This window comes from Pan troglodytes, chromosome 3, assembly GCF_028858775.2.
Source record: "Pan troglodytes isolate AG18354 chromosome 3, NHGRI_mPanTro3-v2.0_pri, whole genome shotgun sequence".
In the NCBI taxonomy this organism is placed as follows: Eukaryota; Metazoa; Chordata; class Mammalia; order Primates; family Hominidae; genus Pan; species Pan troglodytes.
This window is the reverse complement of record NC_072401.2, coordinates 190406771-190478859: the sequence shown is the minus strand read 5'-3', so window position 1 is coordinate 190478859 and position 72089 is coordinate 190406771. Positions and strand designations below refer to the sequence as shown.

General features: G+C 38.6%; 1 long non-coding RNA gene across 1 annotated transcript; it reads left to right on the top strand.

The window, feature by feature from the left end:
- The first annotated feature begins 43133 nt into the window (after positions 1–43133).
- LOC107974137 (uncharacterized) lies at positions 43134–69815 on the top strand. The gene is made up of 4 exons (XR_010156787.1): positions 43134–43353; positions 54739–54899; positions 65377–65486; positions 69378–69815. It is a non-coding gene; the product is annotated as an uncharacterized LOC107974137 (long non-coding RNA).
- Positions 69816–72089: the final 2274 nt, after the last annotated feature.

Sequence of the window (72089 nt, the reverse complement as noted above, 5' to 3'; positions counted from 1 at the left end):
AAAATTCATAGGCAAATTCTGGAAACATACCAAAGATGTTACTAATAGTAATTACGTTTGAGGAGACAAATGGAGATTTGGGTGTAGAAAGAAGACAAGTATCTGTTTTTGATGCTTGAATTTTTTCACTGTGAAAATATATTAACTTTGTAATTTTTAAGTAAATAATAAAAAGAAATGTAACCACTTTTACTGAAGGTTTTCTTTTGTACTTGAAGAATTTTACCAGGAAAGGTTTTTAATTTGCTTGTAAGGGCTACTGTGAGCTCTCTCAATTTCTAATCTCACTACATTATCATTAACATAAAATCATATATCACATAACATTAGAATACAAATTTTTATTATTATCAATTTTGTTGTATTTAATCTGTGAAAATCACTTTTTATTTTTGAGGGGTCATATTAATTAATCCTGTGTTCAGATTGGTCTCTTCAGTTATTTTATTTATTTATTTATTTATTTATTTATTTATTTATTTATTTATTTATTTTTTTGAGAGGGAGTCTTGCTCTGCCGCCCAGGCTGGAGTGCAGTGGAGCGATCTCGGCTCACTGCAAGCTCTGCCTCCCGGGTTCACTCCGTTCTCCTGCCTCAGCCTCCTGAGTAGCTGGGACTACAGGTGCCCGCCCCCACGCCAGGCTAATTTTTTGTATTTTTAGTAGAGATGGGGTTTCACCGTGTTAGCCAGGATGGTCTCGATCTCCTGACCTCGTGATCCACCCGCCTCGGCCTCCCAAAGTGCTGGGATTACAGGCGTGAGCCACCATGCCCAGCCCATTTTATTTATAATTAACCTAAATTTCTACAATTTTATCTCATTTGTCTTAACCAAATTCCACCTGCCTTGACTGAGATGTACTTTCGATGTCTGTCTCCTTGAGAGCAGTCTACCCCTATGTCCTACAGCAGATCAATTTAAGTTACGTCCTTGTCCTGTATGCTATCTGTGCCTTTTGCTTTTTTCCCCTATTAAAGATTTTCCATTCACTAGAATAGTAAAAATTTTTTCTTATATCTGTTTGATTAGCAAGTCAACGCTTCAGATTATAATTCCTTTTGTGAATTGTAGAGTCACATCATTTTGATATTATTAAGCCTCCCATCCTTAGGAACTTGTATAGCTGAACCAGGTATCTATATGTCAAGTCAGTTAGACTGTTTCCTTGTTGTTGTTATTGTTGTTTTGTTTTGTTTTCTGCTTCCAATCAATTTATTACCTTCATGTTTGATCTCATACTCAGGTCAGCTCAAGCGGTTCCCTAGTCGCAGAAGCAAAGCTCAGCTGTGGGGTACAGAGGAGGTCCCTTGAAAACATTTCCCTTTCTGGTGGTGGGGTAGGGAGCGTGAAGCACAGCGAAGTATTAATACTGTATTCTCGGGTTAGCTCTTGTGGAGGATCTCAAGTTGGTAATTAGTGATTTTTTTCCCTAATACAATTTCATTGACACATTTGCTCGTGCTAATTTTTATTTCACTTGAAATTGCTCCATCACGAAAATCAAGCATTCAAAACACCTCTTAAGACCCATTTATTTCTGTCCTGATTTAATGGTTTCTCCCACTGTGCCTCAACTTAATCAAAGTAAGGCTTTTCCAGTTTCACTTTCTTTTTGAGGTAACTCTTGATCTTCCATTGACATTCTCTACTTTCAACTCCACAGCATCCAATTCCTATTTTCCAATCTCCTACCATTTTATCTGGAGATTTCAGTGAGTGAGTTTACTAAGACATTACATATAGAGAAACACAGTACTCTTTCTCTCGCTCTCTCCCTTTCTCTCCCCCAACCCCTCACACACACACACACACACACACACACACACATGATAAGTAGGCACCAAGGGAATACTGAGAATGAAGGGATGAATAGGTGGTATGCAGCGAGTGCAGAGGATTTTTAGGACAGTGGAGCTACAAACATTCCTTGAATATATCGTGGATTCAGTTTCAGGTTAACTGCACTATAGCAAATATTGCTATCAAATGAGTCACACAAATTTTCTGCTTTCCCAATACATATAAAAGTTATGTTTACATTATGCTGTAGTCCATTAAGTGTGCAATATCATTATGTCTGGAAAACATTGTACATGCTATAATTTAAAAATACTTTATTGCTTAAAAATGCTAATGATCATCTGAGCCCTCAGTGTCATACTTTTTTGCTTGTGAAGAGTCATAGCATCTTCACCAAGAGTAGATTCCGTTTCAAGAAACCACTTCATCTGCTCACCCATAAGAAGCAACTCTTTGATATAGATGCCTGCTGACTAGTCAGGGTGATGATTGCTGAAGGCTGGGGTGGCTATGGCAATTTCTTAAAATAAGGCAACATTGAAATTTACCATATCAATTGACTCTTTCTTCCATGAAAGCTTTCCTTGTAACATGCCATGCTGCTAGAGAGCATTTAACCCACAATAGAACTTCTTTCAAAATTAGTGTCAATCCTCTTAAACCCTGATGCTGTTTTGTCAACTAAGTTTCTGAAATATTCTAAATCATTTGCTGTCATTTCAAAGGTATGTTCACAGCATCTTCACCAGGAGGAGATTCCATCTCAAGACACCATCTTCTTTGCTCATCCACAAGAAACAACTATTTTTCTGTTCAGGTTTTCTAATGAGATTGCAACAATTCGGTCACATCTTCAGGCTCCACTTCTAAATCTAGTTCTCTTGCTGTTTCTACCAGATGTGAAGTTATTTCCTCCACTGAAGTCTTAAACCCCTCAAAGTCATCCATGAGAGTTGAAATTAACTTCTCCCAAACTCCCATCAATGTTGATATTTTGACCTCCTCCTATGAATCACAAGTGTTCATGGCGTCTAGAATGGTGAATCTGTTCCACAAGGTTTATAATTTATTTTGCTCACATCCACCAAGGAAATCACTGTCTATGACAGCTGTAGCCTTATGAAATATATTTCTTAAATATTAAGATTTGAAATTACTCCCTGATCTATGGACAGCAGAAGATATTTTGTGTTAGCAGGCATGAAAACAACATTAATCTCCTAATACATCTTCACTGGGCCGTCAGGGCTGTTGAGTGACTTGGTGCATTGTCATTGAGCAGTAATCCTTTGAAAAAATTTTTTCTGAGCAATAGGTCTCAATGGTGCACTTAAAATATTCAGTAAATCATCCTGCAAACAGGAATGCTGTCATTTGGGCTTTGTTGTTTCAATTCCAGAGCAAAGGATGAGTAGTTTTAGCATAATCCTTGAGGGCCTCAGGAGTTTTAGAAGGGTAAATTAGCACCAACCTCACTTTAAAATCAATATCTGCATTAACTCCTAACAAGAGAGTCAACATGTCATTTGAAACTTAGAAGCCAGTCATTGACTTTTCCTTTGTAGTTCTTCACATCCTAGATGATATCTTCTTCCAATAGAAGGCTGTTTGGTCTACACTGAAGATGTGTTGTTTAGCACAGCCACCTCCATCAATGATCTGAGCTAGATCTTCTGGACAACCTGCTGCAGCTTCTACATCAGCACTTGCTGTTTCACCTCACACTTTTATGTGACAAAAATGACTTCTTTCCTTAAACCTCATGAACCAACCTCTGCTAGATTCAGATTTTTCTTCTTCAGCTTTTTAACCTCTCTCAAACTTTATAGAATTTAAGAGAACTACAGCCTTGTTCTGGATTAGGATTTGATTTAAGGGAAGATTTTGGCTATTTTAGTCTCCTATCCAGACCATTAGCTTTGTCCATATCAGCAATAAGGCTGTTTGACTTTCTTATCATTTGTGTGTTCACTGGAGTGGCACTTTTAATTTCCTTCAAGAATTTTTTATTTGCATTCACAACTTGGCTAACTGTTGGACACAAGAGGCCTAGCTTTCAGCCTATCTCAGTTTTCAAAAAGTCTTTCTCACTAAGCTTAATCATTTTCTAGCTTTTGATTTAGAGTGAAAGATGTGTGACTCTTCCTTTCACTTGAACACTTTAGAGACCACTGGAGGGTTATTAACTGGCCTAAAGTCAATACTTCTGTGTCACAGTGAATTGGGAGGCTGGAGGAGAGGGAAAAAATGGGAAAGACTAGATGGTGGAGAATTTGAAACACACTCATTATTTATTCATTAATTCTGTTATTTTATATGGATGCAGTTTGTGGCACTTCCGAAAAACGACAGTGGTAACATCGGAGATCACTGATCACAGATCACCGTGACAGATACAGTAACAATGAAAATGTTTGAAATATTGTGAAAATTACCAAAATACAAAACAGAGACACAAAGTGAGCACATGCTGTGGGAAAAGGACACCTCTGACTTTCTCAACGTGGTATCGCCACAAACCTTCAACACATAAAACAGTGTCATGTCTGAGAAATACAGCAAAGTGAAGTGCCATAAAATGAGGTATGCCTGTGCTTTGTTTGATATTCTAAGGGTGGAAACAAGTCTTTACACAGTTTTCCAAACCTATAGAAAGTCCAACACCAACAACGAAACCTAATGTAAACTATGGTCTTTGAGTGAAAATTATGTGTCAAAGTAGGTTCATCAATTGTAACAACTGTACCATTCTGGTGGGGGGACGTGGATAAAGGGAGGGTCTATGCATGTCTGGTGGCAGGGGGTATACAGGAAATCTCTCTACTTTCCTCTCAATGTTGCTGTAAACCTAAAACTCTTCTTAAAAAAGTCTATTAAACTAAAAAACTGAAATGCGAACTATAATCTAACATCTACTCAAATATTTGCAATGAGCAAATAATTGCTCCAGGAATCAAGCGGTTTGTTTGCTATAAGATTAACATGAATTAAGTGAACTGAAAAAATTAAAATATTTTTGTCAATTTTTCTTAAACCATATTTTAAATAAGTCATGTCATCATGAAAACTAAAGAATAGGAATTTCAAACAGTATTGCTCATAATGAACTAAATATTCAGTCTACTACTTGCGTTGTAATTCTTTTCACTGGAAAGTGCCTGCAAGGTGAGTTAATTTCCATGCTAACCCACAGCTAGCAGGCCCTTTACTGTTAAATCACGGTTGACAAGGAGGCAAAATGGGAGCTTCAATTACAACACATTTTGCCACATTTAAAGTCTGAGACACATAAATGGAAATATAGCTCATATATTTTAGTTACTAAAGTCTTGTGATGTAAACCATTCTTGATAGTCGCAAATATTTTTTGCTGCTCTTAACAAAAATGGAAATTAAGATAATGTATTAAAAATCCAAATGGAGGGTTATCTATATATCTTTTGAAAGGAGGTTACATATTCGCATCATTTGAAGCATTAGAAATAGCTTTACAGATTCTCAGCCTCACGCTTACATTACGGAATCAGGGTCATTTGATGTAGGTTTCATCTTCTGTGGCATTGGAGCATAGAATACAGGAGGGAACACCTCTGCTGAAGACAAAACCACCAGCAGAGGAGGATGAGGAAATACACAAAAAAACTTTCAACCAAATGCAACGAAGGATTTCAGTGGAGCTTTTTATTACCGTTTAAAGTCTGGGCTTTGCTGAAGAGCTTGGGACCCATACAATGTGCCCATTACTGTGTGTGCTTCACTGTGGGAGTGCTTCCCTGTGTGACTGCTTCCCTGAGTGTGTGTGTGTCCCTGTGTGTGTGCTCCCCGTGTGTGCTTCCGTGTGTGTGCGCGCCCGTGTGTGCGTCCCTGTGTGTGCCCGCCCGTGTCTGTGCGTCCCTGTGTGTGTCCCTGTGTGTGCTTCCCTATGCGTGTGTGTCCCTGTGTGCTTCCCTTTGTGTGTCCTTGTGTGTGCTTCCCTTTGTGTGTCCCTGTGTGTGTGCTTCCCTTTGTGTGTCCCTGTGTGCCTCCCTGTGTGTGCTTCACTGTGGAACTGCTTCCCTGTGTGTGTGCTTCCCTGTGTGTGTGCATCCCTGTGTGTCTGCTTCCCTGTGTGTCTGCTTCCCTGTGTGTGTGCCTATGCGTGCTTCCCTGTGCGTGTGCATCCCTGTGTGTGTGCGTCCCTGTGTGTGTGCCTCCCTGTGTGTGCTTCCCTGTGTGTGCCTCCGTTTGTGTGCTTCCCTGTGTGTGCTTCCCTGTGTGTGCCTCCGTGTTTGCCTCCCTGTGTGTGTGCTTCCCTGTGTGTGCATCCCTCTGTGTGTGCTTCCCTGTGTATCCGTGTGCTTCCCTGTGTGTGTGCGTCCCTGTGTGTGTTTCCCTGTGTGTGTGCCTCCCTGTGTGCTTCCCTGTGTGTGTGCATCCCTCTGTGTGTGCGTCCCTGTGTGCATCCCTGTGTGCTTCCCTTTGTGTGTGCCTCCCTGTGTGTGTGCCTCCCTGTGTGTGCTTCATGTGGGACTGCTTCCCTGTGTGTACTTCCCTGTGTGTGTGCATCCCTGTGTGTCTGCTTCCCTGTGTGTGCCTCCCTGTGTGTGCTTCCCTGTGTGTGCCTCCGTTTGTGTGCTTCCCTGTGTGTGCTTCCCTGTGTGTGCCTCCGTGTTTGCCTCCCTGTGTGTGTGCTTCCCTGTGTGTGCATCCCTCTGTGTGTGCTTCCCTGTGTATCCGTGTGCTTCCCTGTGTGTGTGCGTCCCTGTGTGTGTTTCCCTGTGTGTGTGCCTCCCTGTGTGCTTCCCTGTGTGTGTGCATCCCTCTGTGTGTGCGTCCCTGTGTGCATCCCTGTGTGCTTCCCTTTGTGTGTGCCTCCCTGTGTGTGTGCCTCCCTGTGTGTGCTTCATGTGGGACTGCTTCCCTGTGTGTACTTCCCTGTGTGTGTGCATCCCTGTGTGTCTGCTTCCCTGTGTGTGCCTCCCTGTGTGTGCGCTTCCCTGTGTGTGTGCTTCCCTGTGTATGCTTCACTGTGGAACTGCTTCCCTATGTGTGTGCGTCCCTGTCTGTGCTTCTTGCGTGTGCGTCCGTGTGTGTGTGCGTCCTTCTGTGTGTTATTTGCTGTGTGTACGTCCCTGTATGTGCATTCCTCTGTGTGCTTCCCTCTGTCTGCTTCCCTGTGTGTGTGCGTCCCGTGTGCACGCTTCCCTGTGTGTGCACGTCCCTGTGTGCGCTTCCCCGTGTGTGCGCTTCCCTGTGTGTGCGTGTTCCTGTGTGTGCGCTTCCCTGTGTGTGCGTCCCCCTGTGTGTGCGTCCCTGTGTGCGCCCCTCCCTGCGAGCGTGCGTCCCTGCGTGCGTGCGTCCCTGCGTGCGTGCTTCCCTGCGTGCGTGCGTCCCTGTGTGCGCCTCCCTGTGTATGCTTCACTGTGGAACTGCTTCCCTGTGTGTGTGCGTCCCTGTCTGTGCTTCTTGTGTGAGTGTCCGTGTGTGTGTCCTTCTGTGTGTACGTCCGTGTGTGTATGCACATTCCTCTGTGTGTGCTTCTCTCTGTCTGCTTCCCTGTGTGTGGGCTTCCCTCCGTGTCTGCTTCCCTTTGTGTGTGTCCCTGTTTGTGTGTCCCTGTGTGTGTTCCTGTGTCTGTGTCCATGTGTGCTTCTCTGTGCTTCCTTGTGTGTGTGCTCCCTGTGTGTGCGTCCATGTGTGCATCCCTCTGTCCTTCCCTGTGTGTGCTCCCCTATGTGTGCGTCTCTGTGTGTGTGTCCCTGTGTGTGTGCTCCCGTGTGTGTGTCCCCGTGTGTGTGCTCCCCTGTGTGTGCTGCCTTTTGGGTTTCCCTATGTGTGCATCCCTGTGTCTGTTTCCCTGTTTGTGTGCCTCCCAGTGTGTGCATTCCTGTGTGTGCGTCCTTGTGTGTGTCCTTTTCTGTTTGTGCTTTCCTGTGTGTGTGCCTCCTGTGTGTGTGTCCGTGTGTGTCCCTGTGTGTGCGTCCTTGTGTGTCCTTTTCTGTCTGTGCTTTCCTGTGTGTGTGCCTCCTGTTTGTGCGTCCCTATGTGTGTGTCCGTGTGTGTGCGTCCCTGTGTGTGTGTCCCAGTGTGTGTCCTTTTCTGTTTCTGCTTTCCTGTGTGTGCGTCCCTCTGTGTGCTTCCCTGTGTGTGCGTCCCTGTGTGTGCGCCCATTTGTGTGCGTCCCTGTGTGTGCATCCCTGTTTGCGTCCCTGTGTGTGTGCCCGTTTGCGTGTGTCCCTGTGTGGGCGTCCCTGTTTGTGTGCGCCCCTGTGTGTGCGTCCCTGTGTGTGCGTCCCTTTGTGTGTCCTTTTCTGTCTGTGCTTCCGTGTGTGTGTGCATCCTTGTATGTGCTTTTTGTAATCTGCTTCCTTTTATGTGTGCTTTCTTTTGTGTAGCTTCTTGTCCTTGTAATTCTTTCTGTGTGTGTACTTCCTTGTCTGTGCATTTGTGTGTGTACGTGTGTGCTTTTTTTGATATACTTGGTCTTTGCAGGTGAGACTGGAAGAACAGTTATAATTCTGTTCATGGACACTTGGGCATGCCTAAAGTAAACATCAAGAGGGTAATAGATCTGTGTTTTGCATATATTTTTATTTTCTGTATATTATGATGTTTTTCACATCTTTTCACATCACTGGCCTGGGAGTGATGCCCCTTCCAGGGCTAGGCAATTGCAGAGATGTCCCAGCACTCAGAGTGGAGTGTGCCTTTCCTGTGCACACTGATCCATCCAGAGCCCTGCCTCTGCGCCCCAGGCCCTTCCACCCCAGGAGGCCGCATTCCTTTGCCTTTAATCATCCAGAGCCAGGTGGCCTGTGGTGCCTCCTGACCTTAGGGCTTGTGTGTGTGATAATCTGGGTTTCCTTGCACGTTTCTGATGTCCTCTACTGTGGCTGCACCGGACTGACCTTCACATACAATAACATAGCACACTGTTGCCCTGCCTGTCCTAATAGATCACCTTTGAGCTCCAGTAATAGAAAACTGTGGACTGTATCCTACAGAAGGGTTTTATAGAAACCGTTGTGAGGCTCTGACACACATAATGCCACACTGTTGTCTCACTGTTCCACAGACTGTGACCCCCTCGGCCGTGAGGGCTCAGAGTAGAGGGATGGCATTTGCAGTTGAGAGAGTAACATGCCACCTTTACAACAAAGCAAGAGCAGACAAAAATAGCGGGGGAGACTGTGAGGGGATGTGAAGTTTCTCTGATGTAAAAGTGGAGGCCAAGTGTGATAATGAGATGAGCATAAAATACAGCCCTGTCTTTTCAGATTTTTCATTCATAAAAGTTTTTGACTTCACATGTTCAAAACTTAACTTCTGATTTTTCTCCCTATATCTGGTCCTTTAATCTCATCTTGATCTTAAAATGTCAACTTTAGCTTCCAAGTTGCTCAGACAAAAAACCTTGTATTCATCCTTGACTCTATGCTTTCAAACTTCATTTTAATTGATTCTCTTGGCTGTTCATTCTAAATATATCCAGAGTCTGGTCTCTTCTCTGGAAATATAATGCAAGCCAGGTGTGTAGCATACAATTTTCAGGTAGCCACATTAAAAAGAAAAAAGGAACAGGCCAAGTTACTTTTAATAATGTATTTTAACTCAGAGTATTCAAAATGTTATTTCATCATTTACTAAATTTTAAAAATTATTGAGGTCTTTTACTTCCTTTTCATATTAAGTCTTGGAAATCTGGTGTGAATTTCACACATAGAGCCCATCTCAATTGAGACACGTGACGTTTTATGTGTTCAAGAGTGACATGTGACTGGGGGTTCTCAAAACAGGCAGCCGAGCTCCAAACAATAGTTTCCTATGGCCTTTTACCCTTGCCTCTTAAAATTTATACTTGATATACTAGCCAGAATTCTTGTAAAACCTATAAAACATATATACAACTGACCTTTATAAAACAGAAGGTACATGATTTCACTCCTTTCCTCAAAACCTTTCAATGGCTTCTGATGCCATCCAGAGTGATAAATATGACATGAGGCCTGGCTGACCACCCTGCTGCCGATTCTGTGTCCTGGTCCCCCAGTTCCTTCACTTGCTAGCTCGGCTTGGCACACAGTTCTCCTTCCTCTCCCTGAAACACACCTGGAATGCTCACATGTCAACACCGTGCACTTGCTCTTCCCTCTGCCTGGAAATCCCTTTCGCCCGATATCAGTCAGCCACACGATCCTGCATTTCTTTCAGGTCTTTGCTTAAATGTCCTGTTATCTGTGGTCCCAGATCTTTTATGATCATTGTCGATCAATTGTCTATCATTGTCAATTGCTTCAGAAATCGCTTTATACACATTATTATTATAGTATTTTCTATGCCATTACCCTACTTTGTTTTTCTTCAGTTAAACATGATCTTCCAACACTACGTATTTACTTGTTTACTTCTTTTTTGTCTCCCTCTGTCTTATACAAATAAATAAGACCAGGAGCTTTGGTTTATGTTTGTGTCTGCGGTGTTGAGGACAATGCCAGGCATAGTAGTCCATCATATTTTTGTTGGGTGTCTAATAAGTGCAAATCTAGAGGCAGGCTTTCATGTAACTTGAAAAGGAGTCTGATATTAAAATCCATGTAGATAGTTCAGCTCTAGTATTTTTTTTCCAATTATTTGTCACTTGGTTGTACAAGAGCAGGGCAGTGAGGAGCATCTGCCTTGGAGGGAGGAGTGCATTATCACCGGCATTGTTGAGCATTGCCAGTGCATGATGATACAAAGAAGCTGGCTGGCACTTAGCAGGTGTTACTCATTTTAAATTACCTTCAGACAATTCACCCCTTACTGACCAGACTTGGTCTAACCATTCTCACTACCCTACCCTTCAAGAGCCACTAAAATAATTCTTAGTATACCTCCTTGGGAACAGATCACAGTAAGGAAGACTCAGCTAAGGGAAAGAGTTGATCACAAGCTTTATAGTTGATCTGAACCTGGAAAGAATGAAAGACTCCAAACACATCAAATATACTTTTGTGAGTGATTTCTTTTAATTCACTAATACCCCTCTAAACTAGTTGTGTGCTCTAGAATTCCATTTCTTCTATTCTAAGACAAAGACTAAAGAATGTTAGCTATGGAACCCAGACAGCACATAATAGCTCTCATTTTACATATATGATGTTTATTTCTTTAAATATGCAATTTCACGTTTGTTATAAGTCGCTAGTGGGCATCAATAAATAAAGGTCTATCAGTACTTCTCAAATATGTCAGATTTTAACAATTTATTTTCATTGCCAGTATAGGTCATCGCTTTCAAGGGTAAGAACTCTAACCAATGCCTAAAACAAAGCAAAACCATATCATTGTTATAAAATAACTTAAATGAAGAATAAAGTAATTGGCAATTCTTTTATCCTTCTTTCACGTACCTCCCAGCAACATGTACCTATCCATTTCTTTCCAGCCACATAGCTGTGTGACCTTACCTTTTATAAAGTAGATTTTACCCATATGAAATAAAGCTTCTAAAAGGAGACATCCATGCTCTGTGCAATGGAAGAAATACACCATGAATGTATTTAAATAAAAATAAAATGAAGTCAAGATGAGATATAAACAAAAATGTTTCCTTAAAATTTGGCTCCAAAAAATAGTAAGAGGCAATTAGAGGAGCACCTTCCTTTTCTGATTGCATCATTTTAAACTAAATGATAGAAAATAATATAGGAAAGGTTTATAGGAAAATTTATAAAATTTTCTTTTTACTACCACTTGTTGTAGTAGAAACTGAAAATTAAATTATCTCAGCACTGAAATAAATAAGGAAGTGTAATTTCTCAATTACATTTCTTCGAATTCTGATCTTTCAACGTAGGAAAAATACTGACAAACATATCAAATGATAATGTTAGAAAAATTTCCTTTCTGGTTAGGTGTGTTACATATAAAGCTTATTCTCATCAACATACATTTTTATATATTACTAAATTAATGCTTTCCTTAAATCAGTAGTTTTCTTATGGGTCATGTCTAAATTATCATAATTAAGTAAAATCATATCACAGTTGCATTCATTAGCAAACTCTTGGGAAAAAGAGCTATGTATTACGCTTTCTCAGTGGGTAACTGTTGTTTTTGTAAAACTGTCTTTGGTTACTGACAGTAGGAATGAATCAGTAGAATGAAATTATTAGACTCTACTAGGAATTCATTTTTGTGTCCTGGATAACTAAGGCCTATATGATGGAGGGAAGTATTTTGGCAAAGCATGCATGCCTGGCTCATGACAATATGTTCTTTCATTATTAGCAAAGAATTGACTCGATGAAAAATTTCATTAAGTGGTTTTCTCTGAGAGTCAATGGTATCACTGAGTGGTGATTCACAGGGAGAAAGAAAATGCATTGGCACTCATGCAAATGAGAAAATTAATCAGAATTGATTGCTTTTTGCAAAACCATTTACCATGCTGAACTGTAGTACAGTAAGTCTTGCACATTTTTTACAAAGCAATTTAAAAAGTTTTGAATATTCAAGGTGTGGTGACTCCATATTTTAAAATCATGTGCCTGTGGAACAAATTATCAATTTAAACATCATCTATTCACTTTTTTTTGAAAATTTTTGATGCCATCCCACAACTTCTCCACACAGCTCAATATTATAAAATCATAACATTTTGGTTTAAGCAAGAAACAGTGTTTTCATTAATATAAACCGTAAATATTATTTTATAGACCATCATTTTACTTTTCACTTTATTAAATTAAGTGTTTAATGTTTTTCCATCCACTTCGTTTTCTACATACTTATCACTATTCACCTCATAAGTCATCATCAAGCTACTCTCAATTTTTTTCATATCACTAATCTGTTCATGAATTTTTCATTTCCTGGAGACCTCCCTCTTGTACCCACTGTTCCCATCTATACTAATCTATTCTAATATTGGGCCGGTTTCTCTGTTGGATATTCTCTTTCCCAAAGTCTACTTGCCTTAATAATTGTTCTAAAGCATAGTCTATAATAACATAAGAGTTGTATGCATTTTAACCCTAGGATATTTGAAAATACTTCTACTCTCTCATTACACTTAAATGATGGTATGGATGCATGTGGAATTCTGGATTAAAAGTACTTTTCCTTAGGGATTGAAGGCTTGGCTCCACCATTTTGGAATCCAGTTATGGTGGCGCAGATTCTGACGTCATTCTGCACGCCATTGTTCTGCAACGCGCCCTGCCCCCAACACTGCCAGTGCTTGCAAACTTAGAGGATTTAAATTCATCACTAGTGTTTTGAAATCCCAGGATGTGTTCCTGAGACAGTCTTCGTTGTTTTATTGTCCTGGGCATTCTGCGTCCTTTCAGTCTGGAGATTTTTAGGTAATGGGAAATTTGTGTGTTTTTCTGAATAATTTCTATATTTCAGTTCTATTTTTCTCTGGAGAACATAATGGACAGGCACTATGTCTCACGGATATTGACTTTTTAAAGTACAAATTGGCCGGGCGCTCACACCTGTAATCTCAGCACTTTGGAAGGCCGAGGCAGGCGGATCACGAGGTCAGGGATTGGAGACCATCCTGGCTAACACGGTGAAACTCCGTCTCCACTGAAAATACAAAAATTATCCGGGCGTGGTGGCAGGCACCTGTAGTCCCAGCTACTCGGGAGGCTGAGGCAGGAGAATTGCTTGAACCCGGGAGGCGGAGGTTTCAGGGAGCCAAGATTGCACCACTGCACTCCAGCCAGGTGACAGAGGGAGACTCCATCTCAAAAAAAGTTAATTAATTAAGAAAAAAATAAAGTACAAATTGTTCATATTTTATTTTAAAGCACTTGCTTGCTCTCTGTCCTTTTTCTCTGTTTTGCAATTCTTTCTGTTTCGATGACTTTTTTTTTTTTTTTTTTTTTTTTTTTTTTGCCTTTCCTCTAGCTTCCTTTGCTTCTGAGTCTCTATTTGCAGTGCCCCGATGCTAGAAACCTGAGATCCCATGGCTTCTCCAGAATGGAGGCTTGGGCATTGTCAGCACCCTCCTTCCAAGAAAGAGTTGAAAGTTCCTCTCTTCTGGTAAGTGAGAAAACATTTTTATTCCTGTTTTCCATCTTCTGCAGTTTCACTGAAATAATTACTTTGCTATTGTCACTTCTCACATTCTCATTGTGTGGGTTATTTTTTTTCTTCTAGCTTTTTACTCCTTTGACTAGAGGTAGAGATTACACAGATATGTTTATCTGCAATATTATTTTTAAAGTTTTAAGTACACAACAAAGTACTTAAAAAAAAGATCTAAGTTTTTGGAAGTTGAAAATCAGCCAAGAGTTAAAATTTTCTTAAAAAGACAGATATTCTATGGGTACAAGAAGAACTTGGCAGTTTTAATTCATTTTTCAGGGCATTTTTTCCTTTATTGTGTTGTCATTTCTTTATCCTTCTTTTCATCCAACCACTATTGTTGTAATTTTGCCATGATTTTGTACCTAAGTGAATTGACATCACCTGTTTAGGGAGCCCTTTCATCGTGAGAGGAGAGGCAGTGATATCTGCCTACTCCACACTCCCTTTCCCCACAGATACCCCTTTCCCTCTGTCTAAGCCTTGTCAACCCATGGCGGTAGATGACTTGAATAACAAATACCTACTAAAATCCACTGCATATAAGGTAGTATACAGAGAGCTAGGCAGTGTTTCAGGCACTGATAAGGTCCCCAGAATGCATGATTATATAAAACCTCACAGATTAGCCCATGAAAACATAAGGCAGGAGCCAGACTGACCTAGATTCAAAACTCAGCTCTTCTGCTTACTAACTCCAGGAAATTAAAATGAAAATTGAAATATCTATTTCCTAATTTGTAAAATAAACATAATAGACATAGTAATTCCTACCTCATGAGTATGCATAAAGACTAAATAAAATATGTGAAGCACAGAGCATAATATATCCATTAGATTTGACTACATTTACAGAAAACCAAAAATACCTGTTTAATTATGACAGAAGCCTATTTCTCTCTTATACAAAGTACAGATGTAAGCGTACAGGGCATGCTGGCTTCAGAGTTTCTAGGCCCCAGGTTCCTTCCAGCTCAGCACTCTGCTGTCCCTAGAAATAACTTTCATGGCCATGGGTCAAGACAGCAGCTCCAGCAGTTAAATCAGCATTACTTAGACATGCAGAGGGTGCACACCAGCTGAGATTTCTTTTTTAAGGCTTTCCACAAGCTCCTTCTCAATACTTTCACAACCCATTGGCCTCAACTTAAGTACAGGGTCCAAACATATGGCAAGGGATGGTGGAAAATAGAGTCTTTATACTGAAAACCTATTGCTAAAAAAAAAAGAGAGAGAGTTAGAGTCCTATTAATAAGACAAGAGGGAAGAACAGACATTTAGTAGAACAAACAGCAATCTCCCCCACACTTGTTGAATGGCACATAATATCCAATCCATAAATGGAATTGTCATTGCTAGCATGTTAAGGTCACTTTTATGACTTTCTAGGAACTACTTTTGTGATTTTAGGGGTTGAAAAAAATGTAGGCAGCTCCAGGAGAGCCTGTTTGACATATAGTATATTATGGGGATCTAATATTAGCACTAACGGCTTAAAATTTTCCTTTGTGAATTACATTAGCCACATCTATAAGATTACATATGCAGGATTATTGTAATTTAATAGCATCAAATTATATTTTAATTATTACTTAATTCAAATGTAATCTAATCTCAATGATAATTTTTAAAAAACTGTCTGGGTGACGTAAAAGTATGCTTCTGAACTTCCAGACAGACGCAGATTTTTTAAGTGATCTTTTTGTTATTGATTTGAGCTTAATAGGAGCTGCAGGATTTCAAATACTGAAATCATTGAGGCTTCCTTTATGGTCCACCACACTCAAATTTTATATGTTCCCCATGGGCTTAAAGGATGTGTATTCTTTAGTTATTTTGCACAATATTTTATACATATTGAGTCAAGTTTTTTGGTCTTATCAAACTTTCTACAGTCTTAGTGAATTTTTATATTCTTAGTGATTTTTGGCTATTTTATGTAACACTCAAAAATTTTACTCAAATTTTTCCTGCTGTACATCATACTAATTCTGCTCTTAGTTTTCAATTTTTCACATTTGTAGCTTTGTTTTTAAGGGCTCCACATTAAATTGATACACCTTACTGGCACATTAAATGTTGGGATTGTGAAATGGTCATATTTATTTTTGTCAAGCCTTTTTCTTAAAGTCTATATTACCTGATAATGTATTTCTGCCACTTTTGTTTTAGTAAAAATGTTACTAGTATAAATTTTTCTATTTTTGTAAAATCCCTTCTGTATCTTTTAATTTAAGATGTCTCAGGTAAAATGTACAATTTTGCATTACACAGTTTCTTGTTTGTGCTTTAGTATAGTCTGACAATCTTAGTTTTTTAGTTGAATCATTTAGTGCATTTACAGTTTTGTTGCTCCAGATATATTTGAATTTCTATTCACTATCTTTTAATTTCTATTTTTCATACTTATCGTTGCTTTGTTTTTTTCTGTCTTGCCTTTCTTTTTAATATTCCTTGTATATTTTTAAAACTGTGACAGTGGAGGCTTGCATTTGTTAATGTAGATAAAGCTCTTATAGCAGTGCCTATTACAAAAATAAGTGTTTTATTTTAATAATGCAATTACAATTGGGTATTTTTATTTCTCATTTCATTTTTTCCCTCTATAAGTTTAGAAGTTAATTGTTCCATTTTTCAGACTTTTAGTGTTATACTGATGATTGTAGGTTGTTCACTTTACAAAATCTAAATTTAATGAACATTTGTTCTATTGTTTTGAACTATAGAGAGCATTTAACTCATTCAACCTTTTCTCAGTGAATGTGCTATTGTTGACACATACTTTAATTCCATTTTTCTAATCTCCCAAAATGTTATTGTTGTAGTTTGTATCGTTTATAATCTAATTTTTAAAATATATCTATTAATTTCTTTGCTTTTCATTTTTTCTTGTTAGATTTTCCTTATGGATTTACTTTCCTTGTGCCTGAAGTACATTTTTAAAAATATTCTTTAGAAAAAGTCTGCAGTTGATAAGTTTTATCAGTTTGTTTTCCCGACAAATGTCTTTATTTTGACTTCATTCTTGAGAGACACTTGGTTCCTGGTAAAGGCTCTGGGTAAATGGTTATTTTCTGCAATGCAATGAAGGTATCTCTCAGACTTCTGTTACTTCTGCTAAAATGCTAGCTTCTAGTTTAACTCTTGCTCCTTTGAATGGAAACAATCTTCTAATTCTGGCTAATTTTAATATATTTTCTTTCTCTGTTTACTGCTTCATTATGATCTCTTTTTGTGTTGATATTTTAAACTCTTTCTGGGTACATATTGGAGCTGTTTAAACTTTGTGTTTTTTTATTTCTTCTGAAAATTTTTAGTCCTTATAATTTCAAAGATATCCTCAGCCCCGTTCTTTCTTTCTTCCTTTTTCTTCTCCAACAGGATCACCAATTATATGTATGTTAGGTCTTCTCACACATTCTTCCATGTTTCTTAAGCTCTCTTTTACATTTCATCTTTTCGTTTTTCTTCACTGCATTCTGAATAATTTCTGTATATCTTATTCCACTTCACTAAGTTTCTCTTGAACTATGTCACATCTGTTATTAAATCTTTCCTCTTATTTTAAAATTTTGATTGTATATTTAACTTCTAATGGTTATGTTGATTATTTTATAAATCATTTTGGTCATCCTTTACATTGTCCTATTCCCTCACGTATTAGCAAACTTGTTTATTATATATATAATATTCTGAATATTATAAATATTTGAAAATTACTCAGAGCACAAACAATACTATGTGTGCTACAGTTAAGGCAGGAAAGTGTTTGGCACTTTTCAAGGAATTGAAAAGTAACTTAGCTGTATAGAATGCATGAAGGATGGAGGACAATGAGTTTTAGGAGATGTGGTTGGAAAAGAAGACAGAAATCAAATCTGCAATGTCCTATAAGCCATGCTGAGAATTTTGAAAGTATGAGAAACTATAAACACTCTAAGTTCAAATTGTGTATTCTATTTTCCTAAGGGTTTTTTAAAAAAATATGAATATGGGTCATAGCTATATGGCTTAGCAGAAATTGTTTACCATATAGGCAAACTTTATTTCTAAACTATATAAACACACCTATGTACATACGCACACACACACAAATAAATTTACCACTTGAAAAAATGTATTGGACACTCAGTATGGCAAGTTGCTCTCAGGTAGGAGGAAAGAGCTGTTTGCAGGATTGCGCAGACATTATGGTATTATATATGAAATTTTAGGTTGTTAATCTTCCTGTGATTTCAGGTCAACAAATATAATTTTTATGCTTTGCATAGTTCTTGATAGAAAGTAACCTTTAGTATCATTTTTCTTAAACCTACCAAATTATTTCTGCAGTAAAATTATGAATTAAGACTCTCATCTAAAACGAATAGTCTAAGAAACACTCTTTTCCATTGGATTTTGATTCTTTTGAGCCAACTATGTCTTTTGCCTGTGTATTCAGTCATAATAATAGCTTCATAGAAGCTTTAAAGTTATGTAAATTAAATAGTTACAACAGCTCTGTTTTAAAAACAGAAGAAAGCATGAAATTTGTGTTGAGAAATATATTTGATAGTGACATATCTATATCTTATTTATACAGACATACAGACAGGATATAGAAACAGATTAGAGTTTGCTTGAAACAATCCCACTGGTCTGTCTCTGTCATGAGGGCCTCCAGCAGCACTCAGGAGCTGCTATGCTGTGTATGTTCTTAGGTCTGTTCTGCCTCTAGAGTTGACTGAAACTAATATGATTTATTGCTGAGTGCTATTGTACTCTCAAGTCAGAATTCCTCCACAAACCACCCATCCATAGAGTGTTGCTGTCAACTCAGCCAACACCAGGCACATTTCAAAATCATTAATTAGCTCCTGGAAATTTGGTGCCTCACTGTAATACACTTTAAAGTTTTACTTTTAAATCCAAACCTTAAAAATATAACTTAAAGACTAGTTGAAAATAAATGTATTTATAATTAGAGGATAAGTATAGTTACCTTTACAGTATGTCATAAGTAAAGTTCTATACACACTACTAATTGTATATGATAAAAGCAATACAGCTAGCATAGCCTGGATACCCGTCTGTCTAGGATGAGGATGAAGTGTTACTTGGTAGAAGCTAGAGAAGAACTTCTTCTCGTGGTCATGATTGGGTTAGTTCTCCTATGTCACCCTGCTTTTATGCCACAACCCTTTAACTCCACTCTGATTTATGAATATTTGTTAAACTTATTTCCTTGAATCAGAACAAGTGTACTAACTGCTAACAATTCTGCCCTCTGTCTAGAGTTTTTCAAAGCTCATCATTTAAATTACAGAGATGATCTGTCTCAGATAATCTTAATCTTTCTAATTTAACTGTCTTATCTTCACTCATTTTGGTGTATCATTATACAGCTCTATACTGCAGGCAAGGTCAGTGAAAATGAGCATACAAAGAGGGCACAAAAATGTACTCCATTTACAAATGTCTATGGATATTGTTTTACACTTTAGCGAGAAAAATGTAATGAAATTTTACAGTTCAAAGAGGAGCAAAAAATATCTTCCAGAAATGAGTACTAATATTAGATGGGATCAGATTTCAAAGAGAGTGGTAATGTGGGGTATAGGTAGGGATAAATTGAGACCCATAATGATGTAGTGTACAGCACATTCTCTAGAAGCAACATATGACCCTGATGGGTTTGTGACATGAATCATAGACCTCTTAGTGTATCTATCTATACACACACACACATATATGTATACACACTCAGAATATACATATTATATGTATAATATATTATATATTATATATTATATAATATATAATATATTATACATATAATATATAATATTTTATATATAATATAATTATATAAAATATTATATAATTATATTATATAATAATATATAATATAATTATATAATTATATTATATAATAATATATAATATAATTATATAATTATCTACACATACACACACATATATGTATACACACTCAGAATATACATATTATATATTATATTATATATAATATATAATATATTATATATTATATTATATATAATATATAATATATTATATATTATATTATATATAATATATAATATATTATATATTATATTATATATAATATATAATATATTATATATAATTACATATTATTAATTATAATATATATTATTAATTATATGATATTATTAATTATAATATAATTATATTATATTATAATATATTATTATATAATTATAATATAATTATAATATATATTTTTATATTATATATATTATATATATTATAGTATATATATTATATTATATTATTATATTATATATAATATATAATATATAATATATATTATATATTATATATAATATATAATATATATTATATATTATATATATTATATATTATAATTATATATATTATATATAAATATAATATATAATAATTAATAATATTATTAATTATAATATTATTATATATATTATTATATATATTATATAATATTTATAATATTGTTATATATATTAGATAATATTATATTCTGGGTTTCTCCAAACAGAAAGGTAAGTATTGTTTGTTGGGTTGGTTGTGTTTGATGGAGAAACATGATCCTGGAATAGGAAACCAAAGAAAGAGAGATCTACTAAAGCATGAAGACACTGTTTGTGTGCACTGGGCTGTGTGAGAGGGAGACTATGTGCAGTGAACACTAGAACTGGAGGAATGAACTGAACTCTGTCATTCTTTTGTACATGATCTACAACTTCAGGTAGACACATGTTTGGAATATTTGGGAACAGAAAATTCTCCGGTTGAAATGTTTATATTTGTTTTGCCTAGTTGTATCCTCATGGGCTGCTCTAATTGGTCCTAGCATGAAAGCAGTAAAATAGAGGATAATGGATTATTAAGAACATAAGCTTTGTGGTTCATTCAATGGTTTGAGTGTCAGCTCCACTATTGTGTGCCTGTGTCACCTTATGCACATTACTTAAACCCCCAAGATTCAGTTTTTCTCATCTTGAAGATATGAATAATAATAATATCTCTGACAAAGTGTTGTTGAAAGAGAAAAATTCCAAAGAATTATTTAATAAAATGCTCAGTAAATCGTAAGTATGCACAGCATGTTAGCTACACCTTTTTCATGGTGGGCAGAAAGTTCTAGTCCTGTACATTTTGGGGACATATCATCTCTACCATCCTTATATAAAAAAATGGAGGAATAGAATCACATGATACCATGATCCTTTTGTGGTTAACATTAAAAGAAACCATGATTTTCAAATGTTTTAGTTGATAGAGAGATGAGCACAATATTTTATAGTTTAACATTTACAACGTAAATGCCATGGGAACGGCTATGCCGTGTTCTGGTGCTATTCAGAAGTTTCACATACATTCCATAATATTCTGCTTCTACATTCTTGATCTTTGATAAAAAAGTATTGGTTCTTATGCGTAACAAAACATAGAAAAATCAGTTTATACTGTTTTACAACAAAAAAATTGCTGGAAGACGTACTTTGAAAATGCTCCCTATTGTTTATGTTGTCTTTGCATCTTATTACACTTTTATTGTATGATATTCATCCTACTACAGAATTATAATTGTCTATAATTAATCTTTTCTTAGATTGTATTCACTTGAGTTGATGTAACTTTATATGTATCTGTCTATATACAAATATAATATCACACATTCAGACACTATTATAATTCATAATCTCTTTTAGCAATGCCTTCCCCAATGTTCCTGTTATAAATGCTCAATATCTTGTTCATTTTTGTGATATCTCTTGAAAAGCTATCCATTCCTTAGGCTCTTGGTATCAGAAAAGCAATGAATGAATAATGGTATGAAATGGTAAATGTCAGAAGTTGGCTAAGTAATGATAAGGAATCTGCTCTATGAAACAACAGTGAATTTTGAAAGTAAGATCCAATTTGTATCTATTTTCCTCACTATTTTACAGATGAGATGAGTTATGGATTTGTAGAAAAACTTTAAAGAAATCAAATCTATGTAAAATATTATAAAATATGAAATTATTTTTGTTGAAGTTCATAAACTTCACAGACTGAGACAAATATCCTTAAACCATTTATATTAACAAGCATTGAATGCAGCAATTCTGTACCATAACATGATATTCCAAATTAAACTTTTGCATCTCAAGTGACCTTTATAGCAGTTTTACAGTTCATAAATTCTGTACAACGTGGCTCTGTGGAGTGGTTTTAATAAATCTTTATTGTGCTATAAACCTTAGTGCGTACACTTGAAATGGCATTTCCAGTCTTAACAACACAAATGAAGGAATGGATCTTTGCTGCCATATGGAGTATTTGCCATAGATAGAGTCTATCAAATATTAAGCATGATTTCAGTAATAAGAAGAAAGCATAACAAGTTACTTATCATTGACACAGGACAAACAAATTGAGACCTATTATTTACAAATATTTACAACAGGTTCAAGAGTCTTAAAGAAAGCTTGCCTACCTTGGGCAAAAGCTAATTTGTTAATTTTATGAAAATATGAGACTACATGATGCAGAAAGAGAAGTGTTTGTTAAGATATGAATGTCTTCACTCCTTATTGCATGTAAATTACTCTACCCAGCACATTGGTTATGTTCGATTGATGGACTCCCAGTCATTATTTTCCTTCCATCATAATTTTATCTGCCTGGAATCTTAAGTTTGTGATTATATTTGGAGAAATTTATGAAAATCTCTGTGTTGGCTAAAGACAGCCTATTATTCTACATTCAGCCCTTTGAGACCAAGATAACAGTGTCAACTGAAGGCAGATAAAACTGCTGAAATTTAACTAAATATCAGCTTTACCACTGTGTTCATTATACTGTTTTATAAAACTAGAACAATCAGGAGTATAAATAAATATTATTTGAAGTTTTCAAACTATGCTGAAGATGTTAATATAGAGAAGATAATTTTCAGAATGAACTAAAAGGAAAAAAGCAAAGGACTTGGATTCTGTATTTCTTTCTCTTATTTTTCCTGCACATCCCCCATATACTTTCAATGTTCCTTTCCCAAAGTTCAATTAGAGAGATTGTTAGCTTTCTGGATATAGCTTTTATGTCCTTTATCACTTACGTGCCTCTTTTCTTTCACCTTTTACCTAATAAAATTCTTAAATATAATCATTTTGGCTGACTAATCTTCTTTTCCAGATTGTCCATTCTGGTATTTACTGCATCTGTTGAGCTTTAAAAAATAAAGATTTTAATTTCCAAATCATGTGATGGCTTCTTCATTATGAGGAACGTATCCTGTTGTATATCCCTGAAGACACACACCACTTATTGACACTTTTTCTCAAGTCCCTATTGACTTTACGTGTTTCACTGAATCTTAGTCCTTCTTAGTCCTTGAGATTGGCAACTTTTTGTGATATTGGTTTGCTTTTTTGTTGTTTTGTTTTTAATTTTTATTTTTGTGGGTACATAGTAGGTATATATATTTATGGTGTACATGATATATTTTGATAAGGTATAATAATCACATCAGGGTATATGGAGTATCCATCGCCTCCAGTGGTGTTGATTTTCTTCCAATGTTGTGTATTTGGGGTTGTCTACTCATATTCATATTTCACAGTTTCTTTACATCTTTCTATTATGTTTACTTAAGTCTAAACTGGTAACTGGAAGATGAGACTTGGGTCCTGTGCCGGAGAGATCCTGCCCTTTCTGTGACCAGCAATTACCTGGGGAATTGTCATGATCTCTGCTCCAGTTCCTGCATTTCCGTTATAACCAGAGGGTAATTGCACCACTATTTGCTGCTTAGCGTGAATGCTTTTACCAGTGCTCACTTGAATAATTTTCCATGTAAGTCAGATGACCTAGCTCCTCTCAATTTAGCTCCCACTTAATCAAGATACATTTCCCATGGTCCTTCCCACTTCTTTCAGCCATCGATTCTAGACCTTAAGCTTCTCCACACACCAGCAGTAGCTTTAAAAATAGCTTTCCTCAGCACTTGTTTTAGATACATATTTCTTCTGATTTTATTTCTACCTAGATTTGATCCCTGTGCATTTTCTACCTTTCAAAGACCCTATAAAATGTCTGTGCCTTAATGACACTATTTATCGTTTTCCCATTCTGCACTGGATTTGCCATATTCAAACTTATCTTTTTTGTCATATTGTGGAATGTGAGGCAAGGAGATGTGTGATCCTATCTTAATCCAAATTATTAATTAGTTTATAAACCAGCTTATTAGGATAGTAATGTTGATATCACAGATTATAGTAGCCTTGTAATGTAACATTTTATTTACTTATTTATTTATTTATTTTGAGACAGAGTCTCGCTCTGTCGCCCAGGCTGGAGTGCAGTGGCCCGAACTTGGCTCACTGCAACCTCTGCCTCCTGGTTCAAGCAATTCTCCTGCCTCAGCCTTCTGAGTAGCTGGGAATACAGGTGCCCGCTACCATGCCTGGCTAATTTTTGAATTTTTAGTAGAGAGGGGTCTCACCATGTTGGCCAGGCTGATCTCAAACTCTTGATCTCAACTGATCCACCCACCCTGGCCTCCCAAAGTGCTGGGATTACAAGCGTGAGCCTAAAATAGCATTTTGAAATCAGATATATTTTGTCTTTTACTAAATACTATGAAAACAGAGAAAAATCAAAGCTCTCTGAACATTATATGTGTGCCCACTTAATATGGGGCATTTGAGGACCAGGTGGCAAAGTGAGTTTCATAGGAAAGGATATGAACATTAAATACCGTGCAGAAAACCTTGATTTTATTTTAAACTTAATTATTATTTATGTACAACATTTGTCTACACAGTGGTATTTGAGAAGTGAGCTTGTATCAGGGAAGACATTGGAAGCAGTTTCATTACATAATACAATTATTTATGAATGCCAGTTAAAATTTTCTCCTATTGAAGAATATTTGACTCATGAAAACATTAGATTGATTAAAATACATAAGATTTGTGGTATCAAAATTAGGGGATCCATTTCTTTGCACTGTTAAATCATTTAAAGCACTTTTCAATAACTTTACTGTTAGTCTGAGTACCAATTAATTCAGTGCTAGTTATATCTAAATGACTTCTCCAATGTAGAAATAAGAAGGTCAATGACGTGCATGATGATTTTAATGATATTTGCACTATGAGAAAAGGGAAGCCTGCTAATATATAATAGCCAAAAGATGTCAAGTGGCAAAATTGGGCAAATTATTCTGGAATTGCTTAGAGAAAAATGATTTATTTGTGTTGGTACGACATATTACCTTCCTTATCAAGCCACTGCAATCTAGGAAGCTTCTTGAGAGATTGGGTTATGCATAGTATAGACTCAAAACTTCTTTGTTTACTACCAGAGACCCTGAATAATAGTAGAAAATAAAGGTATTCAAATTCAGCAGCTTCTCACTTCTAAACCCGTATTCTCTGAGGAGCTGAAGGCCTAGAGCAGAGATCTTGCAATTTCTTGTTCCACATTAAGAGAGCATGGTGTGTCCCTGTTTCTGAAAGTGGGCTGTGCAATTCCTAGTGTGTGAATATTTGTATGATAGTGATGATGATACAGTTTCTTGAACACAATGTCCAGGTTACATGGTTCCCAATCACTCCTCATGATCTGTGAATGAGACAGCCACATGAGCTGAGGTTTCTCAGGAAACTGTTAATAAGCAATCCCCAGCTGGGCCCCAGGTGATAATGATGTACCTCCCAGGACACGTCATAGCACAGCAACTGAAAGTATTGTGATCTCCGGGATTCATCTGAGACTCCATTGGCATGTGTGGCTTGTAGATAAAGCAAGGTTTATTATTTTGGATCACAAGTTTCCTGTTTCCGTCTTTTAAGTACAGAGGGAGTCCCAAGTTTCTTCATTTGATTTAAAATCCAAGTTAAAAAGAGAGAAGTTTCTGTTCTTTGTCATAACAAAAATAAATTCATAAGCCATGAACAAGGTGAGCTATTTCCAGAACTGAAGTTATTAAAGACCAGCACCTTAGGTGGCTACCTTGGCATCTCACCTGCAATTTGACATAGAGTCAAAAATGTCATAGTGACTGCATTCCATAAGGATCTCTTTCTAACCGCACATGAACGGAATAATCCAAATTAGGGGCAAAGAGTTTCTTAAATGTAAAATAGTTTCTTAATTGCTTATAGCTGATATCTGCAGGAAAGATAAAGGATCGTCTGTGATGCACTTTCATTCTGTAGAGGAAGAAACACTAGACGAGGAGGACCAAGTAACTGCAGTGTAGCAGCTGCTTAAGGTAATGCTTCTCAAACTGGAAATCCGGAATTACCTGAGGCTCTTTAAAACAGTGATGCCTGGAACTGACTCCCAGACATTCTGATATTTTTGGTATACAATGTGAGCAGAGCCTAAGAATTTTAGACACTCCCTAGATAATTCTAGTGTGCAGCCAAGACCAGGGACAACTGACTTAAGCCACTATCAACGTGAATTTTCAGCTATTCCACTTTCTCGTTGGTAAAAGAATCACTCACAAATTCCTGCTTTGTAGGATTATTGGAATGATTATATAAAGATACTATGTGAATGGATTTGGAAAGGGATAAACTTATAATTAAGATAAACATTTAATAGTTTTTCGCACTCTGAGAATGTTACAATTTTCTAGATGAGTTTGTAATTATCGTGATGGAGAATTATTGATTGATTTAAATTCTTTAAAAATTGGAGTTGTAACTGTGATTCAAAACGTGTTTCTCCTGATAGTGTTCTCATATTCAGATATTAAGCTATGACTCTATGAATTACGCAGCCAGGCGCAGCAGGGCTCATGCAGGTTGGCAGTCAGAGGTTGGCTGGTTCTCTTTAAATCACTTTGACATCTTTGGCAAATCTGTTAACATTTTTATGCCTCATTGGTTTATAAAACACAGATTGTAATAGATGCCCTGTCTCCCAAGTATATGGGGATAATCAAATGTGCTAACAGATGAAAGCCCTTTAAGAAGTAAACTTACTATTAACCTTTTACAAGAGTAAACATCAGCAATAATTCCAAGCTGTGAGACAGTCAGCAGTGTGTTATGAAAACAATATTGAGCCGAAAAATGAGTATTCTTTCTCTTTCTTTTTTTCCTCCTTAAAGGTAGAGATCTGAAACAAATTGACAATTATCTCCTATTAAACACCTCAGCAATTGATTTGTTTATATTCTTTTCTGTACTATTATAAATGTAGAAAGCACTTTATAATTTAAATTTTAAAAATTAAATTAAACATTAGAATATGCCTTCCAGTATGATAATTGTTTGATCTTTGACATGACAAGTCACATGATCTTTCTGGTTCTTTGCTTGCCATCTATATGAACATATGGTCTTTGCTGTCGCTTCCATGCTGTCACATTCAAATTCAAGTATCTAATTGATAATATGATATAAAATAAAAATGACTAAATATTAATGCTGATAGTAGTAGTGATATTTATTGTTTTGAACTAACAAAAATAGAGTTGTTATCTTGCAAGCCAAATGAGAAATGAATGCAAAGACTTTGTCAAGTAAGAAGAAATGACCACATGGAGTGGTGAGTCCGTCAGAATAAAGATATAAGATTCCCAAGGTAATGACAAGAAGCATTGAATTTGGACAAAGTTAATATATATTAGATAAAGCTAATGCCCCAGGGAAACCAAAGATGTAGTTGACAACCTTAGTTCTTAAAAGATTTTCAGAACACACTGAAAACAGCCAGGACCAGTGGATTTCTAGTTCTCTGTGTGGGAGGTGTGTAATTAAAGGTCAAAAATGCCTATTAAAATAAGTATAGGCTGGGTGCAGTGGCTCACACCTGTAATCCCAACACTTTGAGGGGTCGACATGGGCAGATTGCTTGAGCCCAGAAGTTCAAGACCATCCTGGGCAACATAGGGAAACCCCATCTCTACAAAATATACAAAAATTAGCCGGGCATGTTGGTGTGTATCTGCAGTCCCAGCTACTAGGGAGGCTGAGATGGGAGGATTCCTTGAGCCTGGGAGGTGAAAGTTGCAGTGAGCTGAGATTGCACCACTGCATTCCAGCCTGGATGACTGAGTGAGACCCTGTCTCAAAAAGAAATACATAAATACATAAAATAAGCATAAATGTGTGTGTGAGTTTGGCATGGATATAAAAATCCATGGTCCATTATGCTCAATATTGGTGGACGTTTAGGGAATCAGTCTAAAGTCCCTTCACACAGTGCCTATTTGTCAACATTGATGAATATTTTCCTGATTTTCTTTTCTAGGTTCAATCCACTGATTTTATCTTTTTGCAGCTATTTCACTATTACTGTCACTGCCTGATTTTAATACAGTGAACAGCAAATCACTCAACTAAGGGTTTCTGATTTTATGCACTATTTTAAATATTTTCTGCAAAATAAAAATGCATATGTATGATGCATATATATATGCACACATATTCATATCCTAGTCTTTACTGTAATGCAGCAACAATCATAAAATTCTTTTTAATATGGTTTGTTATTAATATAAGGACTCCATTGCTACCTTATGCTAAATTGATATCCACTATTTCTCATAGTTTAGTGGCTTAAAACTACAAGCATTTTATTTTCACAATATTGTGAGCAGGATTTTGCACAAGGCCTGACAAAGCAATCCTTGTCCCATGGTGTGGATCACGATTGCCCTGGGATCTTCAGCAGGTGTGGCCTCCTTGGGAGGGTCCACCACAGCACTGTTTGCTTGTCAGAGGACTTAGCAGGAGGGCTGAAAGGCAGGGCTCAGGTGGGACAATCCACCCAAACGCTGACATGGGACCCCATCAAAGGGCATTCTTGTAGTTGGACTTCTTACATGTCAGTCTTCAGGAGTCCCAGGAAGAATATTCCAAGAGTTTGGGTTTGGGGTTTTTATTCTTGTTTTTGCATTTTACCAACAGATTATTATACTTTCCCTTCTATTTTTAAGATACGTGTATTTTGGACTTTAATTTTCTTTAGCATCTTGGTCAAAAGCTGTAGATTCAATTTTCCAGGTCATTTAAATTCTATTTTCCCTCGACTTTCGATCTCTTTTTATTTATTCTCAAGTCTATGCCAAAGGGTAATATTTTCTAAATGAATGTGGATTATTCCAGAAACTTCCATTAAATGGCTTCAAAAGCAAATATGTCTTTCTATAACTGCCCTATTTACATCCAATGCCAAAAGTCAGCCTATATTCAACAAGCATTTTTAGGCTTCACCATATGCATAATTGATTGTGCACTTAGGAGAATTCAAGAGAGATAGAAGAAATGGTTCCTACATTTTTGCAATGTATAATCTATTGCAAGAAATCAGACAAACATGCAAAAAATAATAGAAGTTATTTCTAGTAATAAAGAAAAATGTACAACTTATGCATCAGTGCTGTAAAACACAAAACCAAATGAATAGTTTCAGTAGCAAGAGGACAGGCAGGAATTAGTCTTGGGGCAGAGGCCCCTGAGCCAGGTACTGACGGAATGCTGGCTAAGTGTGACAGAGAAGAGGGTGTGCACACGCAGCAAGAAGTTGAAAGGGAAGAAAGTGTCCGGGTTATGGCCAAAAATAACGTGATTAATAGTGATAAGAATAATGTTTCTGCAGTGGGTAAGTGAAATAAATTGCATAGCAGAAGGTTAAGGGGCTTATATGGTAAAAGAAAGATCAAATTTCCCTTATTTTCGTGTGAATTGAAGTAATTTGTTACCTATTCTTCCATTTAACTTTTATCTCAAGGGAAAAAGAATCACATCTGAAAAAAATGTATAAGGCCGGGCGCAGTGGCTCATACCTATAATCCCAGCACTTTGGGAGGCTGAGGCAGAGACCAGCCTGGCCAACATGGTGAAACCCCGTATCTACTAAAAATACAAAAATTAGCTGGGCGTGGTGGCGGCGCCTGTAGTCCCAGCTACTCAGGAGGCTCAGGCAGGAGAATCACTTGACCCCGGGAGGTGGAGCTTGCAGTGAGCCTTGATCACGCCACTGCACTCCAGCCTGACAGAGTGAGACCCCATCTCAAAAAAAAAAAAAAAAAAAAAAAAATTAACTGGGTGTGCTGGCGGGCGCCTGTAGTCCCAGCTACTCAGGAGGCTGAGGCAGGAGAATTGCTTGAACCCAAGAGGCGGAGGTTGCAGTGAGCTGAGATTGCTCTCCATCCTGTGCAACAGAGCAAGACTCCATCTAAATAAATAAATAAATAAATAAAATATATATACATACACACACAATTATATATAGTATACATATATAGTGTATATATAGACACGTGTGTACACAATTGTGTAATTGTGTATATATACACTTGTATGTGTGTACACTGTGTGTGCATATATATAATCATATATTTGTATTTTTAGAGAAGATATATATATATATATATATATATATATATATATATACACACACACACACATATCCCAGAGAACCTGGCTCAGAGGCCTCTGCCCAAAGACTAATTCTTGCTTGCCCTCTTGCTACACAAGCTATTTGGTTTTGTATTTTACAGCACTGATGCATAGATTGTACATTTTTCTTTATTACCAGAAATGACTTCCATTATGCATTGCATATTTGTCTGACTTCAATATATTACATCTAGCTTATGAATGTGTATACATATATTGTATGTACACACCAGTGTTAATTTCCTGGCATTAACTGTCATTTTGTTTGACATGAGAGAAATTGTAACCAGAGGAAGTTGTGTACAAGACACATAGGAACTCTGTATTATTTGTGTGGCTTATTTTAGGTCTTAAATTATTTTAAAACAAAAGGTTGTATTTTCAAAATAAGAAAGCTTGCCTTTTCCTGAGTATGGATGTAGGTAAACAAAATGCATTGGAAAGAAAATAAAACTAAAGATCATTTACTTGATAATGGGTCTTAACTGAAGAGAATTTAAGTAAAAAGCTATCTTTTAATTTGAGTAAAATATTATAGTCTGTAAACAGAGCTTCATTCAAGCTAAGTCATTAAGTTCCTAAAGAATAGTAGGAAAAATCTATGTTGATTTTTAAAAAGCAATTCACTTCCGTGCATACACGCAATATTACATTTGGGTCAATGTAATATTTTACTAAAATGATAAACAAAGGATATTTTTACATATCTTTATAATTACTATATTTTCTTTGACAATACTTAATATATAAACATATATCTCCTACTCCTATTTTATCTGGTAGCTAAAAGCTATATTGAATATTTGGAAAATGGAATGAGCTGCAGGATCTTATTTTTTTGATTCTATAACTCCATTTCTGTTGTTAGGAAACATGCTGATTTCTGCTTTCTTTGGCACTTTTTGTTTGCTTCCTTACAGAGTAACCAATCATACTACATTTTAAATTTAGGAAACAGAATTTGATTTTTAGCAAAGGTGACATATTTATGAGTTGTTTTGTTGTTTTCTACCCGTTTGTATTTTTTAAAGGCCTGAAATAATCACTTGGACTTTAAGAGCTAAATCGAAGCACTTCTTCATGCACTTCTTAGAATTAGACCACTCTTGTCAATGGCTATTAAATGGGCTGTTTGCGTAAAATTCTTATCATCTTTGCATCTCCCAGCAACTTTTATCTTCAAATCTGCTAGTGTTCTAGAAATCTTTCTTTCATTATCCACTATCCCCAAAGCTCTTCTAAAATGTTAGAAAAATGTTTCTCTCCTAAATCTTTCTTCATTCATTTCTCAATTGAAATAGTTAAGACATGAAAATAAAAGTGACTTTCTTAGAACAATTCTCATTTTCTGCAAGAGCAGGTTATTGTGACAGCATTATGGCCCTGTTAGCCTATTCAAAAGAGAGAAAAAGTCATCTAATACATGTTATGTGCCTTCTAACCAGAAACCAAAAATCCTGAAGGAGTTTTTCCATGGAAGAATACATGCATCCCTCAGAGATATTGTGTCTTGTTCCAGACCACTGCAGTAAACAAATATCACAATAAAGCAAGTCACACAATGTTTTTGGTTTTTCAATATTTCATATAAATATCATATCTATATTATACTGTAGTCTATGAAGTGTGCAAAACATTGTGTCTAAAAAAAGTACATATGTCAATTTAAAAATGCTTTCTTGCTAGAAAGTGCTAATCATCACCTAAGCCTTCAGAGAGTCATAATCTTTTTGCTGGCAGAGGGAGACTCTTTCCTCATTATTGACGGCTGCTGACTGATGAAGTTGATGGTTGCTGAAGGTGGGGGTGGCTGTAGCAATTCCTTAAAATAAGATAACAATACAATTTGCCATACTGGGTGACTCTTCTTTCCTGAATGATTTCTCTGTAGCATGTGATGCTATTTGAAGGCATTTTCCCCATTGTAGAATTTCCTTCAAAATTGAAGCAATCTTCTCAAACCTTGTCACTGCTTTATCAACTCAGTGTGTGGAATATTCTAAATCTTTTGTTGTCATTTCAACAGTGTTCACAGCATCTTCACCAGGGGGAGATTCCATCTCAAGAAACCACTTTCTTTATTCATTTATAAGAAGCAACTCCTTATCTGTTCAAATTTTCTCAAGAGATTGCAACTTTCAGTCACATCTTTAGGCTCCACTTAGAAATCTAATTCTCTTGCTATTTCTACCACAAGTGTATTATTTCCTCCACAGAGTCTTAACCCCATGAGGGTTGAAATTAACTTCTTCTAAACTCCTTTTAATGCCGAAATTTTGACCTCCTTCCATGATTCCATGAATCACAAATGTTCTTAATGGCATCTAGAATGGTGAATTCTTTCTGTAAGGTTTTCAATTTACTTTGCCCAGATCCATCAAAGAAATCACTATCTATGACAGCTATAGCCTTATGAAATACGTTTCTTAAATAATAAGACTTGAAATTTGAAATTACTCCTTGATCCATGGGCTGCAGAATATATGTTGTGTTAGCAGGCATGAGAACAACATTAATCTCCTAATACATCTCCACTGGGCCATCAGGGCTGTTGGGTGGCTTGGTGCATTGTCAACGAGTAGTAATGTTTTCTGAAAAATATGTTTTTTCTGAGAAGTAGGTCTCAAGAGTGGACTTAAAATATTCAGTAAACCATGCTGTAAACAGGAGTGCTGTCATTTGGGCTTTGCTGCTTCATTTAGCGACCATCCATAGAGAAGATTTTAGCACAATTCATGAGGGCCTTAGGATTTTTGAAAGAGTAAATTAGCAATGGCTTCAATTTAAAGTTGCCAGCTGTATTAACTCCTAACAAGAAAGTCAGCCTGCCCTTTGAAGCTTTGAGTCAGGCATTGAGTTTTCCTCCCTACCTCTGAGAATCCTAGATGGTATCTTCTTCCAATAGAAGGCTGTTTTAGAGGGCTGTTTTAGAAGGCTGTTTGAGTTATCTACACTGAAAACCTTGTTTAGTGTGGCCATCCTCCACCATAATCTTAGCCAAATCTTCTGGGTAACTTGCTGCGTCTTCTACATCATCACCTGCCACTTCAACTTGCATTTTCTGTTGTGAAGGTTGCTTATTTCCTGAAACCCCATGAACCAACCTCTGCTACATTGGAACTTTGCCTCTGCAGATTCCTCACCTCTCTCAGTCGTCATAGAATTGAAGAGAATTAGAGCCTTGCTCTGGATTAGGCTTTGTCTTATGGCAATACTGTGACTGGCTTAATCTGCTATTGAGATCACACAAACTTACTCCATATCAGCAATAGGATGTTTCGCTTTCTGTTTTTTTTTTTTTTTTTTTTTTTTTTTTGAGATGGAATCTCACTCTGTTGCCCAGATTCTAATGCAGTGGTGTGATCTCAGCTCACTGCAACCTCTGCCTCCCTGGTTCAAGGGATTTTCCTGCCTCAGCCTCCCCAGTGGCTGAAACTACAGGTGTCTGCCACCATGCCCAGCTATTTTTTGTATTTTCAGTAGAGATGAGGTTTCACCATGTTGGCCAGGCTGGTTGGTCTTGAACTCCTGACCCCAGGTGATCCACCTGCCTCAGTCTCCCAAAGTGCCGGGATTACAGGCGTGAGCCACTGTGCCCAGCCAGGATGTTTTGCTGTCTTATCATTCATGAGTTCATTGGAGTAGCACTATTAATTTCCTTAAAGAACTTTTCCTTACCATTCACAACTTGGCTAACAATTTGGTACAAGAGGCCCAGCTTTTGGTCTGTTTCAGCTTTCAACATGCCTTCCTCACTAAGCTTCATCATTTCTAGCTTTTGATTTTAAAATCAGATGTGCAACTCTTCCTTTTATTTAAACATTTAGCGGCCGTTGTGAGGTTATTAATCGGCCTAATTTTAATATGATTGTGTGTCAGAGAATAAAAGGGCCTGTGGAGAGGGAGGGAGGCCGAGGAATGCCGGTCACTGGAGCACACAGAACACACACAGCATTTACCAATGAAGTTTGCCATTTCATGTGTGCATGGTTCGTAGTGCCCCAAAACAATTAGAAAAGCCACAGCAAAAATCGCTGATCACAGATCACCATAACAGATGTAATCATAACAAAAAAAGTTTTAAGTATTGAGAGAATTACCAAAATACGACACAGAAACAAAGAGAGCACATGTTTTAAAAAAAACAACTGTGCCAATAGACTTGCTAAACACACAATTGCCATAAACCTTCATTGTGTAGAAAAAATGCAGCATCTGTGAAGTGCGATGCAGTATCTATGACAATGCAGTGTCTGTGAAGTGCGGTGCAGCGTCTGTGCATCTGTGAGGTGGGGCGCGGCGTCTGTGAGGTGCGGCGTCTGTGCATCTGTGAGGTGGGGCGCGGCGTCTGTGAGGTGCGGCGTCTGTGAGGTGCGACGCGGCGTCTGTGAGGTGGGGCGCAGGGTCTGTGAGGTGCGGCGCGGCGTCTGTGAGGTGCGGCGCGGCGTCTGTGAGGTGGGGCGCGGCGTCTGTGAGGTGCGGCGCAGGTTCTGTGAGGTGGGGCGCAGGTTCTGTGAGGTGGGGCGCGGCGTCTGTGAGGTGGGGCGCGGCGTCTGTGAGGTGCGGCGCGGCGTCTGTGAGGTGCGGCGCAGGATCTGTGAGGTGCGGCGCAGGGTCTGTGAGGTGCGGCGCAGGGTCTGTGAGGTGCGGCGCGGCGTCTGTGAGGTGGGGCGCAGGGTCTGTGAGGTGGGGCGCAGGGTCTGTGAGGTGGGGCGCGGCGTCTGTGACGTGGGGCGCAGGGTCTGTGAGGAGCGGCGCAGGGTCTGAGGTGCGGCGCGGCGTCTGTGAGGTGCGGCGCAGGGTCTGTGAGGTGGGGCGCGGCGTCTGTGAGGTGCGGCGCAGGGTCTGTGAGGTGCGGCGCGGCGTCTGTGAGGTGGGGCGCAGAGTCTGAGGTGGGGCGCAGAGTCTGTGAGGTGCGGCGCAGGTTCTGTGAGGTGGGGCGCGGCGTCTGTGAGGTGGGGCGCAGGATCTGTGAGGTGCGGCGCAGGGTCTGTGAGGTGGCGGCGCAGGGTCTGTGAGGTGCGGCGCGGCATCTGTGAGGTGGGGCGCAGAGTCTGAGGTGGGGCGCAGAGTCTGTGAGGTGCGGCGCAGGTTCTGTGAGGTGGGGCGCGGCGTCTGTGAGGTGGGGCGCGGCGTCTGTGAGGTGGGGCGCAAGGTCTGTGAGGTGGGGCGCAGAGTCTGAGGTGCGGCGCAGGGTCTGTGAGGTGCGGCGCAGGGTCTGTGAGGTGCGGCGCGGCGTCTGTGAGGTGGGGCGCGGCGTCTGTGAGGTGGGGCGCAGGGTCTGTGAGGTGGGGCGCGGCGTCTGTGAGGTGGGGCGCGGCGTCTGTGAGGTGGGGCGCAGGGTCTGTGAGGTGCGGCGCGGCGTCTGTGAGGCGCGGCGTCTGTGAGGCGCGGCGTCTGTGAGCTGGGGCGCGGCGTCTGTGAGGTGGGGCGCAGGGTCTGTGAGGTGGGGCGCAGGGTCTGTGCGGTGGGGCGCGGCGTCTGTGAGGTGCGGCGCAGGGTCTGTGAGGTGCGGCGCGGCGTCTGTGAGGCGCGGCGTCTGTGAGGTGGGGCGCGGCGTCTGTGAGGTGGGGCGCAGGGTCTGTGAGGTGGGGCGCAGGGTCTGTGAGGTGGGGCGCAGGGTCTGTGCGGTGGGGCGCAGGGTCTGTGAGGTGGGACGCGGCGTCTGTGAGGTGCGGCGCAGGGTCTGTGAGGTGCGGCGCAGGGTCTGTGAGGTGCGGCGCAGGGTCTGTGAGGTGGGGCGCAGGGTCTGTGAGGTGGGACGCGGCGTCTGTGAGATGGGGCGCAGGGTCTGTGAGGTGGGGCGCAGGGTCTGTGCGGTGGGGCGCAGGGTCTGTGAGGTGGGGCGCGGCGTCTGTGAGGTGCGGCGCAGGGTCTGTGAGGTGCGGCGCAGGGTCTGTGAGGTGGGGCGCAGGGTCTGTGAGGTGGGGCGCGGCGTCTGTGAGGTGCGGCGCAGGGTCTGTGAGGTGGGGCGCAGGGTCTGTGGTGCATCGCAGGGTCTGTGACGTGGGGCGCAGGGTCTGTGAGGTGGGGCGCAGGGTCTGTGAGGTGCGGCGCAGGTTCTGTGAGGTGGGGCGCGGCGTCTGTGAGGTGGGGCGCGGCGTCTGTGAGGTGGGGCGCAAGGTCTGTGAGGTGGGGCGCAGAGTCTGAGGTGCGGCGCAGGGTCTGTGAGGTGCGGCGCAGGGTCTGTGAGGTGCGGCGCGGCGTCTGTGAGGTGGGGCGCGGCGTCTGTGAGGTGGGGCGCAAGGTCTGTGAGGTGGGGCGCAGGGTCTGTGAGGTGCGGCGCGGCGTCTGTGAGGCGCGGCGTCTGTGAGCTGGGGCGCGGCGTCTGTGAGGTGGGGCGCAGGGTCTGTGAGGGGGGGCGCAGGGTCTGTGCGGTGGGGCGCGGCGTCTGTGAGGTGCGGCGCAGGGTCTGAGGTGCGACGCGGCGTCTGTGACGTGGGGCGCAGGGTCTGTGAGGAGCGGCGCAGGGTCTGAGGTGCGGCGCGGCGTCTGTGAGGTGGGGCGTAGAGTCTGAGGTGGGGCGCAGAGTCTGTGAGGTGCGGCGCAGGTTCTGTGAGGTGGGGCGCGGCGTCTGTGAGGTGGGGCGCAGGATCTGTGAGGTGCGGCGCAGGGTCTGTGAGGTGCGGCGCAGGGTCTGTGAGGTGCGGCGCGGCGTCTGTGAGGTGCGGCGCGGCGTCTGTGAGGTGGGGCGCAAGGTCTGTGAGGTGGGGCGCAGGGTCTGTGAGGTGCGGCGCGGCGTCTGTGAGGCGCGGCGTCTGTGAGGTGGGGCGCAGGGTCTGTGAGGTGGGACGCGGCGTCTGTGAGGTGCGGCGCAGGGTCTGTGAGGTGGGGCGCAGGGTCTGTGAGGTGGGACGCGGCGTCTGTGAGGTGCGGCGCAGGGTCTGTGAGGTGCGGCGCAGGGTCTGTGAGGTGGGGCGCAGGGTCTGTGTGGTGCGTCGCAGGGTCTGTGACGTGGGGCGCAGGGTCTGTGAGGTGCGGCGCGGCGTCTGTGAGGTGGGGCGCGGCGTCTGTGAGGTGGGGCGCGGCGTCTGTGAGGGGCTCAGGGTCTGTGAGGTGGAGCGCGGCGTCTGTGAGGTGTGACGCGGCGTCTGTGAGGTGTGGCGCGGCGTCTGTGAGGTGGGACGCGGCGTCTGTGAGGTGGGACGCGGCGTCTGTGAGGTGGGACGCGGCGTCTGTGAGGTGCGGCGCAGGCTCTGTGAGGTGCGGCGCGGCGTCTGTGGGGTGGGGCGCAGGGTGTGTGAGGTGCGGCGCAGGGTCTGAGGTGCGGCGCGGCGTCTGTGAGGTGGGGCGCGGCGTCTGTGAGGGGCTCAGGGTTTGTGAGGTGCGGCGCACGGTCTGTGAGATGCGGCGCGGCTTCTGCGAGGTGCGGTGCAGGGTCTGTGAGGTGCAAAGGCCACTTAGTGTGTGGCCTTAGTTAATTTTTTGTTTTCAATTTTCTGTCTCATTTTATTGATCTGTAAAAGGAGCGTAATCGTAAGTGTCTCTTCTTATTAGGTTACTTGTGAGGCTTAAGTGAAGTACTATGTGTTAACTAGTATCATGAAACTACAGCCTCACTCTCCGGAGGAAATAGTGTAATGATAGCGCTGTTTACAGGGTGCACCGTCACAGGAGGCAAAAACAGAGGTGGATACATGCAGAGAAGTCTTTGGGTGGTCTTGACACTAGAGCTGAATTTGAAGGAAGTTGAGAACTTGTTAGATGAAGGGACCTGAGAACAGGAACAAGTGTTCACCAAGACCGGTCTCTGTGAACACACAGAGGCGGAAATCATGCCAAAACTTGCAGAGTGGCAGGAAACTCCATTCAGCTGGAGAAAGCATACATATGGAGGGAGTGAAAGGAGATAACAGTGGAGAGGTCTGGGCAAATTTAGGCTGACTTCAAGAAGGCAGGAGTTTCCTGTGAAGAAAATTGACTGATACAGATTTGTGTTTTAGAAAAGTCAGTCTGTCAGTAGCTGGGAAGGTGAAGGGGAGGTGTCACACCAGATGTAATAAAATTGGTTAGTGGGATTTAGCCATTGTTTTAAAGAGTGGTGAAGGTAAGGGGAGTGTGGAGAGAGAGAACTTTTTGGAAGTTGGTTATATTGATGGGACATGTGGATGTGACTATGAAGAGACGGAATCAAAAATGGGCCAGAAGTCCTAAATCTGAGCAACTTGTGGCATGTGCACATAAATATGACCCGGGGACATGTGGGTGTGAGGGTCTTTATTTCAGCAAAATATACTAAGCTAGAGGTATAGATTTTGGAATCTTCAACAATTAAGTGGCCATTGTGGCCAAGTGAAAACATTAGGAGTCTAAAGATAGAGCTGTGGCCAACACTCATATTTAAAGAAAGGCTTGAGAAGCCCAGTGATGCAAGAAGTGTCAAGAAAATATCACTATAAAAATGTTTGAGAAGCATGGTACTAGTCATCAGTGTTAAATGTGCTTCTGGTGAGGGGTTCAGGAAGTTTCCAATCATGACGGAAGGTGAAGAAGAGTAGGCATCACATAGCAAGAGGGGATGCAAGACAGACAGGGAGAGAGAGAAGAGGGAGGCACCAGGATGCTTTCAGCAATCAATGTCAGGAAAACTGATAGAGCAAGAAGTCACTCATTGTCACAAGGATGGCACCAAGCCCTTTCTGAGGAATCTGCCCCATGACCCAAACACCTCCCACCAGGCCCCACCTCCAACACAGGGGATCACAGTTCAATGTGCGATTTGGAGGCAAAACATATACAAACTATACTAGGTAAGAATATACTAGGTAAGAACTTTTTTCACAAGACCCTAGTGGGACTCCAGACATAGACTGAGCTACTTTGGGGCTTAGCCCTCTCTGGGAGCTCTAAAATTAGAAGTTAGAGACACTATTTGACATTTTATAAAAGCCATCTGCAGTGATGTTCCTGCTAGAGGATTATGCACAGACAATTGCAGCATCAAGGGAATGACTGAAAGTAAGATAGATTCAACCAAATGAGACAACACCACACCAAACGGGGAATGACTGAAGGTAAGACAGATTCATCCAAATGAGACAACACCACACCAAACGGGGAATGACTGAAGGTAAGACAGATTCATCCAAATGAGACACCACCACACCAAACGGGGAATGACTGAAGGTAAGACAGATTCATCCAAATGAGACAACACCACACCAAACGGGGAATGACTGAAGGTAAGACGGATTCATCCAAATGAGACAACACCACACCAAATGGGGAATGACTGAAGGTAAGACAGATTCATCCAAATGAGACAACACCACACCGAACGGGGAATGGCTGAAGGTAAGACGAATTCATCCAAATGAGACAACACCACACTAAATGGGGAAGGAATTCAAGGTCCTTGGTCCTTTTATCTGCTGAAAGTGCTCTTTCAGCTGAGCACAGTTCTTCATCTTAAAGCTAGGCCACAATAGTTGTGGCATGAGCAACTGCCCTGATCCTGAGACACTCACTTCTTCCCTGTCCCCAAACCACAACCAGCCCTCCCGGACAGTGGACCCCCTTCCACACCAGCACAATGACCCATCTTGTGGTTGGCCAAGCCCCTACTGGCCTTGGCTCTTTCCATTCATTGCAGGTTTATTTGAGGGTCTTCTTTACCTTTATATTCTACAGTGATGGAGCATGGCCATCTCCCATTATTTCTCAGTATGGGTGTCATATTTCTGCTTCAGGCAAGCAAGAGGCCTGGGGCTCCCCTGGAAGTTTGCTGGATTCTTTATGTCAACTGGCTTACCTCTACCCAAGAACCCTGCAAAACTACCTAGCCAGGCTGCCAACCCCAAAGAGGCATGCTGGTAGCACCATTCTTCCTCCAGAGTGCTTTGTTCTTCTATTTTATGTAACTAGAAAGATCATTACATTGGAAACATAATTTTAGGAGAAAACGTAAAAACATCAGCAAAACCTAAAATATCATTGAGCTCTGTGGCTCTTCATATGACTCCTTTTCCACCTTTCTTTAAATTACTGAGCATTGCAAATAGAATTAAACATCTCTACTATAATTGAGCAGACAATCAGCAGTCCTCCTAAAAAAAATGCTGAAGACATTTGAAATGGAGAGAAAAGTTTACTGTATAAAGCACCCACAAAAATCTTGCACTGGCCAGTGGGATCTTGGGATGACCAGAATTCTCTGGAGAAATTTTTCTATTATCAGCAATTCTCCTAGTTGTGAAAATTAGTACTACAAAAAAAATCAACAACATAAATAACGTGAAGAGGGAGAAAAAAATGCATTATAACATAGTGGAGTATTTTACTTCTTAAATTGTTCATTAAGGCAGTTTAATAGAAATGTACCGGCTCATTTTGAGGTTATTTAAGATGCTGTATTAGCAATGATTTGTAGCAAATGTTTCATCCAGCGAATTCTAAGTAATTGTGGAAAGATGTAATGAAGCGCCAACTGGCTATGACAGTGCTCTGTGGGTTGTTTCCGTTTCTTGCAACTCCAGTTATTCTTATTTTAAAATAGTGTTCAGTTCTCTCTACAGGTAAAACGTAATGCATGACTAATTGTCTATATGTAATTCTAATTAATAGCTTAAAGCAAATTTACTAAAAATGTGCTAAAACTCAGCATGTATATTATACCAGAACCCAGAGACTAAAAGTGAAATAAAACATGTTTTTGGTGAGATCCTTTGTTCTGTGAGAATTCTACATTGTCAATTCTCAAAAGAGGGTTACATGGATATATTCTCCCAAAGGTATAATAAAGAGCAATTATTTCTAGCAAAGATCAGGAAAGCATCAATAAATACTACAATTTAATTTTTTAAATGTATGGAGACGGTCAAACATATATATACACATGTATACACACATATACACACATGTATATACACATTTAATATCCTTTATTTATTGTATAAGAGGAAATTACCTAGATCATTCATTGGTTGGAAACAGGAGATATTGCTTTCCTTTATTTACTAATATTGTCCCTTTTGACAGTAATGTTTGCTGGAGGATAGACTATCAGATTAATGAGCCTATTCTACACTTTTCAAGAGCAGACTATGACCCAGAGGAAATTCTGCTCTCTGCTTAAGTTGAATAAATGAATCCAAACTTGTCATTTGCATTCACTAACATGTTTTGTCTCTCACATCAGCACCTCTGGAACTAATGTGACCTCCAGGTTTCATATGTGTTTCCCAACATCAGCCCTTGACATGATCCAGCTCTTTCTTTCTTGAAAATGTAACACTTGCTCATTTGAACTTGATAATTTTAGTCTATAAAACTCCATCCTACACCTCCTTAAAGACTTGAGGTCTCACACACAAAGGAATTTTCCTCTCTATTTTTGGAGAAAGCACATTCAGGCTTTCATCCATATTAGGCCAATCTTGAGGCCGAAAATATGCCTTCTAGAATCTGCCTTCATTTCTTTCTGTCTTTAGTCTACTTTTAATTCTCCAAGGTTAATTTAGCTCTAGTTTCTATTTTGTTTTGTTTTTAGAACTTTTAACTTCTCTGAATGCAGTCTTGAATGCAACCTCTAGTTTTGGCATGAATATCTGTTTCTTAACTGCCATTTCTATTACATTGATTGGTGAACAACAAGACCTCAGTTCAGTGATAAAGCTGTAGTCCTAGACTTACTCACAAGCATAATATAAACACATCATTCCTTTCTTTCTTCCCAGATCCTTGTCTCACAAAGTATCCTGTATTTGGACCATGCCAAAAACTGTAAAAAGAAAATTTAATTTTCCTTTCTAGTGAAAACTCATGTGAGATTCTACCTGCATTTGGAAAATATGACGTATTCTTTGTGGCTTCCTCCTTATACTAGATAATGTACAAAATCAGTTAATAAAGAGGCCCTTCATGCTAATAGCAAGCATCCAATTTGAATATACAGTGGTTATATAAAAGAACATATATGAAGTATAGCTTATCAGAAAATCAGTGAACATTGACTTTTAAAATATGAAAAAACAATAGGATCTACTTTTTAAAAATATAATTTAATAGGCAGTCATATTAAGACCATTTATAGTTTGTTTGGAAAAACAGAGTGGACATCTTCAATCTTATACAACATTGAAACAAATTTATTTTGAAATTCAAAAATGTAGAATCATCTTGTACATGAGGAGTCGTGCCTTTTCAATACAAAAAACAGTGAACATCACATTTAATCTTGAATCTACAATATCACATTGATATGAGTGGGCTTGAAAAATTCTCAATCTCTTAAGGAAGAAGTGAGGGGGGCTATATATAGGGGAACAAAAATAATTTTTAGACTAAGAGTAATAATAGCTCAAGCTGACTGAGATGACTGATCTGAGCTCAGAATTGGACACCACAAGACAGTCCTTTGACTTTTGGGAAATGAAGCCATATTTTATCTTTAAGATAAAAGGTAATTATTAAATTCCTCCAGTATCTTAGGCATTCAAAAAGAGAGACATAATGCATGTGTCTAAAACGCTTTCAGATTATACAATCCATTCTCAGAGGAACTTCAGAAATTAGGACAGAAGTAGAAAAAAAAGGAATGTGACTTTTTCTAAAGAAAGGATTAAAGGATTTACAGGAAAATAATTTTTTGTTCCCATTATTTTCCCCTGGAAATGGTGCTTAAAAGAATTTTCATTTATGTTTACATTGAGTTTTTTCTTGTGTGTGTGTGTATGTGTTTGTATGTAAATGAACCTAATTCACAGTAGATGAGTCTAAGATGTAGTAAAAGGTTTTATATCTACCTATCCCAACTGCAGAGAGATGAAAGCCTTAATCAAGTTTGAGCTTGAGCCTTAATCAAGTTTGTACTTTCAAGTTTGAACTTTATGCCTCTTCTTTAATGTCCCTTTAGGAAGACAAACTGATGTGAGGATGAGGAGGAGTCAGAAATAAACTCATTCAACTAATACTTGAGTAGCTACTGTTGCCTACAGTATGTTCAAGGTTTTGCTAGTCATCCATATGATCACTATTGACAGCTTGGGAGACTCACACAGGCTAGTGAATTTCAGGAATTAACAGAAACTGAACAGCTTCTATAATCCTGCAGGAAGTAACCTCTGGATGGCACAGTAAGTACTCCCGTGTCCCTATGGATAACCTCTTAAGGGCCAGGTTTCAGTTAATGGAACCATATTAATTAAGATGTTGAAAGGAAATATGCAATTTATATGTGGCGAATGTAAAATGCTATTCGTAAAAGATTTCTGAATACACTTTTTAAAAAGAAATTTAAAAATATTATAGTTGTTTCTTTGAAATAATATGTTAAGTAATAAATGAAAGTCATTATTCATAGAAAACATTATTGTATATAGAAAATCTTAGGGAATTATAAAATTATAGAACTAATGCATAATTTTAGCAATGTCACATTACAAGATTATAAAATCAATTTATTTCTTTATTTTAGTAATAAAACATCTGATAATAAAATTAAGAAAACAATCCCATTTAAGAATAATAAAATACTTAGAAATAAATTTAATAAAACAAGTGCAAAAATCTGAACACTGGAAACTTAAAGAGCTGAGAAAAAATACATACATGCTTACATTCTAAACAAATGCAGAAATATATATGCCCAGAAGATTCAATAGTGTTAAGACAGCAATTAATCTATAGATTCAGTGCAATTCCTATCAAAATTCTACCAAGCTTTTAAAGAAGTTGACAATCCAATCCTAAAATTTTTATGGAAAAGCAAAAATGAACAAACGAACAAACAAAAATCCCCTAGAACTGTCAAAAAACAATTTCAAGAAAAAGCATAATTAGAAGAATTATGCTGCCTGATTCCAAAGCTTACTATAAAGCTATGGTAATTAAAGCAGTCTGATATTTGCATAAGGATAGACATATAGATCAATGAAAACAATACAGAGTGTAAAAATAAACCACTATAATCATGGCTACTTGATTTTCAACAAAGGCACCTGGATAATGCAAAGGGAAAATAATGATAGCCTTTTTAACAAAGGATGCTGAAGGAACTGGATACTACGTGCAAATTAAAACAAAATAGCATTGCATATCTAAACAGTTACAACCAAAACACTGACAGCACCAAATGCTGGCGAGGATGTAGAGCAACAGAAACTCAATTGACCATATTTTTTAGGTTTCCCTCTGTATTCTCTATTCTGTACCATTGATCTGCATCTCTATCTCTATGCTACATCTTGCACATTTATTCTAGACATATCCCTAAATATTTATTTTTTTATAAAATTGAAAATGGTATTTGGCCTGGCACAGTGGCTCACGCCTGTAATCCCATCACTTTGGGAGGCCAAGGCGGGTGGATCACGAGGTCAGGAGATCGAGACCATCCTGGCTGACACGGTAAAACCCCGTCTCTACTAAAAATACAAAAAATTAGCCGGGTGTGGTGGCGGGTGCCTGTAGTCCCAGCTGCTCGGGAGGCTGAGGCAGGAGAATGGCATGAACCCGGGAAGCGGAGCTTGCAGTGAGCTGAGAGTGCGCTGCTGCACTCCAGCCTGGGTGACAGAGCGAGATTCTGTCTCAAAAAATATAAACATAAAAAATAAAATAAAATTGAAAATGGCATTTATGCCATTGACCCAGCAACCCCATTATTGGGTATGTGCCCAAAGGAATAGAAATCATTTTATTATAAAGACACATGCACATGTTTGTTCACTGCAGCACTATTCACAATGTCAAAGACATGGAATCAGCCTAAATGCCCATCAATGATAGACTGGATAAAGAAAATATGGTATATATACAGCATGGAATACAATGCAGCCATAAAAAAGAATGAGATCATGTCCTTTGCAGGGACATGGATGAAGCTGGAGGCCATTATCCTTAGCAAAGTAATGCAGGAACAGAAAACCATACAGCATGTTCTCACTTATGCAGGAGCTAAATGACAAGAACACACAGACACATAGAGGGGAACAACACACAATGGGGCCTATTGGAGGGTGGAAGGTAGGAGGTGGGAGAGGATCAGGAAAAATAACTAACGGGTACCAGGCTTCATACCTGGGTGATGAAATAATCTGCACAGCAAATCCCCATGATACACATTTGCCTATGTAACAAACCTGCACATACTGCACATGTACCCTTGAACTTAAAATAAAATTTAAAATATCTGGCATTTATTTTTAAATTGTAATTTCCAATTGTTCATCGGTAATACATAGAAATATGAGTTCTGGTAGCATTTTGGTAGATTCTCAGGCTTTTCCATGTACATAACTGTCACCTAACAATGTTTCTTCTTCCTTTCAAATTTATACCTTTATTTTTGTATTTCTTCATTGCCCAGTGCATCTAACTCTGGCAGGACCTCCAGTACAATACAGGAAAGAAGTAATAGTGGACATTCCTGCCTTGTTCTCATCTTAGGGGAGAAAATATTCTTCTACCATTAGGAGGATAGATTCAGTTTCTTGGAAGAGGTCCTTTATAAAGTTACACAAATTCCTTTCTATTCCTCATGTTCTGATAATTTTTCATCATGAATGGATGTTGAATTTTGTGAATACTTTTCATTTGTAGAGATTAACATGCTTTATTATTTTACTGATAGTGGTATATTACACTGATTTTTTAATATTAAACCAACTTCATATTTGTGAGAAATACTCAAGCTGATTTTCCTATAACATCCTTACTATATACTTCCAAATAACCCATGAGCTCATGAAAAAAGTTACAAATAAAATTAGAAAATATTTTCAAGTCAATGACAGTAAATGAATCAACATGCTAAAGGTTGAGGGATGCCAAGAAAACAGTGTTAGAGGGAAATTTAGAACTTTGGATGCATATATTCATACATAAGAAAGGCACAAAATCAGTGATATAAGATTTCACCTTAAGAAATTAGAAGAAAAAGAGAAAATTAAAACTAATGAAGAGTAAGTAGGAAATTATAGTGCCGAAAACAATGAAATACTAAATGGACAAAAGCAACAGGGAAACATGAATATAAACAAAAAAGCTTGTTCTTTGACAAACAAAAATTGATAATCTACTAAGTAGAGACATCAAAAATTAGATTGGAGGAAGGGACATTACTATGCATCCAATAGATAATTTTTAAAAAACAACACGAATAACTACATTTCAATAAATTTGAATCTTAGAGGATGTGAAGTTTCTCAAGGGTACAAATTACCAAAAAGAGAAATTAAGGAAATTGAATTTAAAAACATTTCCTCAGGCACTTCAAACGTAAGTGTGAATTCTATCAAACTTTAAAGGAAGACATCATCTCAATTTTATATAGACACTAGCAGAAGACAGAAAAGAACATTTACTGTCTTCGTTTTTGAGACCAACTTAGGCCTCATGGCAAAACCAGAAAAAGATGTCAGAAGGAAAGAAAATTACAAAGCAATATAGATTCCTCCTGAGCAAAGACACAAAATCCTCAACAAAATATTAGCAGAGAAATAAAGTGTTTTAGTGGACACTGAACACTAGGCAGCTGTACCAGGCAGAATAATGATCCTGCAAAGATGTCCACGTCCTAGTACCTGGGATCCTTGAACATGTTAGGTTACATAGCAAAAAAGCCTTTGCAGTGATAAAGGATCTTTTTTTTGTTTGTTTAAGTAGAGATGGGGTTTCAGCATGTTAGCCAGGATGCTCTCGATCTCCTGACCTTGTGATCTGCCCGCCTCAGCCTCCCAAAGTGCTGGGATTGCAGGCCTGGCCCATCGCGCCCCGTCAAGGATCTTAAGATGGGAGTTTAGTTGACATTACAAGGTGGGCCCAAGATAATCAAAGGTCCTATAAGGAAAAGAAGGAGGCAGGAGGAGATGCGATGACAGAAGCAGAGGCTGTAGTGATGGAAGGTCACTAGCCATGGAACGCAGGAGCCTCTAGAAGCTGGAGATGGAAAGGCAATAGACTCTCTCTTAGAGCCTCCAGAGGGAATGCAGCCCTGAAGACCCATTTTGGATTTCTGTCCTCCAGATGGTAAAATAATGTGTCTGTGTTGTTTTAATAAACTGCATTTACAGTAATTTGTTACGGCAGCAATAGGGAACTAATATAGCAATGCAGAGGTGCTTTTACAATTTTAAAATTTCCATCCATCTGTAGAATAAGAAGGATGCATAGGTGTGTGGAGATAACTTGTAGGTATTTTCAGAGAATAAATAATATAATATTTGCCAATGTTTGAAAAAGTGCTAATTAATTAGAACCACTTCATTTTATGGACATATTCAGTTAAAAATGGCATAAGAATTTTTTTCTGGCCCAGCGCAGTGGCTCACGCCTGTAATCCCAGCACTTTGGGAGGCCAAGGCAGTGAGATCACGAGGTCAAGAGATCAAGACCATCCTGGCTAACATGGTGAAACCCTGTCTCTACTAAAAATACAAAAAATTAGCTGGGCATGGTGGCGGGCGCCTGTAGTCCCAGCTACTCGGGAGGCTGAGGCAGAAGAATGGCGTGAACCTGGGAGGCGGAGCTTGCAGTGAGCCGAGATGGCACCACTGCACTCCAGCCTGGGTGACAGAGCGAGACTCCGTCTCAAAAAAATAATTTTTTTCTATTTTCTTATTCTAGAGGTAGAAATTCTAAAATCATAGTTAAAAAAGACTGAAATGTAGAGAGCTGTATCTCAAGAAAGATATAAGTTGAGATTTCTTCTAGCATAATTTTTGATAATTTTATAGCTGCTTAAAGATCATATTGGACATCAAATGTTGATACAACAAGAAAATTAGACTTTTTTTTTTTTTTTTTTGAGACAGAGTCTGGCTCTGTTGCCCAGGCTGGAGTGCAGTGGCGCAATCTCAGCTCACTTCAAGCTCCGCCTCCTGGGTTCACGCCATTCTCCTGCCTCAACCTCCCGAATAGCTTGGACTACAGGCTCCGGCCCCCACGCCTGGCTAATTTTTGTATTTTTAGTAGAGACGGGGTTTCACCATGTTAGCCAGGATGGTCTCGAACTCCTGACCTTGTGATCCACCCGCCTTGGCCTCCCAAAGTGCTGGGATTACAGGCGTGAGCCACTGTGCCAGGCTAAAATTAGACTTTTAACAAAAGACTTGGTCACAGCATAATGAAAGATTAGATGATATTATCAGTGTAGTACCATATAGATTATGTTATTATGTCATTTTTAAACTGTGAAGTCACTTTGTAGTTAAGTGGATTTTAAAGCAAACAAAACGGCCAAAAATATTTCTATAATGTCTTACCAAGTAAATGGTGTCTAAAGACTTTGTAGTATAAATTATTTTCTGCTCATTGTCCATTTTTTTCACTCAGCCACGAATAACCTTTTATCTCTGAAGGCATTTTGCTTCCTGACTTCGATAGCTCTTTTTCCCTTTTAACACTTGACTATCTCATGTGGCTGTGAACTACAAATTCTTCTTTTGTTCCTACAAGCCAAAGGAAGCATTATTAGATCTTTACAATATCATGAAGACTATTTTTATTTACTTTTTAATGAGAAGAGGGTAGTTAAATTGTTTTCTTAGGAGATAGTAATAAGCAGCTAAGAGTTCTATTGAGAGTCTCTCAGAGTTTCATAACTATTTCAATCATGTGGACTCTATTTTAAATGAAATATATGCTTAAACGCTATTTGTAAATTACTAAAGTGTGTAGGTGGAAAGAGTTAAGTTAGCCTAAGTTTTAATGATATATTTTACTAGAAATGTTCTGCAACTGTTTTCATCCTAATGTTTTTTGAAGAGGATATTGTGAGAGCCCTCTGCCTCTAAATGTATATTACCCTGGTTTGCTTCCATCCGCCTACATATAAACCACAGATTATTTTCCAGTACATGCAGGTCATCTTTATCTGATACTTCTCAGCTTCTCTGTCCAAGAAAAGTCCCTGCCCTGTATAGGAAATAACAAAATAAATGATGTAAGATGAAAGAAGGTGTGTGGCTCTACATCCTTTGAGATGGATGTACCTGAACATGGACAATAAGCATCCAGATACTGGCCTGAGGAGCAGATGTTGTGGTCACTGAATTTCAAATATTTCATTTGCTAAACACCAGGCTATGGGGGACAGACATACTTGTTGACAAGATTTTGTCTTTGTGAGAATTATAGTTTTCACTGTGCATTAATCAATTCATCTTGGTTCTCGCTGTGCATGGGCCAAGGGTTGGTTTCTTGAATTAGGAAGTGTTAGTCGCTCTAAGGCTGACCACGTGGGGCCCTAGGGGAAAGCTCCCTGTAGGCTTCCAATGGAAAGGGTGTGGATCACCAGCCTTCTCAGCTTTCTCACTATTGTCTCTTGTAGTCTGTGCATTCTTACAGCCATTGCTGGAGAAAAAAATTAAGCTCATACTAAAGAGTCATATATACATATATCTCAAAAGCATATCTTTGAGTATGAAGAAGACAGTGAATTATTTATTCACAGAAATAATATCTAAAGGGACCCTTTGCAAAGGGACAACTTCAATAAAAAGAAAATCATGCTTCTGTAAATTGACTGATTGTGACAGCATTCTCTAGAACACATAATAATTAGCTGTGTGTTTCTTACAGAGGTGATTGTCTTATTGCTTTTTAAAACACGTGCTAATGCTTTAATGTTTTGTTTTCAGTAACAGTTTCACAATACTTGAAAATTCCCCCAAAAAGAAATTTTTATAAATCTGTCATTTGGTGAAATTTTATGTCTTCAAGTCTTCCAAAGTTAACAAGTAGCAATTTTCTTTGCTTAGACTATTTTCAATACTTAAATTTTTAAATATTTTGCTGCAGAACAGGTATGAATTTAGAAAGCCATAATAAGCAATTCAGCTTGTAATCTTAAAATATCGTTCACTCAACAAGATATTATTTAATCTAGTTCTACGAGTACAAAATACTAACTTAAAAAATGTACTTCTGGTGAAAGTAGTCAGAGTTCTTTTACAGAGAAAATAATGTATTTGTAGAGGTAATAATCCTGGTTCTCAACGACAGATTTTCCTATAAGCATTGAGCTAAATGCCATTGTAAAATTAATTATAGATGAGTGCAAATTAATAACATGTATAATGCTGGTCACAAGTCATCTTGATGTCTGTTACTAATTGCAAATCACTGTTACTTGTAAAATTAGAAATTAAATGCTAGCGATTTTGCTCTAATTGGGAAGATCCAAAGGGCTCTTGCCTGAATGCAGCGCATGTCTGAAGCATTCAGATGGAAGCTGGTTGTGCAGGCACGCTGCCTCAGGGCATGTGTTCGGGAGCAGTGGGACTCCGGCAAGGACTACAAGATACAAATTGCAAAGCATAGACATATGTCAGGGAATTGAAACTGAGTGCTCATGAGGCAGAAGTTAGACAAACATTCACGGGCAAAGTTACAAAAAAGAGTTAAACACAAAAACATACTCTAGAAATCTTGGTAATCAAAACCAGATCTGAACCCATGCCATTTATTTGATGCCAATTCTACCACACTTACAATTGAGCTCATGTAAACTAGACATATGGAAATTGCTCATTTAGCCAAGGAACTTGATGTAAATGATGTTAACATTGCTGCCAGAGCTGTGTGGTTTTTAACCCAATTGAGGTTGTGTTTGTTGTCTTATTTCTGCAACTCTAACAAAATAGAACAAATTTTATTTCACTTTTTTTAATACAACTGTGTAGAGGAATGGTCATTCCTCAACTCCCATGACTGGGATTCAAAGAGAGCTGTTCTCAGTCATCTGCATGTGTTTGACTTTCCTGATTGATGACTGCCTTATCTCCATCCCCTGGGAACAGTTCTAAAATATGAACTGAAAGTCAGGGGTCAGTGGATGCTGCGTCTGTGAGACACAACTTCAGAGGTGACTAAACTCTCCCTAGAGCTGCCCTCCTCAAAGATCTTTGTCCTTGGAAATTGTCAGGGGAATCTCAATTTGGCAGCACCAGATGTCCCAGAGTCTAGGGAGTCATCAGGCACTAACTTGAGTTTTTTTAAAGTTTGAATCACAGTTGATTCGGAAAATGATGGAAAGCTGTCAACTAAAGGAAGGTCTGTCGCTCTTTTTATTTTTGCATTGTCTTCAGAGGGAGGCCTTCCTAGAATCCTGACTAGAATTAACTAGATCTGAAAGGAAGGCACGATTTGAAGAGGAGAGGTTTCTACCTAAGCCTTGATGACAAGAGTTCTGAGGATGCTGTGGGCATGGAGAGAAAACTCAACCTAAACCAAGTAACTCAGTTTAAATGTAGTTCAGGAGTGATTTGCAGTGACATTGCTTCCTCATATCCTGAGTGTGCCAGTTGGGAAGGCATTCTAGATTTTTAAAGTATATAGCAAATTTCCATGACTTTCCGAACAGTCCCAATTCCCTTTGAGAGAGAAAAACAAACGCTGTTTTGTATTAGAGTGGTTCTCTACCTATCTTCACAGCAAAGGGTCTTAGAACCTTAGAAGATTTGATAATATTTGAAAAATGGAGTCAGAAATTTCTATTGAAGTATTATTATAATTTTGTAGCTCTCTGTGAACCCCACAGGAAATGGGGAATTTGTAACACGTATAACCAGACTAAACAGCCAAGAAGTTTTAGTTTAGACACTGTCCAGGAGAGCTGTTGTGGGGCTTGCAAAGACGAGGGAGATGCAGACCCTGCCTTGGACTTCCTCCTCTGGGAGAAACAGGAAAGGACCTGGGGTCCATGAAAAGGGCCTCACAGGAGTCAGAGGAGGACATGGACGTGGTCATATTGTCTGCAGAGAGTGTTTGGAAGCCGTGAGCAGATCCTGTGGTTTCGGTAGCTCCCATTTCCTGGACTAGCGGGGGAAAAAGATGAAGAGATCAATAATAGGTTTGATAGAAGTCCAAATATGCCTTAATAAGAAATTGTGTCTCATGGAGTATACTTCATTAAAGAAAGAAATTTAAAATACATGCTTTTTTTTTGTTCAGACAATCAGATCAAACAGAGAACATCCACTTTGGTTAGATTATGTGCTGTCATGCAAAGCAATTTACCATAGACATGTACAAAAGAAAAGCTTTTTGTGTGTCTGACAAGAAGTGTATTAGGCTATTTTTTTCTTTCAAACAATGCTTATTACTTTACTGGTCATGGTTTATTGAAACCGTATTAGGGATACTGCAAGTGAAATAGTTCACAAGGTATGTAGCACTTAGTAAATATTCAGGATGCTTTGATTTTACTCTATTATTGGGATGAGCTAGAGGAGGGGGCTGGAGAAGGGGAAATAGGAAAAAGAGAAGAGTGGAAAAGGTCAAGGTTCTTCGTGGCTGTAAAATATTTCCTGTGCTGATCCTTTCCTTCGAGCTGAGAGCTGACCCCTGGCTGTCATGCGTGGACTGGCAGCCTCTTCACTCTCAGCCTTGAGGCCTCCTCTTGAGAGTCAGAAGCTTCTAATTCACAAGTCTGAAACACAGGCTTAGGGCTAATGCACTGATGGTGCAACTGGCTCCTAGAAAATATATCTATAAATTGCATTTTGTATATAATTACATATCAAATTTGTAACTTCTAACTGCTCACTTTTCAAAAAAAAAAATGTCATATCCTCTCTGGTTTTTTATTTTATTATTTTTTTTTTTGACAGAGTCTCGCTCTGTCACCCAGGCTGGAGTGCAGTGGTGTGATCTCGGCTCACTGCAAGCTCCACCTCCTGGGTTCAAGCAAATCTCCTGCCTCAGACTCCCAAGTAGCTGGGACTAAAGGTGCCCGCCACCACGCCCGGCTAATTTTTTGTATTTTTAGTTGAGATGGGGTTTCACCATGTTAGCCAGGATGGTCTTGATATCCTGACCTTGTGATCCGCCCGCCTCAGCCTCCCAAAGTGCTGAGATTGCAGGTGTGAGCCACTGCACACCGCCCGCCGTCCTCTCTGTTTTTAATATAAGTATTTTCATTACTATACTCTGGAGTACCTGGAATATAGATTCTAGTTTTTCCACAGGCTTTTCAACAGACTGAAGAATTGAAAGATTTTACACTCATATTGTTATTTATTTGAATATGCACAAGAAACAGTGAGTTTCCGTTCTCATAGTGTGATGTGAACGTATAAATACTGGCTGATTGACTTGATATTACTATTTTTAATTCTTAAAATATCTTGGAGATTTTTCTCTTCTGATGTTATAATGATATTAATTTATGGCAAAAACATTTTTTCAGTATTGCTTTACTGAATATAAACAACAAAATTTTAAAGACCAATAAATACAAGTAAAAGCCCCCTTTTCTAATTCCGTAAGGCACGTAGCAGGCATTGTCCTTGACCACACTGAGTCACAGCACTGTGTCCTCTTGTGGGTAGTCACATCTGATACTGAACCACAGCACTGCGGTCTCTCATGGGTAGTTAAACCCGGGTGTCCAGTCAAATAAACACGTTTATTTTTAATAACATTACTTTTCAGGGAGCTGTAAATAAGACAGGAACATTTTCTTTAAAAATTTTAGAAGAAGGGGCAGGTGTATGTGAACATGTATGCTTTTACAACTTGCAAAAAAAAACTATATGGAATTTTTTTTCACTACTGTAGAAGTAAAAGTATCCTAGATTTGGGTGGTAATACAGTTTCATCCCCATCCTGAAAAAAGTAGAACTTTTGAAAGAAAAATATGCATCCCATAGACCTCAAATGTAAAGTTGGCGTTTAATAATACATGCAATTTCTCTACTATTAAAGTTTGATATCTGGAGCTAATACGCTCATTCCTGAAGGATTATTTTCCCAAAACACATTGGGGCCAGTGTTCGGTTCTGTGTGTAAGGGTCCGTCCCTAGTGTGTTTCTCGCAATTCCATCCAGTCACCTAGTTAACAGACCAGACGGTTTCTGAGGCAACTATTCTTTCCCTTAAATGAAACATGTACCACTATTTTACAAGCTCTTATCAGATGCTATGGGATGTGATTTGCTTCAAGCTGTGAGGCAAATCTGGCAATCCAGTTAAAATCAACATGAAAGTTTGTAAAACAATTTGTGGTCAGCAGTGAAAAGTGCTGGGTTGATCTCTAAATGAGTAAAAATGTTACCCATGAGGGCAAGAAGTACAGGATAACGTACAGATAATGTTCTGTTTTTTTTTTGGTTTTTTTTTTTTTTTTTTTTGCATCTGCCAGCGGGTGCAATTTTAAATAAATTAATCCAGCACTCCCATGAATGCCACGGGTATTGCCGAACTTGTATTTCTAATTTTCATTCATTAGCTCACCTTTCTTAGCTTTGTTTTTATAATACATAACTTGACCAGGATATTATTAGGTTTTAGTTTCTTAAAATGTATTTGTTTTTAGACCATCCTCACTAGGTGAAGAATGTTGTCTCTCAGTCTCCAGGCTGGGCCCCACACACACCCCAGAACGTATGTGAGCCTCTGAGGAGCAATGAGTACACCACTGTGACTCGTTACTGAGTTGGCCTACTCACTGCTTCTTTAAAATTGCCCTTGACTTTTGGAACAACATTCTTTTAAAGTCAGCTATTTATTTTCCACAGGGCTGGTGTGTGCTACTGTATATTTTAGCTTCCATCTTTTCATCATTTACTCACAAGGCAACCCATCATCTAAAATAATACAATTAAGCAAAGGCTCAGCCGAAGAGTGAATATCCCTGTATGGGAACACTGGAAAACTGGCCAGCAAGATTTCCCCAGAGGTGTGCATAGCTCACTTGAATTCTAAAAATGTTTCAGCTAAATTACATAGGTGCCAACGTTAAGGTGAAAAAATAAGATCTTACACAATGATATATTTTAAATCTATATCATATGGATTCCTCATGTTAGCACAAATAAGATGTTACTTGTCATCGCTAAAGAACAGAGGTGACAACAACAACAAGTACTTTTATATTTATACTTGTGAAGCTTTAATTAAATTCTAAAAATTAAAGCTAAGATCTCATTCCCATGAGAGATCCAGTCATAGCATAAGGATGCCAAGTGTTACCCTATCCCGAATAACTTTACCAACAGAATTTGAGGAATCCAGGTTTAATATATTTTAACCACGATTCTCTGCTGAATGAATCTGGTTGAGCTGTTTCTACTTCTCTGAGGCTTGGTTCGATGTCTTTGGCAAATAGCCCACTCCTGTAGCTGTGCCAGTTGGAATGTAAAAGTTAAGCCCATTGGCCTTTTTGCTGACCTGTTATTAAAGCATTTGATGTAAGTTTCAGCCACTTCACACACTGTCATCCAGCCCTTAAGGAGTATTGAGGTAATCTTTTACAAAAATGAAGTAACAGGAGATGTCTTTTCATGCATAATACATTATGCTGGACCTTGCAGACTTCAACCCAGGATATCTCAGCCACTGATAGGTGCCAATGACAGAACTCGAAGATACTACCTCAGTCTACAGCGCACGCTGCTTATATCTTTTCACTTTGTAACTGGAAGCAGCCTTTTCCAATGGCTCCAAAGTCTGCTGATTTGCGAGCCACACTTGCAGGTGAATGCTGCAGCTTGTCTCAAGTCCTAGGGACTTGCCTCCCGAATGTAATCTTAAATAAAACATGAATCAAATTTTGTAAAGAGTTTATAAAGCAGCCCAGCCAAGTTAGCACAACTTAGTTTTAAGAGGCATTCCAATACTTACATGGTGCTTGTGGAAAAAAATCAATGTGACAAAGTCAGAAACCAACTGCACCATTTCTCACTATTCTTTCCCATCGAATTCTTCACACCTATTTGTTCAATTTGGTTTCGGTTGTTCGGTTTCTTTTGGACTTCTAACTGTTGTAGCATATTGTTTGCTCAGCATACTATTATTTTTCATTTTTCAGGAACTTACCTTAAATAGACATCTTTTTAATAAGCATTGTATATATATGATGGTCCCAATATATGTTGGTCTAGTCCAATATTATCCCAAATGTCATATTATGGATTAAATCAGTTTCCCTGGATTGACCAGTACACTAAGCCATCATGTATGACATTGTTTCTTAAGGAAAACCTGCCGTGAATTCAAAAAGATCCAATTTTAAATGAAGTAGTGGAGATCCTAAGTCTAGGATCCTTTATTAATGCCATGTTCCCTCTTTGCAAAATGCTAATTACTTCATATGGGAAGCCTGTGTTTGCTTAACTTTCTGTTAAGTTTATTTATTTAATTTAATTTAATTTTTTTTTTCAGATGGAGTCTCGCTCTGTTGCCCAGGCTGGAGTGCAATGGCACAATCTCAGCTCAGCACAAGCTCCGCCTCCTGCGTTCAAGTGATTCTCCTGCCTTAGCCTTCTGAGTAGCTGGTATTACAGGTGCCTGCTACCATGGCCAGCTAAGTTTTGTATTTTTAGTAGAGACAGGGTTTCACCATGTTGGCCAGGCTGTTCTCAAACTCCTGACCTCAAGTGATCTGCCCGCCTAAGCCTCCCAAAGTGCTGGGATTACAAGCGTGAGCCGCCGCACTCGGCCTCTGCTAAGTTTACAACCTGCAAATTCTATCCAAAATATATACATATTTTCTTGTATTTTTCATTTAATGCACCAAAATAAAAAAAATTGTATTTCATTTTCTGCTGGTTATTACTTAGAGGCTAGATTTATTTTGTAAACTATGCCCTAAATTGTTCCTTTGACTATTTTTAAGTTTATCTACCTACTCTGAAGTGTGGAAGGTGAGAGTAATGAATTGGCCCAGGTGAAATCTAATCATAGATAATAAAGCTGCTGCTAATAAAAATGCTCAAGTAACCCTCAAGCTAAGTAAGACTCTGCCCCCAGCAAAAATAGAACTTTAAAACATGCTATGCTACCATTAATAGGAAAAAAAAAATGTAAATTCATTCAAAAAGTTTAGTAAAGGAAACTTTAAATATTTTCTGAAGAACTCAAAAGGAATAGAAGCAAATTGTATAATCAAAATTCAGGATATGACTATTTAAGAAGTAATCAACTGAGCTTGCAAAATATGTATTGTAGTTTAGAGATTTTTGCAGTTTTTGCACTTTCCTACATTTCTTAAAATAAATATATAAACAAATAAATGTACAATTTCAAATTGTGATTGTTAGTATGAATATTTTAAAAGATGAAAAAAGAGCTTAAGGAAGTGTGATCTTCCCATGATGGCCTTTGCTGGCCACCCAAACTAAGATTTAATTCTCTCAATCTCACACATCCATCGTTCTTTTCCTTTGTAGTGTAGGTAGCATTTATACTCATATATTTTCCTGTTAGTTTATCACTTGTTGGTAGAATATAAACTGCAATACGACAGGAACCATGTCTATATTATGTGTCTTCCAACGTCCACCACTACAAAATGCCTGGTACAGTAGTGGATCAAGAAAAATTATTGAGAAAAAAATGGTGGAAAGGAGCCCAGACTAACCTGCAGCTCCCACTCAGACAGACAGAGCCGCCTATGAAGACTGGCATCATGAAGTTCTGCTCCAAGAACTACCACAGGAACATACCAGAAAAGCCAGGAGAATCCACAGACCCTTCTGAAGGAGGTGGTTTGCCACCGCAGGCTCCGCAGGACAGCCAAGGAACTGTGAGTTGGCTTTGCTTTCTCAGCTGGAGGCTTGTAGCCCTACTCACCGGCTGCCTGAAAATACACTCCGTGCTGTTGCGGGGACATGGTGGAAGTGAGACTGGCCCTTCAGGCTGCCGGCTGCGTGGGAGCTGGGTGAGGCCTGGGGCTGCCGGCTTTCCCCCACTTCCCTGGCGACTTGTGTGATGCAACAGAACAGCCATACTCTCCCTGGGAACATAACTCCATTGGCCTGGGAACCACACCCCATCCCCCAGAACAGCAGCAGCAAGCCCTGACTAAGGACAGTCTGAGCACAGACACACGCTGAACCCTGCCCCACCTGATCGTCTTTTCGTACCAGCCCTGGTAGCTGAAGACAAAGGACATAATCTCTTGGGAGCTCCATGGCCCTGCCCACCGCCTGATCCTCCCCATACTCCAGCAGCTGATGCTCTCTTGAAAGTGCTACTCTCTGGCGCTGGGCTAACGCCTGTAATCCCAGCACTTTGGGAGGCTGAGGCAGGCAGATCACGAGGTCAGGAGATCGAGACCATCCTGGCGGTGAAACGCCATCGCTATTAAAAAAAAAAAATACAAAAAATTAGCCGGGCATGGTGGCAGGCGCCTGTAGTCCCAGCTACTCTGGAGGCTGAGGCAGTAGACTGGCGTGAACCTGAGAGGCGGAGCTTGCAGTGAGCCGAGATCACGCCACTGCACTCCAGCCTGGGCAACAGAGTTAGACTCTGTCTCAAAAAAAAAAAAAAAAAAAAAAGTGCTACCCCCTGGCTGGAGGCCAACCAACACAAAACTGGTACAATAAACAAAACTACAACTAAGGACCCTCACAGACTCCAATTCACTGCCCTGCTACCTCCACCAGAGCAGGTGCTGATATCCACGGCTGAGAGACATGAAGATGGATCACATCACAGAACTCTTTGCAGACACCCCCCAGTACCCAGTACCAACCCAGAGCCTGGTAGCTCCACTGGGAGGCTAGATCCAGAAAAGAAATAAGAATCACTGCAGTTTGGCTCTCAGGAATCCCCACCCTAGAGGAAAAAGGAGAGCACCACACCAAGGGAGCACCTCCATGGGACAAAAGAATCTGAACAGTAGCCTTTGAGTGCCAGATCTTCCCTCTGACATAGTCTACCCAAATGAGAAGGAACCAGAAAAAATTCTGGTAATATGACAAGACAAGGTTCTTTAGCACCTCTGTTAGATCACACTAGCTCACCAGCAATGGATCCAAACCAAGACAAAGCCTCTGAATTACCAGAAAAAGAATTCAAAAGGTTGATTATTAAGCCCATCAAGGAGGCACCAGAGAAAGGTGAAGTCCAACTTAAAGAAATTAAAAAAAAAAAAGATATAGGATATGAATGGAAAAATCTCCAATAAAATAGCGTAAATAAAAAACAGTCACAACTTCTGAAAATCGAGGATACACTTAGAGGAATGCAAAATGCACTGGAAAGTCTCAGCAACAGAATCAAACAAGTAGAAGAAAGAATTTCAGAGCCTGAAGACAAGGCTTTCAAATTAATCCAATCTGACAGAGAAAAAAGAATTTTAAAAAAGGAATAAAGCCTCCAAAAAGTTTGGGATTATGGTAAATGTCCAAACCTAAGAATAATTGGTGTTCCTGAGGAAAAAGAGAAATCTGAAAGTTTGACAAACATATTCAAGGAAATAATTGAGGAAAAGTTCCCTGGCCTTGCTAGAGACTTAGACATTCAAATACAAGAAGCTCAAAGAACACCTGGAAAATTCATCACAAAAAGATCAACACCTAACTACACAGTCATCAAGTTACTTAAAGTAAAGACAAAGGAAAGAATCTTAAGAGCTGTGAGGCAAAAGCATCAGGTAACCTATACAGAAAAGCCTATCAGATTAAGAGCAGTTTTCTTAGTAGAAACCCTCCAAGCCAGAAGGGATTGGAGTCCTATCTTTGGCCTCCTTAAACAAAACAATTATCAGCCAAGAATTGCGTATCCAGTGAAACTAAGCTTCATAAATGAAGGAAAGATGCAGTCTTTTTCAGACAAACAAATGCTGAGAGAATTCGCCACTACCAAGCCAGCACTACAAGAACTGCTGAAAGGAGTTCTACATCTTGAAACAAACCCTCAAAATACACCAAAGTGGAATCTCCTTAAAGCATAAATCTCACAGGACCTGTAAAACATAACACAATGAAAAAAAAAAGTATTCAGGCAACAAATAGCATGATGAATAGAATAATACCTCATATCTCAATATGAATTTTGAGTGTAAATGGTCTAAATGCTCCACTTAAAAGATACAGAATGGCAGAACTCACCAAGTATCGGCTGTCTTCAAGAGACTAACCTGACACATAAGGACTCACATAAACTTAAGATAAAAGGGTGGAAAAAGATATTCCATGCAAATGGACACCAAAAGCCAGCAGGAGTATATTCTTATATCAAACAAAACAGACTTTAAAGCAACAGCAGTTTAAAAGACAAAGAGGGACATTATACAATTATAAAAGGACTTGTCAAACAGGAAAATATCACAATTCTAAATATATATGCACCTAACACTGGAGCTACCAAATTTGTAAAATAATTACTACTAGATCTAAAAAATGAGATAGAGAGCAACGGAATAGTGGGGGACTTCAGTACTCCACTGACAGCAATAGACAGCTCATCAAGACAGAAAGTTAACAAAGAAAGAATGGACTTAAACTATACCCTACAACAAATGTACTTACCAAATATTTACAGAACATTCTACCCAATAACTGCAGAGTATACATTCTCTTCATCAGCACGTGGAACATTCTCCAAGGTAGACCATATGATAGGCCACAAAAAAAGTCTCAACACATTTAAGAAAATCAAAATTATAGCAAGTACTCTCTCAGACCACAGTGGAATAAAATTGGAAATCGACTCCAAAAGGAATCCCCAAAACCACGCACATAGAAATTAAATAACCTGCTCCTGGGTAATCACTGAGTCAACAATGAAATGAAGATGGAAATTAAAAAAGTATTTGAACTGAAAGATAATAGTGACATAACCTATCAAAACCTCTGGGATACAGCAAAAGCGATGTTAAAAGGAAAATTTATAGCATTAAATGCCTATATCAAAAAGTCTGGCTGGGCACGGTGGCTCACGCCTGTAATCCCAGCACTTTGGGAGGCCAAGACGGGCAGATCACGAGGTCGGGAGATGGAGACCAGCCTGACTAACACAGTGAAACCCCGTCTCTACTAAAAATACAAAAAAATGAGCCAGGCATGGTGGCGGGCACCTGTAGTCCCAGCTACTCTGGAGGCTGAGGCAGGAGAATGACTTGAACCCAGGAGGAGGAGCTTGCAGTGAGCCGAGATCGCACTGGCGACTGAGCAAGACTCCATCTCAAAAAAAAAAAAAAAAAAATTTCTGAAAGAGCACGTATAGACAATCTAAGGTCACAATTCAAGGAACTAGAGAAACAAGAACAAACCAAACCCAAACACAGCATAAGAATAGAAACAACCAAGATCAGAGCAGAACTAAATTAATTTGAAACAAAAAAAATACAAAAGATAAATGAAACAAAAAACTGGTTCTTTGAAATGATAAATAAAACTGATAATCCATTAGAGAGATTAACCAAGAAGAGAAGAGAGAGGATCCAAATAAGCTCAATTAGAAACAGAATGGGAGATATTACAATCAATACCACAGAAAAACAAAAGATCATTCAGGGCTACTATGAACAGCTTTACGTGCATATACTAGAAAACCTAGAGGATACAGATAAATTCTTGGAAATATGCAGCCATCCTAGATTCAACCAGGAAGAAATAGAGACTTTAAATAGACCAATAACAAGCAGTGAGATTGAAATGGTAATTTAATAATTGCCACCAAAAGAAGTCCAGGACCAGATGGATTCACAGCTGAATTCTATCAGACATTCAAAGAAGAACTGATACCAATCATATTGACACTATTCCAAAAGAGAGAGAAAGAAGGAATCCTCCTTAAATCATTCTATGAAGGCAATATCGCCCTAATACCAAAACCAGGAAAGGACATAACAAAAAAAGAAAACTACAGACCAATATCCCTGATGAACATAGATGCAAAAATCCTCAACAAAATCCTAGCTAACAGAATTCAACAGCATATCAAAAACATAATTCACCATGATCAAGTGTATTTCAATCCAGGGATGCAGGGATGGTTTAACATTCACAAGTCAATAAATGTGATACATCATATGTATAGTGTTAAAAACAAAAATGACATGATTATCTCAATAGAGGCAGAAAAAAACATATGACAAAATCCAGCACCCCTTTATGATTAAAACGCTTAGCAAAATGAGCAGAGAAGGCATATACCTTAAGTTAATAAAAGCCATCAGCCAACATTATACTGAATGGGAACAAGATATACTGGCACAAGACAAGGATGCCCACTTTCACCACTTCTATTCAACATAGTACTGGAAGTCCTAGCCAGAACAATCAGACAAGAGAAAGAAATAAAGGGCATCCAAATCAGTAAAGAGGAGGTCAAACTGCTACTGTTTGCTGATGACATGATTGTATACCCAGAAATCCCTGAAGACTCAAAAAATTCCTAGAACTGGTAAATGAATTCAACAATGTTTCAGGATACAAAATTAATGTACACACATCAGTAGCCCTGCTATACACCAACAGTGAACAAGCTGAGAATCAAATCAGGAACTCAGCCCCTGTTACAATAGCTGCAAAAAAGCAAACCAACAACAACAACAAAAAACTTAGGAATATACTTAAACAAAGTGAAGGACCACTACAAGAAAAACTACAAACCACTGCTGAAAGAATTTGTAGATGACACAAACAAATGGAAACACATCCCATGTTCATGGATGAGTAGAATCAATTTTGTGAAAATGATCATATTGCCAAAAGCAATCTACAAATTCAATACAATTTCCATCAAAATACCACCATCATTCTTCATAGAACTAGAAAAAATCCTAGAATTCATATAGAACCAAAAAAGAGCCTGCATAGTCACAGCAAGACTAAGCAAAAAGAACAAATTTGGAGTCATTATGTTACCTGACATCAAACTATACTATAAGGCCACAGTCACCAAAACAGCATGGTACTGGTATAAAAATAGGCATACAGACCAAAGGAACAGAATAGAGAACCCAGAAGTAAAGTCAAATACTTACAGTCAACTGACTTTGACAAAGCAAACAAAAACATAAAGTAGGGAAAAGACACCCTATTTAACAAATGGTGCCAGGATAATTGGCAGCCACATGGAGAATGAAGCTAGATCCTCGTCTCTCACCCTACACAAAAATCAACTCAAGGTGGGAGACTTAAGTCTAGTACCCAAAACCATAGAAATTCTAGGAGATAACATCAGAAAAAACCCTTCTAGACATTGGCTTAGGCAAAAATTTCATAACCATGAAATTTCATGTCTTAAATATTGCTTTTGGCAATATGATCATTTCATGACTTAATTAAACTAATTAATTTCATGACTTAATTAAACTAAAAAGCTTCTGCATGGCAAAAGAAATAATCAACAGAGGAAACAGACAACCCACAGAGTGGGAGGAAATCATTGCAATCTAAACATCTGACAAAGGACTAATATCCAGAATACACAAGAAACTCAAAACAGCATGAAAAAACAATCCTATCAAAAAGCAAGCTATGGACATGGATAGACAATTCTCAAAAAAAGATATACAAATAGCCAACAAACATATGAAAAAATGCTTGACATCACTAATTATCAGGGAAATGCAAATCAAAACTACAATGTGATACCTCCTCACTCCTGCAAGAATGGCCGTGATTTGGTTTGGCCATGTCCCCACCCAAATCTTATCTTGAATTGTAACTCCCACAATTCCCACATTTCATGGGAAGAACCCAGTGGGAGGTAATTGAATCATGGGGGAGGATCTTTCCCCTGCTGTTCTCCTGATATTGAAGAAGCCTCACAAGATCTGACGGTTTTAAAAACAGGAATTTCCCTGCACAAGCTCTCTTCTCTTGTCTGCCACCATGTGAGATGTGCCTTTCACCTTCCACCATGATTGTCAGGCCTCCCTAGCCACGTGGAGCTGTAAGCCCATAAAACCTCTTTCTTTTGTAAATTGCCTAGTCTTGGGTATGTCTTTATCAGCAGTGTGAAAACAGACTAATACAGGCCATAATTTAAACATAAAAAAATAATAAGTGTTGGTGTGGATGTGGTGAAAAGGGAATTTTTACATTGCTGGAGGGAATGTAAACTACTACAACCACTATGAAAATCAGTGTCAAGATTCCTTAAAGAACTGAAAGTAGATCTACCATTTGATCCAGCAATCCCACTCCTGGTTATCTACCCAAAGGAAAGAAATCATTATATGAAAAAGATATTTGCACACGCATGTTTATAGCAGCACAATTCACAATTGCAAAAATATCCATCAATGAGTGGATAAAGAAAATGTGGCATACACACACATATGTGTGTATGTGTATATATACATACATACACACATTCCATGGAATACTAGACAGCCATAAAAAGGAAAGAAGTAATGGTATTCACAGCAACCTGGATGGAATTGGAGACCTTTATTCTAAGTGGAGTAACTCAGGAATAGAAAACTGAACATCCTATGTTCTCACTCATAAGTGGGAGCTAAGCTATGAGGATGCAAAGGCATAAGAATGACACAATGAACTTTGGGGACTGGGGGCAAAAGGTGAGAGGGTGGTGATGGATAAAAGACTACACAGTGGGTACAGTGTGCATTGTTCGAGTGATGGATACACCACAATCTCAGAAATCACCACTAAAGAACTTATTCATGTAACCAAACACCACCTGTTCCCCAAAAACCTATTGAAATAAGAAAACTAAAAGAGGAAAAATTATTGAAAGAAAGAGTGTTGAATGTGCATGTAATTCAATGGACACTGTTGGCAACTGAAAAACTGTATGCAGTCTCATATAAAGGATAAAAAAATGAAGATAGTTGTTTTGGATTCTGAAAGGTTGTGCAAGAGATGTTTAATAAAAGAAACTCACAGGACCTAGGTTTTGTAATAGAGAGGTAGAGGAGATGGTGGACTGAAGTATTAGAAGAGAAATAACCAATAGAGCCATTAAATAACATAATCCGTAGGTGAAACAGAGCACCCACTCTATGGAAACGAATCTGGTACCCATAAAGTAGTTGATGGAGCTCCTCAGAAAGAAAGGAGATTTTATTTGCATTAGATATGTATTATAAAACTAGGACCTTGTTTTTAGGGATGACAATGTAATTGTGAGAATATTTCACAAAAGAAGAAATAAAATCCAACTTCTACAGCATTGATAAGAATATACATTTATTTCCCAAGGATTTCATGGTGAGAAGAAACACAGGAGGCACATCAAACATTAAATCAAAACATCCCTGGTTACATCCCTGGCCTTTTCTCCTCATTACAAATATCCTCACCCTTTTAGAATGACTTTAAATCTCTCGATTCTGTCTTCCACATAAACACGTTTTAGCTTCTGCGACTGTCACTCTAATCCCATTATCCTCTTACTCAACTTCAAATTTTTACTGTTAGGCCTAATGTTTTTCTTTTTTTTTTTTTTAGATGGATAAATCCAGCCTTATTTTGCTACTCCAATGTCATCTGCACCTATCACCTCAGAATTCATTCTTTTTTTTTTTAAAAAAAAAAAGGCCTGAGGAAAGGAAAGAATGGTAAGTAGCTAGTAAAATAATTTAAATGCTTTACACCACATGAGAAATCTACATATATTATAGAAAGTGTGCTAAAGGGAATCAATACGCTCACCTTGAAATCTCTAGATGCCGAAGTTCCATTGCTGGAGAATAAGGCACAATGAATTCTGCATGAGGGCCCCAAAATATTTGAGAAGAATTTATAAAAAGGACTTTTAGAATGGTGGTACATACTTAAGGGATGAAGCTAAGATCTTAAAAGAAAAAACAAAACAATAGGAAAAAGCAAAATCAAAAAGAAACAAAGGAGCTAATAGATGTCCCCGCTTATTTTGGCATAAAAAGATGATTTAGATTGGACCGTTGTGGCTTGTTGTAACTAGTTAGTTATTGAAGAGATAAAGAGTTCTGATTGTGACACTGAGGAGACTCAAATGAGGTGAAAAAAGAACAGAAATAGCCACAAATTCTTGAGTAAGTAGTTTAAATTACTGGAATGACCATGACGCTGTTTAAGATGTTAATAAATAGTTGTATTCAATGCTGAGGGGACCCCATCCCCTGGAATTAATGAGAGAAAGGAACACAGTTGCAGAGCTGGATACAAGGGTAGCTCAGTGACCGCACATGTCAAAGTCACCACTGCACCAAGCACCCAAGTCTGGCCAAGTGTGACAGCCCGTCATTTCCATGACCTTTGCACATCTTCCTTAATCTTGATAAGCATTCTCAAAGTCAATCTAATTTCTCACTCAGTGAGAGGCCTTCACTTTTCAAAAATTCTTCATCTTTGGGATAGTTAAGAATATGATATTTAGGATAGAGGAAAGCTTTCTAAATTGTCCAAACTTATTACACAACATGTACATTGTTATTCAGAGCCATTATATTAACATCATTTTTATACAATGCTGAATTATTAGTGATATTGAGGAATTCATACTAAGTGAATCCAAACATTGATTTTTCTAAACATCTATGATTTTTCCAAACATTTGTGACTTTTCAGATCTTGTGACTGCCTTTTTAAAATTTTTCTGACCTGCTAATCAGGTCACTGTCATTTTTTGTTTTGTCAGTCTCTCTCTCTCTCTCCCGCCCTCTCTATCTCTGTGTCTCTCTCCATATATAAATGGAAATATATATATATCTGTTATGGTCTGAATGTGTACCCCAAAATTCATGTGTTGGAAATTTCGTTTTCCATGCCACAGTGTTGGGAGATGGAGTTTAATGGGAGGTGATTCAGTCATGAGACACTGCCCTCATGAATGGATTCATTCCACTAAAAAAAGAACTATTCTGCTCCTCTGCCATGTGGGGACACAGCATTCATCCCCTTGTTGTCCATTTGCCTTTCATCATGTAAGAATTCAGCAAGAAAGTCCTCACCAGATGCTGGTGCCTGGATCTTGGACTTTTCAGCCTCCAGAACCATGATAAATACATTTCTATTCTTTGTAATTACCAAGTCTGTGCTATTCTATGACAATGCACAAACAAACTAAGACATGATCTATGTCTGTCTATCTATCTATCTATCATCTATCTATCTATCTATCTATCTATCATCTATCTATCATTTATCTATTTGTCCTGCTGTTTTTCTTCTGAAATGGGCTTTTAAATGTGAACATTTTACTATGTTTGAAATAATTTTAAAAGAATACGATCCAAATGAAAGAAAAATGAGCTGTTTAATAAGTAAAGTGTTTATATTTCAATGCAAGCAATTTTTGAACTGAATTTTGCCTAAAAATTATCTTTCTCGCTCTGTCACACACACACACATACATATTTATAATGCCATCATCCTAGCGGACCATTCAGTAAAATAAACATTATGGACAACCTATTATCTCTTTGTTAAAAATATTACTCTAGTTAAATGCACCCAATGTATATTAAGCTTATGACTTTTGTCAGTATATTACTTTTTTTGAACTTAACAAACCAGAATTTGGGGTACATTTATTTTCATTTTTTATTTAGTTAAAATAACATTGATTTGTGTATTTGAGTTTAATTTAAAATTCATAAAAGACACATTTTTTTCTTCCTCAAAATTGGGCATAATTAATTGAAGTCACTATGTTTACTTGCTATAATTATACTTTGGGTAGATGAATAAAGAAGAATTATGTAGTTTGAACACATAGTTAAAAGTTCTTTAAAACTACATTTGTGTTTTTAGAAAGAAATTGTATATAATCCTATTAGCTCATTTATTTGGACTTTTACCATTACTCTAGAGAGAGATAAATGGTATTTTGTAAAATTCATTTTGTTCTTTACAATTTCAGGAATTTACGTTAATGGTATTTAAAAAGAATGTAGAGCCTAAGGGAAAGCAGAAAGATTTTTTAGGTTAATCTTATTAATAATGTTTTGCTATAAAATAATGTTTTCCAAAATTATTATTCTTCAGTCATCATAATAGATGACTTTACTTTTTGAACTATGGTCTTGGTATAATTTCTGAGTTTATATTAATTACATATGTACATATAAAATCATCTGTTCATAGAGATTTGAATCTTATTTTTCAGCTATGCAAATGCTTTGGCTATATTTAAGGACAAAATTACTTGTGTAAATAATTCATTTTTAATATTTGTTAAGCTAAAATTTCTTTACAGAGTATTTCACATTTCATAAATATTTACATTTCAAGGAAAAACAGGCAATTAAAATTTTATCCATTACAGTAATGAAAGAGTAAGCAGAATTTCTTTCTGTATGTTACTGCCATTTTTACATTAGTCTCAATGACAGTAAAATAAATGTCCCCTATGACTTCTCCTCACTAAGTCTCGTTCTATAATGGTTATGTGTTTTTCAAAATTCACTGCCATATACTTTAAAATGTAACTTCATAATTATAGTGATGTATCAAGGCAAATAGATGTCTGTCATACAAAATTACTTTATACTTACCAAATAAACTCAGAAAGTTGCATGAACTCCTTTGCTGTACATCTAATTTAGATGATGAATGAGTAACTTGCTTTTTTTTTTTTTTTATTTTATTTATTTTTTTTTTTTTTTTTGAGACAGAGTCTCGCTGTCGCCCAGGCTGGAGTGCGGTGGCGCGATCTCGGCTCACTGCAGGCTCCGCCCCCTGGGGTTCATGCCTTTCTCTTGCCTCAGTCTCCCGAGTAGCTGGGACTACAGGCGCCCGACACCTCGCCCGGCTAATTTTTTGTATTTTTAGTAGAGACGAGGTTTCACCGTGTTAGCCAGGATGGTCTCGATCTCCTGACCTCGTGATCCGCCCGCCTCGGCCTCCCAAAGTGCTGGGATTACAGGCGTGAGCCACCGCGCCCGGCCGTAACTTGCTATTTTTATAAAATATTTTTTCATTCAGTTGCTATAATATTTGGAGAAGCTGACAGAGCATTGTCAGTTGCGGGACATGTTTCTCATGGCTTTTCTTTTCCATCCTGAATTGCAGCCCTACTCAATAAACTTGACCAAATGAATTCTACACGAGGTTGCCATTTCAAAGACCATCAATCCAATCCTGCTTAGTGTCTAAGTAGTAGTAATTTAGACGTATAGTGGGAGCAAATAATATTTTAGTTGCATAAGGGAAGCAAATAATATTTTAGTTGTATAAGGGCAGCAAATAATATTTGACTACTACTAAGTAGTAGTAATTTAGATGTATAGGGGGAGCAAATAATATTACTTCCAAGGAATGAGGGATGAACAAGTAACGGCAGTGTGACATGATGTATAACAAATAATCCATCCTCCATTTTATAAAATAAATTTATATTCTTAAAAAAAGGAACAGTTCCTGAAATAGCAACATTTATTTTCTGCATTCCTGGAACTAAGTTAGGTGATTCTCTTTTTATTTTTGTAACATCTTATCTGAATCTCATTTGTTACTGTGTATTCTAGGTCTCCCTCACACAGATAGGCCAGAATACTCGCATGGTATAAGGATGCGCAAGTTTAGCACTTGGACACTACACATTGATGTCTGAAGTCCGGTGATTCTAAGGCCATGAAGACGGCTTCTGAATTGCCACCCTCACTGAGTCTTTAATTTGACGGACGATTTGGCATGTTTTCAAAGCCCAGAGGAACGTCATTGCCAAGACACCACTCTCCTGACTCCACACAGCTGATCTCAGCTTCGCATCATTTCATTTGATCTTCTTACTTCCTCAAGTTACCGAGAGACAAACTGTTTTTAGAAGAATTAATTTACATTAAGGGGTTAAATCCTGGGTATATTCTCAGGAATGATTACTGGGTCATACAGTCGTTCTGTTTTTAGTTTTTGAGGAACTTCCAGACTATTTTCCGTAATAGACATACTAATTTACATTCTCACCAATGGTGTAAAAGAGTTCTGTTTTTTCAGCTTCTTCTTCATCACTGTTGTATTTCATCTTTTTCATAAAAGCTACTTTAACAGGTGTGAAGTGATATCTCACTGTGGTTTTAATTTGCATTTCCCTACTGAGTAGTGTGCTAAGCATTTTTTCATGTACCTTTTGGCCATTTGTATGTCTTCTTTTGAGAAGTGTCTGTTTCGGTCCTTGGCCCCTTTTTTAATCTGTTTATTTTTTTCTTGCTATTGAGTTGTGTGTATATATATACACATATGTGTGTGTGTATAAATATGTGTATATATATATGTGTGTGCATATACATATGTGTATGTGTGTATACATGTGTATGTATGTGCATATACATGTGTATATGTGTATACATATGTGTATATATGTGTGCATATGCATGTGTATATATGTGTGTATACATGTGTATATGTGTGTATACATATGTGTATGTGTGTATACATATGCGTATATGTGTGTATACATATGTGTATATATGTATACATATGTGTGTATGTATACATATGTGTGTATGTATACATATGTGTGTATATGTGTGTATACATATGTGTATGTACGTGTGTGTATACATGTGTATATACTTGTGTGTACATGTGTATATGTGTGTGTACATATGTATATATACGTGTGTATACATGTGTATATATACGTGTGTACACATATGTGTATGTATGTGTGTATGTGTGTATACATATGTGTGTGTGTATACACAGTGCTATTCACAACAGGAGAAATAGGAACACTTTTACACGGTTGGAGGGTAAATTAGTTCAACCATTATGGAAGACAGTGTGAAAATTCCTCAAGGATCTAGAACCAGAAATACCACTTGACCCAGCGATCCCATTGCTGGGTATATACCCAAAGGATTGTAAATCATTCTACTCTAAAGACTCATGCACACTTATGTTTATTGTGGCACTGTTCACAATAACAAAGACTTGGAACCAACCCAAATGACCATCAATGATAGACTGGATAAAGAAAATGTGGCACATATACACCATGGAATACTATGCAGCCATAAAAAAGGATGAGTTCATGTCCTTTGCAGAGACATGGATGAAGCTGGAAACCATCATTCTCAGCAAACTAACACAAGAACAGAAAACCAAACACCACATATTCTCACTCATAATTGGGAATTGAACAATAAGAACACATGGACACAGGAAGGGGAACACCACACACCAGGGCCTGTCAAGGGGTGAGGGGCTAGGGGAGGGATAGCATTAGGAGCAATACCTAATGTAGATGACGGATTGATGGGTGCAGCAAACCACCATGGCACGTGTATACCTATGTAACAAACCTGAACGTTCTGCACATGTACCCCAGAACTTAAAGTATAAAAAAATACAGAAACTACCTAAGTGTCCATCAATGGATGAATGGATATAGAAAATGTGGTATATGTACACAAAGCAATATTATTCAGCCTTGAAAATTGCGGAACGTCCCATTGTTTGCAACAAAATTGATGAATTTGAACAACATTGTACTAAATGAAATAAGCTAGGCACAGAAAGACAAATACTAGATGATCTTACTTATATGTGGACTCTAATAAAGTTGAACTCATAGAACCAGGGACTAGAATGATGGTTATGGTTACTAGATGCCAGCCATGGAAAGAGAGGAGATGGAGTGTTGCTTATCAAAAGGTACAAAGTTATAGGTAGACAAGAGTAACAGATTTTGAGATTTATTGCACAGCAAGGTTACTATAGTAAATAATAATGTATTAAATATTTCAAAATAACTAAAGGAAAATTTCAAATGTCTCATCATAAAATTTCAAATGTCTCCCCATGATAGGTTAGTGAAGTTATGAATGATAATTAGCTCAATTTAATCATGCCACATTGCTTGTGTGTGTATATATCATATATATGTGTATATGTTTCACATTGTGCCCCATAAATGTATACAATTGTAACTTGCCAATAAAAATAAGTAAATAAGTAAAATAGAAAACAACAGAAGAGTAAACTTTTCAGTTATGCATACCTAATTATTTTTGTTTTTACAAATAACCATATTTTCATGAAAATAAGGATATTGACTTCTCAGATATCTAGGACACCTTACAATTTACTAAGCAATGTGTTTCTAAAATCTTTATTAATTATGCTAAGATACTTAAATATTAGAATTGGCTATTATAGTATTAATAACAGTTTGTCCATCAGATATCTCAATGAAAACTATGTTTGTTTGTTTTCCTTGCTTTCAAATCATGTTA